This window comes from Quercus suber, unplaced genomic scaffold (assembly GCF_002906115.3).
Source record: "Quercus suber isolate HL8 unplaced genomic scaffold, Cork oak 2.0 scaffold_38, whole genome shotgun sequence".
In the NCBI taxonomy this organism is placed as follows: Eukaryota; Viridiplantae; Streptophyta; class Magnoliopsida; order Fagales; family Fagaceae; genus Quercus; species Quercus suber.
In genome coordinates, this window is record NW_027069503.1 from 284,301 (window position 1) to 356,389 (window position 72,089).

Here is a 72,089-nt window from a genome sequence, read left to right on the forward strand (position 1 = left end):
GTAAGATAAAACAATTATTTCATCAAATTTATTATCCTAGTTAAAGACTTTAAAAGTTATTCTGTTTTACAACTCTTACAAATTGTTTTAAAAACCATTTAAAGTCATTCTTCATGTTCATTCTTCCTGTCAATTTTATTTATTTATTTATAATCACAAAAATCCTTACGGTCAAATAATAGGTTCTTATGATTTTTACGGTTAATAATCACAAACCATTTAAAGTCTTTCTCCATGACAAAATATTTTATTCTCGTTTTTTTTTTTTTTTTTTTCATAATCATTCTTGTATAATTATTGGAATATCTTTGAATTTGATAATTGTCCAAATTTTGTTCTAAAATAGACTTTTTATGTGCAGTCTGTACCCTTTTATCTCTCAGAAAAGGCACCTCCAAACTACAAAGGAGCAATTAACATTGGCTTTGACCTCTGTGTTGGCTTGGGTATACTATTAGCAAACCTTATAAACTTTGGGACTGAGAAGATTAAAGGCGGTTGGGGCTGGCGAATCTCCCTAGCCATGGCTGCAGCCCAGCTTCAATCCTTACACTAGGTGCTGTATTCCTCCCAGAGACACCCAACAGCCTAATCCAGAACAGCAAAGACCACGAAAAGGCCAAGCTACCATGCTTTTATCAGTGCTCAAACTTTTCTTACCATGCTTTGCCATTTCAAGTCTGGTATTTTCTTCTTTTTTGGGGATGGGTGATGGTGATGACTGCATTTGTGTACTTGTTGCCGGAGACTAAGAATATGCCCATTGAACAGATGAGTAAAGTGTGGAGGGAGCGTTGGTTTTGGAGGAGAATTGTTGGGGAAGTGAATGAAGATAGAAACAAGGAAGCACCATGATATGTGTACTTTGTTTTATATCATAAGTACTATGTTCCCATGAGAATTTCCATTTTCGCTCTCTCATTTCTTGCAATTTTAGCTTCTGTTATGTTGGCTAATTGCAAAGTTGTGAGAAGGTGAGGATATTCCCGATAGTTGACAAATCAAGGAACTGTATAGCAGTATGCATCTTCAAGTTGAGTCTATCGGTTTGAGTCCCAAGTATTTGGATTTGAGATAGCACTTGCTAATTGCCTTCTTTAGATGATAAGTAATTAATATTTTTGATGGGATAAAGTAGATAGTACCATAAGTTCATACCCATCTAAGCATAGAAAAATTAGAGGAAGTGGATTGTTAAGCAACTGTGTCTATTATTATGTTATTAACAAAAATTTAATTTAAGCTAACTAATAAACTGTAGTTTTCATGTGTTCAGCCTTCTAACTGTTCCCTACTATCTTTATAATCAATTACTGTTTTCTAAACAACATTTACTCTCCAGCCTTTACCATTTTCTTTTTTTGAAAGAGATGTCAATTGATCTAAGGGGATTTGAAGTGTTTGTTAGAAACATCAAGAAATATCAATTGGTTTACAAGACTATTTGCCTTAAATCATAATTCGGAGATTTTTTTTTTTTTAAATGTACGTAAAAATCATTTTCCAATTGAGACGAAAGCTCACATAGATGTAAACATATAATAAAATTAAATGGAAATTAGAAAACCCACCATTAGATAAAAGAAAGTTGGAAATTCCGTATTAAAAATAATCAAGAGTCTTTTATAACTATTGAATTATCAATAAAATTAAATAAAAAAAATCTTTGAGCTGGGGCAATTACGCAGCTAGCAAGGTTGCAACTTGTAACCTAGGCATATCTATTGCCGGTTGAAAACTATTTCCAAACCCCTCTTGGGCCTGGGTTCAACTTAGGCTTTTGAGAATTTCTGGAATGACTCCCTCCAGGGTAAAACCTTACAATTAGCTAGTCCAATACTCCAATATATTTTACTAGACCAAAAAAAAAAAAAAAAAAACTGGAAAAAAGTAAATTGCAACTATTGTAAAATCAGTTTTTTTTTTATTAATATTTAAAAAAAAAATTATGGATATGGGTTTGGTTTGGTTAAGACTTTGGGTTGTATTATTTTTGGGCGCCCTTCCTGTCCTCATCCGTATGTTGTTTTGGATCCAATTCAATAGATGAGCATATATCTGAACCCGACATAAACATGATTGTTACATGCCAACTCTCTCTCTCTCTCTCTCTCTCTCTCTCAAATTTAAACATGATATCAAAGTTAAGGCTTTGAGAATCCTCTTCTTTTCAGCTTAGTCATCCACATATCATAACTTGTCACATAACCTTATAACATCAGCATAATAGCACATTTCTACCATTCTAGCATGCCACATCAACCAACACATCATCAAAATATGCCACATCACAAACACATCATCAAAATCTAACACATCAACACCACCAAGCCATGTTAATAATCAAATCATCTAGTCACGATAATACACCATTAACCACAGTGGCGGCTCTAGAAATTTTTCTCAGGGTGTTCTTTAAAAAGTATAAATTATACAAACTAATAAAAAGAGAAATTCATATATTGACAACAACAATAATAAAAAAACACACAAACACATGAAGTTTACAATTGTCTTCTACGAGTTTTCATATTTTGAAATCAATGCATGATAGTCTTATTATTAATGCTACAAGCTACATCTCTTTCAATGTACACAACCAAGTAATCATTCATCCACTAAATTTAGAACAAATTATAGAGCAAAATTTAATTTTATTGGCATAAAAAAAAAAAAAAACTATGAGTGTTCCCAATTTTTTTTTTTTTTTGAAGGGTAGACAAATAAAAAAATTTTAATTATTATATATAAAAAAAAAAAAAAAATTCCAGGTAAGGGTGGTCCTGGGACCACTCTAGCCCTTAAGGTGGCGCCTCCCTAATTAACCAATAATGAATTTGATTATTGACTTAGAACGATCGATGTCTTCTAGCTCCCACTACACTTATTATCCTTGGCCAATATCTTTCGACAAACAATGTCGCTCTCCTTTGGCGGTCAATGTCGTCACCTTTGACTACCATTTGTCGTTACATTTTACGTCAAGCCTAGTTCATTCTACATTTGATCTGTTGTAGCTTAGTTTCCTACAGGGTTACAGTTTCTTTCCAAACTCAAGGCATCCTTAAGCTTAATTGTACCTTAAGTTTGAGTGAGTAAGTTTGAGGTATTAGTCCAATCAAATTAGTACAATAGCAAATTGCAATCACCAATTCTTGGAAATATTTTAGCTGCAACTCCAAGTTTACATTTCAGCCAAAAGTTTTATCTATCTTTTATATTTATTTTTAAGGCAAAACTTAGCTAGGTACAGTACTTAGATGCTNACCCAATAACTTATTATCAAATTCATATTTTGAAAATCCAACCGTTGGATTACAGTTTCTATATGTTCTTAACATGCATGCAAATTTTCATGCCAATCGGATGTAATTTACCATTTGATCTTTAAACTCATCTTTTATGTGTTATTTTAAACTACAAAAACTTGAATGTAAACAATTGATTGATGACATAGCTATTAATCTTAGATCACCATGAAATTTTGTAAGCATGAAAAATATATGAAGATAATGTAATCTAACGGTAGATTTATCAAAATTCACATCAAATTAAGAAATATAAGGCTGGGTTCATATTACACTTGATGTAACTCTAAAAAATGTTACACCACCCAATAACTTATTATCAAATTCATATTTTGAAAATCCAACCATTGGATTACATTTTCTATATGTTCTTAACATGCATGCAAATTTTCATGCCAATCCGATGTAATTTACAATTTGATCTTTAAACTCATCTTTTATGCATTATTTTAAACTACAAAAACTTGAATTTAAACAATTGATTGATGACATGACTATTAATCTTTGATCACGTTTAAATTTTGCAAGCATGAAAAATATATGAAGTTAATGTAATCTAACGAAAAATTTGTCAAAATTTACATTGAATTAATAAATATAGGGTTGGGTTCAATTTACACTTGATGTAACTCTAAAAAATGTTACACCAACTAATAATTTATTGTGGAATTCATATTTTGAAAATCCAACCGTTGGATCACATTTTCTATATGTTCTTAACATGCATGCCAATTTTCATGCCAAACGGATGTAATTTACCATTTGATCTTCAAGTGGGAAGGCGAAAAAAATAGTGGGAAATTTAAAGGTCTATTGCAGCGGTCTAACCCGCCGCAAAAAGGAGTACATATTGCGGCGGGTCATTGACCCGCCGCTATATCTAAACTTAACGCCGCTAAAACATGTCTATTGCAGCGGGTCTTTGGCCCGCCGCTGTAGTACGCCGCAAAATACTAGAACTATTGCGGCGGGCATATAGAACGCCGCAATAGATCTCATGTACAGCGGCGGGCCAAAAACGCGCCGCAATAGGTGACATATAGCGGCAGTTTTTGCACCCGCCGCAATAGCTCGTTTTTCTTGTAGTGAACATTGAACTCTCTCAATCTTTGTCGTGAGTGATAACAGTGAGTGAGCTTGGAAAAAAAGAGGCCATGGCGACAGGCCTAGCGATAACAAGCGAAGGAAGGAGCTACAATGGAAGAATGACCCTTTTTGTGATCCTATCTTGTATGATGGCTGCCATGGGAGGTGTTATCTTCGGCTATGATATTGGAATTTCAGGTACGTCTTACAATATATATAGTTTATCATGTCAGCTTTCTTCTTAGCATGGTTAGCCATTAATCCATTGACATGCTCAACCAGTTCATGCTATGCTAGCTTTAGGCCTATATAGATTTCTTTTCAGCAATGTTATTGTCATATCTTTGCTATGCTAGCTATGAAATTGAAGCTGTTATATTTGGATCAGCTTGGATGATTGTTTGTTTTCCGTTTTCTGATATCACATATTGGCCATATGAACAATATTATACTACTATACCCTTATTATAATGCTTTTTTTTTCTTTTCTTTTCTTTTTTCCGTCTGAGAGAACATTATTATAATGTTAGTAACTCTAAAATATCTGTTTGTTTGTACCTACACGTTTGTTTGCCTTGGGTCTATTTTTGTTGTTTTGCACTTTTTAACTTTTTAGTTTAGCAAAACTGTATTCATCTATAAAAATAAATAAATAAATAAATAAACCCAAAGGAGAATAAAAAATTGCGACTTGGATAGTTGGATCCATCCACTTAAGAAAATAAAACATTATTTGATTTTAATTTTAGATGCATGTGACTCCACATTTTCACTCCCTTTCATGTCCCTTTAATTGTATTTCCAATAATATTTAATTATTTTCATGTGATTAGTTTTCTTTACTTTTAATAGGTAGTGAATACAAGTAATTGCATGCATCAATTAAATCACTAGATGTGGATATATATATATATATATGTGTGTGTGTGTGTGTGTGGGGTAGTAGTACTAATGTATTACTACTAAGGGGGGTAATTGCCCCTTGACCTTCTCAAAAATTTTCTACTAGTAGTCGTAGTAATATGCTATGAATTGATAACAAAATACTTCAAAATTGGGGTATCATACCTTAAATAAGCAAAGATGTGAGTCTCTGCCTCTCTGTGGGCTTTAAGACCTCTCTATGGGACATGAATAAATCCTACTCACTCTCCCTTGCCTAATGAGCCTTTTTCTTCACTAGTGCATCATTCATGGGCCTTCAAGTGTCAACCCCGCATGTCTTTTATCCTCTCTTGAGTCTCTTCAGTAGTCCTACTCGCTTTCCCTTACCTAATGGGCCTTTTTCTTCACTAGTGCATTATCCATGGGCCTCCACGTATCAACCCCACACATCTTTTATCCGCCATGGAAACCTCTCACTTCACCATTGTCTAGCACCATTGGCAATAATACTCCTTTGTTGGGCTTTTTCCAAGATCATTTGTGTATGCTTTATAGGCTTGCTTGGTGTAATATATCGTCCCCGCTCTTCCTGCTAATTTGCAAAAGGGCTTCAAGTACACATGCCTCGTTCTTACTCCAACTGCAAAAGGAATCTTGATAACCTTGCCACCTTTGCCCCACACTATCATGAGTTCTAATACCACTTGTTGAAGGGAAAAACACTTTGGGGAGCTTCCTTGACTAATTAATATAACATATAGAAACACATTTTAACCCAAAATGCCTAAACCAAATGGGTATGTACTTAATTATATTATATTAAGTACTTATTTTTCTCATCATTATTCAATGTGAAATTTCACTTACACATGTATACCCTACAACACCGCTATTGTGCAGAAAAATAAATAGACACATAAATTAACATTTCAATGATTGGGCAGGCCTACACTTTATATCAATTGATAACCTAAATTTCATAATCGATCCAGAAAATATCGAAAAAAAGTGCTTGCTTGAGTTGATCATCCATTCACTGGATCTGGATTATAACATAAAAAAATTATTGAGATTATTATCATTCTTATTTATTATGTTCAACCATTGTATAACTATGAAGGTGGAGTTACTTCTATGGATTCATTTCTGAAGAAATTCTTCCCGGAAGTGCTCACTAAGATGAAAGAAGACACCAAGATTAGCAATTACTGCATGTTTGATAGCCAATTGTTAACTTCCTTCACGTCTTCACTCTACGTGGCCGGCCTCGTAGCGTCCTTCTTCGCCTCCTCAGTCACAGGAGCCTTTGGACGCATGCCATCAATCCTTGTAGGAGGAGCTGCATTCCTTGCAGGTGCAGCCATAGGCGGTGCAGCTTTCAATGTCACCATGCTTATACTTGGTCGTGTCTTGCTTGGAGTTGGGGTTGGCTTTGCAAACCAGGTAGCATATTAAGAAAATTGCATTTATATTATTACAATATTTACAATTAAGAATATTTAGTGTTTGTGCATGCATATATATAGAAGATTGGATATACAGACTCCATCCGTTATTATGGTGCTCACCCACTTTCACTTATAATGGTAGAATTTTATGACAATACATGCTCTCCCATTCACCCTTCATACTCAAAATAAATTACTTGCTCTTTTTCTTTTTCTTTTTTGAGATACAAAATAAATTACTTTCAATTCCATATACGATGTTTACTTTCTTTATAAACAGAAAATTTTATTGATTAGCCAAACTTAATTTTGTTTTAAACACTCTCTATCTCACTAGAAGGTATTCTATTTTGATACTTTATAAAGGTAAATGACCAAAAATTTCACTATAATTAATTTTTTCTCCCACCATACACTATTGCCTTTTCATACTTCTAAAGATAGAAGATCTTTGAATAGGATATTCTATTTTACAACAATAGTACTTGTCTTTGCAGGCAGTCCCACTATATCTCTCTGAAATGGCTCCAGCAAAATATAGAGGAGCATTCAACAATGGCTTTCAATTCAGCGTTGGAATTGGTGCTTTATCGGCTAACCTCATCAACTTTGGTACACAAAAGATCAAAGGTGGATGGGGCTGGCGAATCTCTCTAGGAATGGCCGCTGTCCCTGCCTTAAGTCTAACTCTAGGTGCAATTTTCCTTCCTGAAACACCCAATAGCCTAATCCAACGCAACAATGACCACCAAAAGGCCAAACTAATGCTACAACGTGTCCGAGGTACCAATGATGTGCAAGCAGAATTAGATGATCTCATCAGAGCTAGTTCCATGTCCAAAACCATTGAACACCCATTTAAGAAAATTGTACAAAGAAAATATAGACCACAACTTGTAATGGCTATAGCAATACCCTTCTTCCAACAAGTGACAGGGATCAATGTCATTGCATTCTATGCCCCAATACTCTTTAGGACAATAGGTTTAGGTGAAAGTGCATCACTTTTATCTGCAGTCATGACTGGGATTGTTGGTACTGTCTCAACCTTCATATCCATGCTTGTAGTGGATAAATTTGGTCGAAGAGCTTTGTTTACAGTAGGAGGAATTCAAATGTTTATCTCACAAGTTCTTATTGGTGCAATAATGGCAGCTCAACTAGGTGACCATGGTGGGCTAGACAAAAGGTCTGCATATTTGGTTCTGGTTTTGATATGTGTGTATGTTGCTGGGTTTGGATGGTCATGGGGTCCATTGGGATGGTTGGTTCCAAGTGAGATATTTCCCTTGGAGATTCGGTCAGCTGGGCAAAGTATTACAGTGGCAGTGAGCTTTCTTTTCACTTTCATAGTTGCTCAAACTTTTCTTGCTATGCTATGCCACTTCAAGGCTGGGATTTTCTTCTTTTTTGGGGGATGGGTGGTGGTGATGACTGTGTTTGTTTATATATATATATATATATGTGTGTGTGTGTGTGTGTGTGTGGGGTAGTAGTACTAATGTATTACTACTAAGGGGGGTAATTGCCCCTTGACCTTCTCAAAAATTTTCTACTAGTAGTCGTAGTAATATGCTATGAATTGATAACAAAATACTTCAAAATTGGGGTATCATACCTTAAATAAGCAAAGATGTGAGTCTCTGCCTCTCTGTGGGCTTTAAGACCTCTCTATGGGACATGAATAAATCCTACTCACTCTCCCTTGCCTAATGAGCCTTTTTCTTCACTAGTGCATCATTCATGGGCCTTCAAGTGTCAACCCCGCATGTCTTTTATCCTCTCTTGAGTCTCTTCAGTAGTCCTACTCGCTTTCCCTTACCTAATGGGCATTTTTCTTCACTAGTGCATTATCCATGGGCCTCCACGTATCAACCCCACACATCTTTTATCCGCCATGGAAACCTCTCACTTCACCATTGTCTAGCACCATTGGCAATAATACTCCTTTGTTGGGCTTTTTCCAAGATCATTTGTGTATGCTTTATAGGCTTGCTTGGTGTAATATATCGTCCCCGCTCTTCCTGCTAATTTGCAAAAGGGCTTCAAGTACACATGCCTCGTTCTTACTCCAACTGCAAAAGGAATCTTGATAACCTTGCCACCTTTGCCCCACACTATCATGAGTTCTAATACCACTTGTTGAAGGGAAAAACACTTTGGGGAGCTTCCTTGACTAATTAATATAACATATAGAAACACATTTTAACCCAAAATGCCTAAACCAAATGGGTATGTACTTAATTATATTATATTAAGTACTTATTTTTCTCATCATTATTCAATGTGAAATTTCACTTACACATGTATACCCTACAACACCGCTATTGTGCAGAAAAATAAATAGACACATAAATTAACATTTCAATGATTGGGCAGGCCTACACTTTATATCAATTGATAACCTAAATTTCATAATCGATCCAGAAAATATCGAAAAAAAGTGCTTGCTTGAGTTGATCATCCATTCACTGGATCTGGATTATAACATAAAAAAATTATTGAGATTATTATCATTCTTATTTATTATGTTCAACCATTGTATAACTATGAAGGTGGAGTTACTTCTATGGATTCATTTCTGAAGAAATTCTTCCCGGAAGTGCTCACTAAGATGAAAGAAGACACCAAGATTAGCAATTACTGCATGTTTGATAGCCAATTGTTAACTTCCTTCACGTCTTCACTCTACGTGGCCGGCCTCGTAGCGTCCTTCTTCGCCTCCTCAGTCACAGGAGCCTTTGGACGCATGCCATCAATCCTTGTAGGAGGAGCTGCATTCCTTGCAGGTGCAGCCATAGGCGGTGCAGCTTTCAATGTCACCATGCTTATACTTGGTCGTGTCTTGCTTGGAGTTGGGGTTGGCTTTGCAAACCAGGTAGCATATTAAGAAAATTGCATTTATATTATTACAATATTTACAATTAAGAATATTTAGTGTTTGTGCATGCATATATATAGAAGATTGGATATACAGACTCCATCCGTTATTATGGTGCTCACCCACTTTCACTTATAATGGTAGAATTTTATGACAATACATGCTCTCCCATTCACCCTTCATACTCAAAATAAATTACTTGCTCTTTTTCTTTTTCTTTTTTGAGATACAAAATAAATTACTTTCAATTCCATATACGATGTTTACTTTCTTTATAAACAGAAAATTTTATTGATTAGCCAAACTTAATTTTGTTTTAAACACTCTCTATCTCACTAGAAGGTATTCTATTTTGATACTTTATAAAGGTAAATGACCAAAAATTTCACTATAATTAATTTTTTCTCCCACCATACACTATTGCCTTTTCATACTTCTAAAGATAGAAGATCTTTGAATAGGATATTCTATTTTACAACAATAGTACTTGTCTTTGCAGGCAGTCCCACTATATCTCTCTGAAATGGCTCCAGCAAAATATAGAGGAGCATTCAACAATGGCTTTCAATTCAGCGTTGGAATTGGTGCTTTATCGGCTAACCTCATCAACTTTGGTACACAAAAGATCAAAGGTGGATGGGGCTGGCGAATCTCTCTAGGAATGGCCGCTGTCCCTGCCTTAAGTCTAACTCTAGGTGCAATTTTCCTTCCTGAAACACCCAATAGCCTAATCCAACGCAACAATGACCACCAAAAGGCCAAACTAATGCTACAACGTGTCCGAGGTACCAATGATGTGCAAGCAGAATTAGATGATCTCATCAGAGCTAGTTCCATGTCCAAAACCATTGAACACCCACTTAAGAAAATTGTACAAAGAAAATATAGACCACAACTTGTAATGGCTATAGCAATACCCTTCTTCCAACAAGTGACAGGGATCAATGTCATTGCATTCTATGCCCCAATACTCTTTAGGACAATAGGTTTAGGTGAAAGTGCATCACTTTTATCTGCAGTCATGACTGGGATTGTTGGTACTGTCTCAACCTTCATATCCATGCTTGTAGTGGATAAATTTGGTCGAAGAGCTTTGTTTACAGTAGGAGGAATTCAAATGTTTATCTCACAAGTTCTTATTGGTGCAATAATGGCAGCTCAACTAGGTGACCATGGTGGGCTAGACAAAAGGTCTGCATATTTGGTTCTGGTTTTGATATGTGTGTATGTTGCTGGGTTTGGATGGTCATGGGGTCCATTGGGATGGTTGGTTCCAAGTGAGATATTTCCCTTGGAGATTCGGTCAGCTGGGCAAAGTATTACAGTGGCAGTGAGCTTTCTTTTCACTTTCATAGTTGCTCAAACTTTTCTTGCTATGCTATGCCACTTCAAGGCTGGGATTTTCTTCTTTTTTGGGGGATGGGTGGTGGTGATGACTGTGTTTGTATACTTGTTTTTGCCGGAGACTAAGAATATGCCAATTGAACAGATGGAAAAAGTTTGGAGGAAGCACTGGTTTTGGAAGAGAATGGTGGGGGAAGTGAGTGGAGAGAGTAAGATAGAAGGACCATGATGCATGATTTGCAAGTCCTCTGTTCTTTCTTCTCCTTCATGGTCCAAAAATACAAAATAGGGTGATGGTGGGATTCAATTCTAAATGTATGATACAACACTAAGACCATGTTTAGTAAGCTGGAATAGAATCACAATCAATAGAATTGCTATTCCTTTGAAATTATCATTCAGTTCAGTTATTTAGTTGTATTTTTGTTACTAGTCCTTTAACTAGGATTAAGGAATGGTTATTTATTATCAAATAAGCCAAGTAATAGTCCCAAAAAAAAAAATCTCAAAACCCATCATTAATGTTGATTATAAGTATAGTATAAGTGCAATCAATTTATACCATGATATGAAATTTAATTAAAAAGACAAACAAGTTACAAACCATTTTTTTTCTAATGTGTTAATTTAATTTCAAATATGTATTAACTTTTGCTATGAAACATGTATTTTTTGAAAATAAAAAGTTATATATATATATATATATATAAATATTTCATTCAAGCAAGTAACCCCATTAGCAATTAGAGTTTAATATTTATCAGAGATGTTGTCAATTTATATATTTGTGTGTGTGTGGAGAAATTGATATGAACAAAGTACAAAGATATTAATTAATTTTACAATTATTGAATATTCAAATAATTGAATGTTTAGAGAAACCTAACAAGAGTGTAAATAATTATAAAAATAAATTTAGAAATTCAAAGGAATATGATTCCATTATTATATCATCAAATCATGTTGTATCAAACTATGAAATACAAATTTATAGTTCTATTCATGTACTATCACCAAACAGATCATAGAAATAGACAATAGTTATTCAATTACAAGTAGTATTCCTCATAATCAAGGATAGAGCCATTTTTTGGCCTTGGGGCCATGCTTCCCTCCCCTTGAAATTTAGGGGGAAAAAAGTGTATGTGTATATATATAATTTAACAATTTGGTTCAATAAAATTATATTTGCCCCCTTATAATATCATTAGCCCTCTTGCATATTGTTTGCCCCTCCTCGTTGAATTGTTGGACAACCACCATGGCCCAAATTTCAGCTTTTCGGACCATCCACCACTTCTTCTTTATTTCAACTTGCTGGATCATCCACACTTCTGCTTCTTATTTATACCACTCCTCTGTTTTTTTTTTTTTCCCCTTTTTCTACGCCTCAATCTTTCAAAATTCCTTTTGTTTTATTAATTGAATTGAGATAGCCTTTTGTTTTTTGGTCAAATGCTTGAACTTTGCCTTTTGTTTTCATCATGGCATCAGATAGTTGTGCAATCTGCAATGTGATGTGCACAATCAAGTTTTTAACACTTGTTGTTTTTATTAGGTTTGGTGAGGTGATGATTAACCATTTTACTATGAAAAACCTAAACTAAAAACCTAAAGATGCAAAAAATCACCCCATTGACAGTATACCCACCAATCCAATGAAACCAATCCAACGATTTTGAGCTGCCCAATGTCTACCCTTTTATTGATAGTGAGTTAAGATATTTTGCAACAATGTAGTGAGGTGCGGTAAAGGCATACAAAAGAGTTCGAATTGTGGGTGCTTACACAAGAAACAAATATTGCTTTGAACCCGTTCAGATACACCCCAGCGAGATCATGAGAACTGCAAAAGCACTATTGGCTGAGTTTCATATCACATTAAATCATTTTCAGGTTGTTGCAAATAGAGACTAACTCATCGTTTTATTATTGTTTTATTTGTTGTTTATATGAATGAGGGCAGAGTCCTATTTTGGGTTTAATTAAGAATCTTTTTGACATTGAGTTTTTTTAGATATTTTGCAACAATGTAGTGAGGTGCGGTAAAGGCATACAAAAGAGTTCGAATTGTGGGTGCTTACACAAGAAACAAATATTGCTTTGAACCCGTTCAGATACACCCCAGCGAGATCATGAGAACTGCAAAAGCACTATTGGCTGAGTTTCATATCACATTAAATCATTTTCAGGTTGTTGCAAATAGAGACTAACTCATCGTTTTATTATTGTTTTATTTGTTGTTTATATGAATGAGGGCAGAGTCCTATTTTGGGTTTAATTAAGAATCTTTTTGACATTGAGTTTTTTTCTAATATGCATGTTTATTTTTCTAGATTAGTGATATTATGCACTATAAGGTTGAAATTGTAGATTATTTTGTAGGTTTTGTTAGATTTTTTTTTTTTTTTAAGACAGATTTAACAAAGCAATGAAGTATAAGGAAATATTAATTCTTGGGGAGGCCTCTCTTTTGTTGTGCCATTAGCTGAGAAGATAATTTAATTTCTTGGTATTATTTATTTGTTCTTTAAAGTGAACTCCACATGCTTGATGAAATGTCCAAGTTGAATTTTATGGATAGTTTTAATAGGTTGGATAAAGATCTTGCATTGGGTTCAACTTCTATTTGCAAATAACCATTTGAATGATGAGAATATGAGGTGTTTCTCCTCTTAAAGGCCCATTTAGTATTTGGAGATGAAGTTTACCTAGAAACGACTATTGTAATAGTAGCTGATTAACAGGTTATGGGATGTAATAATAGTGTTGAGCTATTGGGGAAACACTACTTTTGGAACTTAAAAAGCTTTAAGCAATGGGTTTTTTTTTTTTTTTTCAGTCCTAGCAAATAGTGGTTATTATGTCATCTACTCTATAAATAGGATTAAGCTTCAACTTGGGTTAGTGATTTATATGATAGTGTAGACATAATAGCATGTTCTTTTTCCATTTATCTCATGTTCACTTTGTTTTTCCCTTTACCTTTTTTAAACTTACAATTTCCTATCTTAAATGGGGTACATGTTTTCTTCTCCGGAATCAAACTTACATGCTGGGTAGGAAATAAAAGTTTTGAAAATTAGGTCATATAGATGCAAGAACCCAAAATAAGGTTTGCTCTAAAATTCCTATAAAAAAAAATGTTTGCTGTAAAATTTCTTTTGCAATTTTCAAATTAAATATGGCCTCTTATTTGGAGATATGAGAGTTGAAACTTTCAACCTATAAATTAATTTCCTAAATGCCACCATATTCATTTGACATTCACCAATTATCATAATCTTCCTTTTCTTATTGCAATTTGAGGACATAATGTCTTCTAGATTTTATTTTTTGAGCATATATTAATTAACTAATTTGAAGAAGTTTTTCCTCCATCTTCTATATCATTACCACTGTATCCTTGTATATAATGATATTGATTTGAGCCTTTTTCACTAATCTCACATAAAAAGGATTGTTTAAAGTGCCTACATGTAAGAACTTTTGAAGTCACAATTGGTTAGGTAGATGTCATTGACTTAATTTTAGGAAGTCACTATATTAAGGGCAGTTATATGTTTAAACTGCGTAGTAATTCTTTTGTCTTTTATACTTATCAAAGCAAATGTAATAGCACTTTTTATAGTAATGAATTTAACTATACATGAATTCCATTCATGTAGCATAAGTTTTTTGTTATCATTTTCAAGTCATAGTACCTTCAAGTAAACTAAATAGTTTTAATATTTATTTAATTATTCCGTGCATCACGAGTTAGCAACTAGTTAATACCAAGGTATTGAAACCCGGACCGGACCGTACAGTCTGACTGGGAAAACCTTGAACCGGCCATTTTTATAGTCTGTTACACATGAAGAATCGTTCTATGCAAAAAAGAAAAAAAAAAAAAAAAAAAGCAGTGAACTGTATGGACCACGGTCGAACTGCCCGGTTCTGTGAACTGTGACCAGTTCAGGTGGTTCACACGGGTCCTTTGTTTCAAGCCTTAAACGGCACCGTTTTGGACTCTCTTCCCTATTTTTTTTTTCCTATACTATGTCGTTTGGACTTTGGAATTGGATCATTCTCTCAAACAAGAAACCCTCGCCTCACTCTTTCAATCAAGAAACCCTCGGTAAATACCGGCCGAAATTCAAGATTCGGCCGGCATGGAGTTTGGACTGTAAAACTAAAATCTCAACCAAAAAAAAAAAAAAATAGAAGAAGAAATAAATGAAATAAACAAATGGACCTTACAAAAAAAATAAAGCAAAACAAAAAGGCCACAGTAAGAAACTTGAGTGAGAAGTGGAGAAAAGTAGAATGAGATGAAGCACTGGTAAGTTGAAGAAGACGCACAAAAGGAAAAAAAGTAGAAGAAAGAGGAAGACAACATGGAATGACAAAGATGAGAGGAAATTTAAAACTGAGAAAAGTGTGACTAGACATTTGTGGATGAGAAAATAGAAGAGAAAAAAAAAATGAAAAGAGAGTGAACCAGCTGGTGAGGAAAAAAGGAGTAATCTAAAATATTGAAAATATAATTGGTTGGGCAGAGTGCAAGCCAACTTTCTAAGTTTCATACTTTCATTTTGTTCGTTCGTTCGTTTTTTTTTTTTTTTTTTTTGCATTAAAAGAATTAATTAGTATACTTCAATAAAATAATAGTAGTTTAAGTAAATGATCATATTAGTTCTAAGATAACAAGTTTTATAAATGTATTAAAAATATAAATTTTATAAATTTTTTTTGAAGTAATAAGATATGAAATTATATATTATATATATATTTGCAGTAGTTCCGAAATGGTACACTAAAATGAGCCGATATCAAACTAGTACCGAAACATTTCATTCCAATAGACAAACTGAAATGGTATTCATAACTTTGGTTTTATGTATTTTTGTAAAAAACAATGTGTAATGGATTACACATTGTTACTATGAAGTGGTTAGTTCTGTGAAAGCCTGGTGGATTACTTTCAAACCTTGGGATAGATCGAAGGCTAGATGATATAAAAGATTTGCTTGGTGAAACACTCGTCTTGGAGCTTGTTAGTTAAATCCTTGGTGAATTAGACTATTTTAGTTAATTTTTCTATTTTTTATTAATTTAATATTTTTATATATATTTAAAATAATTATTAAATTAATTATGATGTCATCGCAATTAAACCTTGGTTCAACCTCGATTCGACCTCAAAAACCTTGAACCTCTCCCTTTTACGGTTCAATGAACAGTCCAGGTTTCAAAACCTTGGTTAATACTATATGGATACTTATTTAGAGTTTTATAATGATCTTTTTTAATACTTTGGTCCTCTTAATTCAAAGACCTATGAAAGCTCAAAAAAGTGCTTAAAACACAAGAGCTGTTAAGACTTCCAAATTAAAGTTACGACTTAATTGATTTTACACTAACTTAATACTAAGTGCGGAATAGTATAAATGCGAGCGGACAAACAAACAAGTTACTCTAATCCATGAACTAAGCAACATAGCAATACAATGGAATGTAAAAGAGTAGAGAAGAAAGATACAAACACAAGATAACACGCCGATGTGTTATCGAAATGGAAACCGAAGAACTCAGCGAAAAACCTCTCTGCCGCCCTCCAACCAATAATCGATCCACTAGACAATTAGTTGGGATACATGGGTTAGCAAGAGACCTTCCAAGCCTAATCTACCCGATGTACCTAAGCCCTCCAAGCTCCTACTCCAACAAGGTTTCTCGGAATCGTGTCTTGTCTAACTCTCCGGATCCTGCAACAAGCTCCATTTTGCATCTGTCATCCTTAGCTTTTTCCAATGCTTCCCAGTAGCACCAAAACTTCACTTGATACTCTGAAAGGGTGTGGTAAGTGTTTGGACTATCAACATCTCAATGATATAGAAATAAAAAGGTAGGAGTTGAGGAAATTCCCAAAACAAATGTGTAGAGAATTGTGGGTATAACAATCTCTACTCTCAAGGTGTTTGGCTAGGGTTTTTCTCTCAGAGGCACTTTTTAACATTTGTGGGTAATATGGGTATAAATAATGTAGGCACAGAAAGTGTGTATCAGACTGGACAGGCTGGCAGAACAGAATGTCTCGCGGGAAAGCCTTATCCGCAAGATACTCGCGAGACATAGCTGTCTCCATCTGGCCTGACTCTTCGCATTCCAGCATGTGCAAGGCATATGAGATATTTCGCGGGATGCTAAGTTGTAAGCTACTCGCGAAAACTTCTTCAGTCTTCAAATGCTTGAGTCTTCACACTACTCTCTCTATCACACAACTCTTACAATGAAATCCCACAGTAAATACAGGGTACAAAAATTGAATAAAATTACAATCAAATTTGGCATGGAATATAAGCCAACAAAAACATATAGTTGTAAATAACAACTTTACAACCTAGCTTTGTTTATGGTCATAATACTTACTCCTACTTCCAAGTAATCGTCATTAATTTCTTTAATTTTAATAGGTAAAGAATCACGATTCCATCAATTAAATCAAAAGAAATGTAGATGCATTTACTAAAACAATAAAATGATGATGATAACTAAAGCATTGACTCCTAAAATAGTCACTAGGGCACTACTTTTTCTTTTTCTTTTTTCTTTCTTTCTTTTTCTTTTTCTTTTTCTTTTTCTTTTTTTGAGAGTCCACTAAGGCACAAATAGGGCAGGGCCTTGAGAATGAGTTTGACAGTTAACAGACTCCAAAAAAGTTAGGGACATGGACATTCATGGGTGATGCGCCGGGTGCTAGAATAACATACAATTGGTCAAGGAATTGTCATAAAATCTTATTTCTAAACTACTTGTTTCCAACAAAAACATGGACATTCTACAAGTTCAATTAGGGGAATAATTTGACTTTGAGAATACATTTATTTATTCCCATTTGAAGCGTCAGCATTATTCTTCTTGAAAATTAGATACTTTCAAAATATAGTGACGTAATACTTCATTATCTTACAATCATAGTGACGTAATACTTCATTATCTTACAATCATAATGTTACCATACTCTAGAGTGCCTAATAATTACTCATACTCTTCCAATCTCCATCATTTATGAAGATTTGTTAGAAATTTGCACTTTTTCCCTTTATTCTGCTTGTTTTTCTTACATTATTAAAGTGTTTAATCATACAACTATAATAGAATATACGATCAACCAACACTTATCAAATTTGAAAAAAAGCTTTAAAGATGACATCCACTACTCGATTTTCTTTAATATTCACCGACTTTGCCATCATCCAAGGTCCAAAGCCCTTCATCTCTTTTTCTAACCTTTGATTTGCTGTGGTCATCTTTCTCCATCTACATTCACCTTTGGTATGGCCTAATCTTATACTCCTTCCATCCCAATTTGTTTGTCCTGTTTGAAAAGTTAAACTTTTTAAGGGAACATCATTTATGGTCTTGTCTGCCTTATAAAAATGTATAAGTTTACAAAACTACCCTTAAATAAATATATCATCTTTTTTTTTTAAAAGAGTTATTTTTAACGAGACAACTAAAAAAGTGTTCCAATTAGATTGATTTTTTTAAATATTTGTTAGTTTTCTTTTCAAACAGTTTTGAAAATAAAGTAGGGGTATAATAGAAATATTAGTAAATTAATGACTTTTATTTTTAGAAATAGGACAATATTTTGAAATATCTCAAAATAGAATAGAGAACAAAAAAACTGGAATAGAGAAAGTACAATTTATAACAGACATTTGAATGTCGCTTGTATTTCAGTTGGACACAAAGGTCATACATAGGTTTCTGTAAAGGAATATGCCACTCTTCAATAGGCTTTGGCCCATATCAACCGAGTACCATCGCTATTAATAAAAAAAAAATGGGTAGGTTGTGGACACCCACAAGGAAGAAAAAAAAGAAATCTATATCCCCAACTACTTGGGTTTTTCATCATGGGCAAAGAACAAGATGATCATTGTTCCATGGGCCCAGTGTACCACTATTCTTTTAACACTCTCTAATTTGAATGGTAACATAAAAAAGATTCCCACCCATTAAGGTTTACATAAATACCTTTAATTAGGACTACTCATTTTGACTAATAATTGTGGTAGGTAAAAGTATAATGTGGAACTTAAATTTATGCCTAGATTAAGAGAATCTTTGCGTTTGATCTTGAGTAGTTATCATGTTTTTCCCAAATCATGAGGCCCTAAATGAATGACTAGCAAGACTCTTCTCAAAAAAAGAAAAAAAAAAACCATATAATGTTAGACATGTAACTTCCATTTAGAGAGATTAATATTAATGTCGAATAAAATAATTATTTGAGTAATTTTATTATCCTAGTAAAATTTAGGGTCATGCTAATGAGTGCCCTTAGGGCAATGGTTAATAGTCTACTTTAGGAAAGTTTTGACACCACTTTTATGGAAAAATGAAAAAAAACTATCAAAATATTAATTTTTTTTCCCGTAGAAACTTTCTTTAAATGAATTGTTAATCAGTACTCTAAGGACATCCGTTAGCATTTCCTTAAAAGTTATTCTGTATTACAACTCTCACATATTATTTTTAAAACCCATTCAAAATTCAAAGTCTATTTTCATGTTCATTCTTCTGGTGAATTTTCTTTTTTCTTTTTTCTTTTTATCAGTAAAATCCTTCCCGTCAAATTATAGGTTCATATGATTTTTACAATAGATATTCAAAATTCAATGATAATGATAGAAATAGCCTTTATAAAAAAAAAATAAAAAAAATAAAAAAAAAAATCAGCATATGATGCCTAATTAGTGAGATTAATAAATTTTGATAGGTGACTTAAAGGTTCAATGAGGCTTCTATTTTGAAATTCAGCTTTAATCGTGGCTTGCTAGCTCAAACTATCATCTATGAGAACATATGATTCGGAGGTTAGGCCCGAGAGACCTTCATCGATCTAGCTAGTAGCTAGAGAAAACCTAACCCTTCAACTGCCCTTAGCTTTTGAGCTTCATAGCCCAAGGCAAGGAGCTTGCAAACTTTGAAAATTGTGACAATGTAGTGGCTTCCATGCTCCACATGGATGAACAGGAGTGGCTACTATGTTGTGGTGAAACGCACACTGGTCAAGAAATCCCCAAATCTTTGAATTGTTGCATCGATTTGGTAGAGCAATGATAGAGAGAATGTTTCCTCTCCCAATGATAGGGGAAACCTACCCCTCAAGTGATCAAGTCTATTTTGAATTGAATATGTTAAGGGTTGAATTCTAAAACTAGTCCAAATATGAAAACAAAGATTCCAATGCCAATGGGCCATAATGAAACATGCCTCTTTAATAATAATAATAATAATAATAATAATAATAATAAACTAATTTTAAAATGATAGAATTTGAGTTTTTTTTTTTTTACTTGGGGTAGGGGGAATTTAAACCCGGGATGTTTTTGTTAGAAATTTAAAAGATGCCAATTAGTTGAATTACAAAACTCTTAGCATCTAGAGTTTGAGTATTGGACAAAAATTGTTATTGAGTAAAATCTATCAAACATAATTTCGCTAATAAACATTTAGGCATATGGGTTTTATTAATGTACGTAGTGCTCATTTAAGGTAATGTATGTCTCAATTACAATCCATTGTTTCAAGAGAAGACTCTTTGATTCCAACAATATCCCTTTTGTACATGAGTTTATTTTTTGTGTTTAAGGGGATATGTGTTTATTATTTATTTGTGGTTGCACCTAATAACGTATTTAAATTGCCTACGTACTTTTGTTGGGGATTAAGCCAATTTGTAGTTTTTTTTTTTTTTAGAAGCCAGATCAAGGACCTGGACCATTTATTGAAACAAAACTAAAACTCAATGAACGTTAAGAAGTGTTAGGACGTTGTGGTACCGGGCACACAATTACAACTAAAGTAGAAATGAGAAAAATGAAAAATAATGAACACCAAAATTTTACGTGGAAAACTCCCAAACAAATTAGGAGAAAAACCACGAGCAAATTGTAGAAGGATTTCACTATTGCAAAAGGATTACAATAATTTCTCTCTAAAAAAGGAGAGCACAAATGGCAATACTCTCTCTTATAATAGGAGAAAATACACTCTCTCTAATAAAGGAAAAAAAATATTTAGGAGAAACCTCACTTTTGTTCTCTCTAAAGTCTCTCTCTCTTTTTCACCCAAAATAGGATTTTACCTTCAAAAATTGGGATTGATATTATGAAGAGAAAAAGACATGTATATATAGAGAGGAGAGAGGCGGTGAAGTTCAATGTGAATACAAGCTGTTTTACAGCTTGATATCCAACACAATTCTCCATCGTCTTTGACTATTCAAAGACTTAATATAGAAGCTAAATTGCTTCTTATCTTTTTGGTCCACAAAAGTGGCTTTACCGCCACAAGAAGAACTAAAGGGGCAATGTCTGCTGGCACGTTATGCAGCCAAACCTGAGCCCTGACAATTAGCTTAGCTTTTTTAGCTAGAGCATCAGCTACTGTATTACAACGACGATTAACAAAAACAAAGTCTACAAACTGAAAAACAGCAGAGAGCATGCGAATATCATCCAAAATGTTGCCGAAGCTAGCAAACGCACCCGCACCCTGTAGAAGGGCATTAATAACAACTGCTGAATCACCTTTGAAAGCTCGAAAACGTGTTGAAAAACACAAGAGCTGTTTAGACTCCCGATTAAAATTACGGCTCGATAGATTTTACACAACTTTAATATAAAGTGCGGAATAGTGTAAAAGCGAGCGGATGAACAATATAGCTACTCTAATCCATAAACTAAACAACACAGCAATGTAATGGAATATAAAAGAGTAGGGATGCAAGGACCTCAATACTTTTCTCACCACCTTAGCATCTTCAATCTTCTCCCCAAGATTGAGTTTAGCAATTACAATTTCATTGAGCTTCCCATAGAATGAATCAAATGGTTCATCATCACCCATTTTGAGCTCTTCAAATTTGGTGGTAAGCATCTGAAGCTTTGTGTCCTTAACTTTCTTTGTACCCTCATAAGTGGTCTCCAAAATCTCCCAAGCTTCCTTAGCAACTGTCATATGAGAGATCCTGTGGAATTCATCAGGTGACACAGCACAGAATATAGCGTTTAAAGCTTTACTATTTGCATTGGCTGCTGCGAGAGCTGCCTTATCCCAATTTGCCTTAGGAGCTTCCGACTTAGTCCAGCCGAGCTCTACCGCATCCAAAACGGTATCTTCTATAGAGCATAAAAATGCTCTCATTCTGACTTTCCAGAATGCGTAATTGTTCCCATCAAAAAATGGTGGAACATTGAGCGATTGAGACCGGTTCATCTCAAATAGGGTCAAGGATCACACTAAGGTATTTAAACCAAGCAAGTGTACCCGCTCTGATACCAATTGAAAGCTCGAAAACGTGTTGAAAAACACAAGAGCTGTTTAGACCCCCGATTAAAATTACGGTTCGATAGATTTTACACAACTTTAATATAAAGTGCGGAATAGTGTAAAAACGAGCGGATGAACAATATAGCTACTCTAATCCATAAACTAAACAACACAGCAGTGTAATGGAATATAAAATAGTAAGGAAGAGAGATGCAAACACAAAAAACACCAAGACGTGTTTTCGAAGAGGAAACCGAAGAACTAGGCGAAAAACCTCTCCGCCGCCCTCCAAGCGGAAATCGATCCACTAGACAATCAGTTGGGATACATGAGTAAGCAAAAGACCCTCCAAGCCTAATCTACCCGATGTACCTAAGCCATCCAAGCTCCTACTCCAACAAGGCTTCTTGGAACCGTGTCTTGTCTTAGTTCTCCGGATCTCGCAACAAGCTCCATGTTGCATCTGCCATTCCAGGCTTCTTCCAATGTTTCCCAGCAGCACCAAAACGTCACACAACACTCTCAAAAGGTGTGGTAAGTGTTTGGGCTATCAACCTCTCAATGGTGTGGAAATGGAGAGGGAAGGGTTGAGGAGATACCACAAGCAAGTATATAGAGAAAGGTGGAGATGACAATCTCTAATTACAAATGTGTTTGGCTAGAGTTTTCTCTCTGAAGCATCCCTCAACATTTGTGGGTAATGGGGGTTTATATAGGATATGTGCAAAATGTGTGAGTCAGTCAGTACAGGCTGGCAGAACAGCATGTCTTGCGGGTGTCTCGCGGGAAGGCCTTACCTGCGAGATACTCGCAAGAGGCAGCTGTCTCCATCTGTTATGACTCTTTGCATTCCAGCATGTGCAGGGCACATGCTTCACTTTGCGGGAAGCTTAGTCGCGAGATACCCGCGAGATTCCATCAGCTTCCAAATTGCTTGAGTCTTCACACACTCTCTATCACACACCCCTTACAACAATTCCCACAACAAATACAGGGTATAAACAATTGATAGTAATTACAATCAAATTTGGCACGGAATAAAAGCCAACAAAACACATAGTTGTAAATCACAACTTTACAACCTTCAAACACCACTCTAGAAATTCCCAATTCCAAAGCAAACTGGACCACCTTCAAACATGCTAGAGCTTTAAGGTCCGCCACTGATTGAGCCATGGGGATGGAAGCGGACAGAGCACCTTCAACTTCACCTGAAGTATTACGGACAACGACACCAATGCCCGCCAAACTTGCTCTACAAAACACAACTGCATCGAAGTTTATCTTGAAGCAATGAGGATCCGGAGGGCGCCACTGCTGCATAATGGGAGGACGAGTTGGGACAGGCTCCTCTGATTGAGCTCGTAAAAATTCTTGCAGGAAACTACCTGCTTTACTGCATATATTATCCACGGGCAAAGGGGGGCGGCCAAAATGTATAGCATTCCGTCTATTCCATAGGAGCCACGCTATGATAACAAAGAGCTCTGCTTTAAATTCTTCTCTGCAGAGCAAGAAACTAGCAAGTAATTCGCTGAAGGAGGTAGGATGTGGCGGTGCGGTTTGACGAAACCACTCCAATGTCAACCAAACTCCAGTAATGGCCTCACAAAACCAAACCGCATGGAGAGAATCTTCAGGAAAACTATGGCACTGTGCACAGCTCGGACTAGGAACAATGTTGCGTCGGTGAAGATTAACCAATGTTGGCAGTGCGTTGTTGCACATTCTCCACACAAAATGCCTTATTTTGTTAGGCACCCGAAGTTGCCAGATACTTCTCCAAAAATTTTTCTGACTGTCCAGATTTGAGCCACCTGCACTAGTAGAGATATCACAGGAAACCAACATTTTATAGGCACTACAAAGTTGTAAAAATACCAGATGGAGTATGTGCCCAAGTAATGCGATCCTTGGGGCGTCAAGAGCTCAACGGAATCCCCAGTATAATGTCAGCTTCATGGGGCATAAATAATTGCTGCACAACCTCTGTTCTCTAGGCTACTCTATCCGGATCAATCAGAGAGCTAATTTTCACATCTGGAGCCAAATAAGGGAGAGGTGAAATGACTGCACATTTTGCACGTCCAGGCAGCCACTTATCCTCCTTAACTCGCACTGCCTCCCCTGTCCCTATCCTCCACACCATTCCTTTTCGAATCACGTCACAAGCACCAATAATACTCTTCCATGCTATTTTGTAGTTCTTAAATTAAGGTTTTGGATATAAAATTCTCAAATATGATCTTGTCCAATTTAAATGACGGAAATTTAAGTCAAATACTTGCTATTTACTTAAGTATTGACTTAATTTTTTCTTTTTCTTTTTTTGGTGAGATAATTTCTTTTAATTTTAAGGATGAGTTAAGGATCCATGTTTTTATGGAAACTGAACCAAAGACCCAATTTTGGAGAAATTAAATGTACAAACAAATTTCGCTTTCTTTCATTTGCTTTTTGTAGGAATTTTATCAGGTAATGATATTTTGATTGAAGTCCCCAAAATTAATTAAGGGAAAGAAAACTCATTTGTAGCAATTTTATTTTTATGAACATTTTTAGAGATTGGAAATTGGAAAATTTTCTCATATCAATTTTATGATCATTTTACTTTGAAAATTGGAAAATTTTCTCATATAAATTTTATGATAATTTTATTTCTTAATTTTAAAATCAAATATGGAACCACATCATAAATATTTATTCAAGTGAGTTATTAAGTACAAAAACCAAAGAGTCTAGAATAAATAAATCGTAAAAAAAAAAAAATACTTCACAATAATTTTTTTTAAAAAAAACATGAACAATTTACATTTTTCCTAATAATATCTTTAAAATTTTTTTTAAAGAGTGAACAAAATGTAAAAATGACTGTCAATAGTATTTAAATTATATATATATATATATATATATATATATATGAATTGTATTATGCATCTTGTTGTATATTTTTAAGTATATTCATGTATATGCATGATGTTACAAGTTAGTTAATTCATAATGGTAGAGTCAATGATTTTGTTAATTTGTTTAATTGGTGGAATCAAGTACTCCATTGATTTGTTTAATTAGTAGAGTTAGAGACTCCATTAATTTAAATTGGTAGAGCTAAAAATTCTATTAATTTGTTTAAGAAAACCTTTGTGTTTGATTTTGAGTAGTTAATACGTTTTTCCGAAAGCAAGAGTCTTCTAAAAAAAAAATTTTAAAAAGAAGACTAGCAAGACATATGATTTTACACGTAACTTCCATTTAGAGAGATTAATATGAATGTAAGATAAAACAATTATTTCATCAAATTTATTATCCTAGGTAAAGACTTTAAAAGTTATTCTGTTTTACAACTCTTACAAATTGTTTTAAAAACCATTGAAAGTCATTCTTCATGTTCATTCTTCCTGTCAATTTTATTTATTTATTTATAATCACAAAAATCCTTCCGGTCAAATAATAGGTTCTTATGATTTTTAAAGTTAATATTCAAAAGTCAATGATAATGATAGAATCTAAACTCCAAGAAAATAAAAAATAACAATGATAGAGACAGCCTTTTATAAATTAAACAAAAAACAAAAATTTCCAGCACGTCGAGCTGAAAATAGCACACAGAACAGAACCGTTACATCAGTTACAAAAAATTGACACGACCCTAAACTCACAAACAAATACGCACTGGTCCGCGTACCCAAAACTCTTACGTGTCACTATTCCATTGGCTCAGAACGTTAACTAATATCCCTGACTAGTCTCACAGAATCCCTGACCTCTCTCTAACTCCACCCACCAACCACAAAATTTTGCACAAATTTTACCGCAACTCTCTCGCAACATCACAAGAAGCGAAATGACAAAAAAATCGAGTTGTGAATTCGTCGTGTAGTCACCACATTTTTTTCCGCCATTCACAGCTCGGTAAATGTTACTTGATGACTTGTGACAAAAGTTGCGAAAAATAACATTTTTTTTTTTAAAATACTTATAAGTGCCCTTAGAACATTAGTTAATAATCTATTTTAAGAAAATTTTGACATCACTTTTATAGAAAAATAGTCTTATTTTGCACGTGCAATGAGACTTTTGATTTTTTAGTGGTGGTAGAAAAAAAAAATCTATGTTTTTTTATTTTTTATATATAAATTTTATTTTGATAATCTAATTTATAAGTGGATAAATAAATTTGAAAATTAATAAAAAAGTGCATATTTTTTAAATAATATTTTAATAAAAGTTAAGGTTTATTTTTATTAAATTATCCTTTAATTTTGTCTTTATTTAAATATATTAGAGTATTTTAAAAAGAAAAAAAAATCCAATTAAAAAAAAAAAATTCCTTAAATAATAATATAGATAAAAATTTTTCAAAATATTAATTATTATTTTTATAAAAATTTTCTTTAACTATATTGTGGCAAGCAGCAATTTTTTTTTTCTAACTCCTCTGACGCTCACATCTCTCTCTCTCTCTCTCTCTCTCTCTCTCTAAAATACCTCGTCTAGGCTGTTGGCTTTTAAATTTTTGAACTCTCTCTTTCTCTCTCTAAAATTATTCCCTTTATTCACCATCTTTTCCAATCAGAACATAAACAAAGCCACGAAGGTAAATTACTTTCTCTTAACTTCTCTCATAATTAGGGATTCTCTCTCTCTCTCTCTCTCTCTCTCTCTCTAAAAAGATTTTTTTTTTTTTAACATCATATATTCTCGAAAATTTTTAGTTTTTTTTAATAGAAAAAGTTAGTCGAAAACTTGTAGTATATCTGATTTATATAAGCGAATTTTGATTCTGAAATTCATTTGATTGCCGAGAAAATGTTAAGAATTCAATCAGCCAGACTATAAACCTTTGATTTTTCTTTTCCCCTAAACAGACCCCAAACGATCTTTTAGTAATTTTTTTTTCTTAATTTGAAAACTAATAAAATTTAGAATCTCTATAATTATCCTTCTAACCCAATTAGCTAATTGTAATTTACAAATTTTGTGTGTGTGCGTGTGTGTTTGTATATATATATATATATATATATAGGTGAGAGGTCCTGTTTGAGAACAAAGCTTCAATGCCTTCTGCAGTCTCGCCTCCGTGGCAAGAGAAGGCTAGCGGTTTCTTTTCTTCCTCAGGTAATAATGTCAATCATTATTACATTAATTAATTTGATCATTCAATTCTATGCAATTATTTATTTATTTATTATTTTTTTTGAAGAGTTTAGAATTTATGGTTTTGAAAAGCAGGGGTGAAGATTAAATCCGCAGGTCAATCGGCCGGAACATTTGTGGGGGAGGTTGCAAAAGATGCCAAAGGCAATTTTGCTGATGTGGCAGAGCGGGTTGGCACGCTGGTGAAAAGCCGGTGGGCGTTCTTTCAGCAGCCTTCCACGAAGCAGGCCGTGCAAGAACGCCTCATATCCGCGGCTGCTACCACCGGCACATTGCTTAGGAAAGGCGTTGAGGAGACCAAGGACAAGGTTGTTGTTGGAAAAACTAAAGTTGAAGAGGTAGTTTTAGCTCAAATAGCCCCTGTTTTTTTTGTACCTTATTAGGTTTCTTGTCAATGCAGAATACTAATTTTTGTGTGAAATTATAACTGAGATGAGGTAACTTGTTTGACATTGTTTAATGCATTTGCAATTTGAAGAATTTTGGAATTGTGTTAGCAATATTTATAATTCGATATGCTAAGGTTAGGGGTTCCCATGAATCTTTGCTGCTTGATTATGAATTAAGTCCCTGTGGTGATTGTCAGCCAATCCGTCTTCGTTTATTTTATAGCATAAAGCCTTGTCAAATTTTTTAATGCTCTACTGGAATCCAGTGGTCTCCAACTTGGGATTCTTGCTGTTTGATTTCTTAATGAACCAAATTAATTAGTGGTATCTGTTTAGGAGACTATGGAATATGGATCAACTGTGAGGCTTCTTTTAAGCAAAGTAACATGTAAAAGCAGTGTTCTTTTCAGTTAATTTTCCTATTACGGGATTAAACTCATAATTTTTTTTTTTTTAATTTATATTATTCATACATGTTCTCATGGTTGTGCTGTTCATTTTCATCTATTTGTTTGATTTCTTAACATTTCTTTCTGCCTCTTTTTTCATATCTTAACATTAAAGTGTATTTATATGATATAATATATGTAGGTGATAAGGAATTCTGACAGGTAAGGTCATCTTTGTTTACAACCACCTATAATAGCCTTGATTTCAAGTTAAAATGATAACCGACACATCTGAGATGCTGAGTTTGTCTCAGGTGGCAAAGAAGACCGCACAAAAAAGTAAGACTATCTTGACGGACATTGAACGATGGCAGAAGGTATAGATTCTGAGGCAGCTAGTAGTTCTTCTTGCTCTTTTTGTTCTCCTCTCTTTCTCAAGTTTCAAAATTCTTACTTAAATCTGTTTTGGTCATCTGCAGGGTGTTGCTAGTACTGATGGTATGTTACTTAAACCTTCATAATTTTTAGCTTCTTGGATAGTATTTCGTATTTGGTAATCCTACCTTCTGTTGGTTGAACATGAATTGCCTGCCTCTTCAAAGACATATGGCTAGGATAGGTTCATTATATTAGTTTATTGAAGCTGAGATAGATGGTAAGAGTACCCTTTTTTTTTTGGGTGATATTGGAGACTTTTTGTCATGTAGTTGAAATTCTCTCCAATAGAGTTATTCGAATTCCCTCAATGGTTGGAGTATCCAATGTACCATTTATTGCTTTGTAATTTTGTTTGATGTGGATAGTGTGGAAGGAAAGGAATAGCCACACTTTTAAGGATGTGGAGCAACCTCTTGATCATTTGAAGTGTTTGTTGTTTTGCACCTTGTTTGATTGGTCTTGTGCCTGGGGTTTTACTCATTGTAGTTCTATTTTGGAGTTCCAGGACTCCCTGCATTTCTCTATTTAATTTCTTTGTACTTTTTTGGATACTTTGTATTCATCATCGTGAACATGAAGTATTCTTATTTCTTACTTTTTACTCTTTTTTTTATTTTTTATTTTATTTTTTTTATAAAAAGAAGCTATTATATACTAATAGATTCGTAATGCCTTTGGGTTGCTTTTAATTAGTATTGTAGTGTTGGCTGTCATTTCTTTATTTTTTGTTTTGTGCTTTCCTAGTTTTTGGAGTTCCAATTGAGGTTACGGTGCAACGGCAACAGTCCAGCAAGCCTGTTCCCCATATTTTGGTCAGATGTGCAGATTATCTCATATTATCAGGTAATTAAGTTTTGACAAAGTATGTTTTCCTGGTATAATATATAACCACTCTTTAATTTTTCATTTTGATGCTGAGAGTAACCTGTTTATTGCTTTAATTTGAAGGACTAAACTCACCAGACCTTTTTAAGTCTGAAGGAGATAAAAAAGTCATTCAACAATTGGTTTCAATATACAACCAAGGTATCCCTGCAGTTGTTATCATTTGTTTAATTTGGTTGATATTATAATATAAAGCTGTAATCTAATGCTGTAGTATATTTATTACAGATTCAAATGCATCATTACCAGAAGGAGTAAATCCAGTTGATGTAGCAGCTCTTGCTAAGTGCTACTTAGCTAGCCTTCCTGAGCCACTAACTACATTTGAGCTTTATGATGAGATCAAAGGTGCTCGTTCTAGCATTCATTCAATGAGAAACATACTGAAGAGGCTTCCTAGTGTAAACTACATGACCCTGGAATTTATCACTGCTCTGCTACTCCGTGTTAGCCAGAAGTCACTTCTTAACAAGGCATGAATCTTTCTCTTTCTCTCTCTCAAATGGGATTGGTTATCATGGGTGTCACCCGTGTGTTGGGGTGCAGGTGGGCTCAAGTATTGACTTATTAGATATGAGTTCCTCACTTGATTGAGGATTATATTGTCAGTGTCTTTTTCCAGCCAGCAATAGAATTATCAGTTGAGTTAGATTATCACTCTTTGCATGCATTATATTTCTATTTAAAAATTTTAAACTTGACTGAAGAAAAGATTTAAAAGATCATTAGATTAGCTCATTAGAATTATTTTGAAAGATAACATGCCTTGATCTATTAAAAAATTCAAGGAAGTTAATTTTGAAATGCCTATATTTAGCATCTAAACTTCTCTAAGCTATAGTTCCACTGAAACTGTATGCAACTATGTCTCCAATGAATAAGGTACCCCATATATTGATATTCATTAACTGCTTGATTTATTTTTACATCCACTGGGATCATACAAAGCCTCAGAAATCCATATGAGTCTGGAAAATGGAAATTTCTTGTACTTGGGGTTGCTGATGGGCAAAACACAATTTGATAGTCAACTGGTCAAAATCAACTACTTTTCCTTTTATCCCCTACCTCTGTTCAAGTTCAGCATTTTTCATCAAATCACAGCATTTCATGGTTAACTTGCTCATCCACATTGACCATGAAGGAAATATATTAGGATTATCTGTTGTTTGTCGCTGTGCAGCTATAATTTTCATGCAACTAAAGATATTCTTCATCTAATTTATTACGGCCATCTGCAATTTCCTTTTTTATTTTATTCTTATATTGAATGAGGAACTGTGGATCAGAGCAAAAATCATTGTGAGCATTAGCATTGGAAAATGCTAATGCTACTCTATTTTACCATTCCAAAACCTCACTTTATCTTTATACCATCCAATTTTACAATACCTCCTATATCCCAAAACTTTATTTTTATTAAAATATTATTTTTTAATCTTTCTTTACTATTTTTTTATAACTGTTATTTTTTTTTTTCCAGACTTATGTTTCCTGCGCTTTCCAACCGTTTGTTTTTTCCTCTCCTTCTCCCTCCACCTCTAGCAACACACAAGCCATCAACATCCACAGCCACAGCACCTCAACCCATCAACACCTCAACCCATCAACAACCACCAGAGCAAACCCATCAACAACAATCACCAATTTGAAACCCACCGGAGCAAACCCATTCAAAAATCCACCGATTTGAAATCCACCTTCCCTGAACCTCTACACCGCTCCTCCACTGCCCAGTCACCACACCGTGCCTCCACCACGCCACCACTGCCCACTGCCCACCAAAATCCCACCGGAACAAAAACCCACATTAAAAAAAAAAAAAAAAAAAAAAAAAAAAAAACCACTCTGTGACCCACGCCGACCAAAACGCAGAACCCAGACCTCACTGACCAAGCACGACACAGCAACCTACGGTCAAACACAGCAACTCACCCTCTCCGATTCAAACCTCTGTCAAACCCATCGGAGCCATCTCCAGTAACCCATACCCTCTCCGATTCAAACCTTTGTCAAACCCATCGGAGCCATTGGAGCCATCTCCAGCACACCCAGCCCGCCGATCCAAATCCACCACCATGCCCAGATCAAACCACGAACCCACCACCACCACGAGCCATCTCCAGCACAGCCAACCCACCACCACGCCGATCCAAACCCACCATCTCCGGTGCAAGCCTTGAACGAGAAAGAGAGATGTGAGATGAGAGAAAGAGAGACGGAGAGACAGAGTGGGAGTGAGAGGGAGAGAGGACTGAAGGAGAGATGAATAAAAAATTATTTATTCGGTTTAGAATTGTGCTACAGTGCAATTCTAAAGTTGCACTGTAGCAAGAATTGCAAAAAATTTGCAATTTTTGCCTTTAGCATTTTCTGATGCAGCAGTTTTTAAGGGTTGAAATGCTAAAAACACCTTAGATATAGCATTAGCATTCTCCAATGCTAATGCTCCTACAGGTACATATTATTTCATAAGCTTTCTCAGTTGTTGTTAACTTTCCAACAGATGGATGCCCGGAGCCTTGCCATGGAAATGGTTCCTGTTATTATCTGGCAGAAGGGACGGAAACCAGAATTCTATAGGCAATATTGGAATCAACCATCCAAAATTCCTTCCAAGAACTTGGATCAACCGCCTAGTTACAGTGCATGGGACATGCTTGCTGGTGAGTAATCTTATTTCATACAGTTTGTGCATATATATCAACTTTTTGCCTAGGCTAGTGTACTCTTGCATCTAACTGTCTGTGACACCAGATTGAATAACATTCATGTGACATCTAGGCTCTGCTTACCCAGAATTTCACTTCTAATGGGCTCCAAATCCTTCAGACATGTACAAGTGGAATGTTAATGCAATACTTGGGATAAGAACATTGTGCCAATCTTATTAGATCAAATATAAAAAAGAGAAATGAATTTAAAATTTAAAATTCTGTAGACATCAAACTGACCCCTCAAAAGTTAATCTGGACTCTGCAATGAGTTTTATAACCCCACCTCAAAATGCAGTTTGAACATAAACTGATACTCTTTGGTTGGAAGTAGAAAACATTGAGGGCAATATTGGAACAAAGTTTCTCTCCAAACTAGTTTGGAGAGAAACTCTTCAAACTTCTCATATATCTCTCTTTTTTTCTTTTTTTTTTTTGTGGATTTTGAAAATTTAACCGTTGAATTCATGTTCCTTATGTTCTTAATATGCATATCGAAATTTGTTTAAATTGAATGTTATTTACTATTTGATCAATAAAATTATTTTTTATACACAATTTTAGATCACAAAAACTTGAAATTTTAACATTTGTTTGATAACATAGCAATTGATTTTTGATCTTGAAATTTTGCAAGCATGAAGGATATAATAAGAACATTTAATCCAATGGTTAAATTTTCAAAATTTATACTCAATATAAGGATATATGAGGAGTTTGAAATGTTTCTCTCCAAACTAGTTTGGAGAGAAACTTTGTTCGCAATATTGTAAGAGGTTTTTCCTTCCTCTTTTTTTTTTTTTTTTGGGGGGGGGGGGGGGGGGGGGGCGGGGGAGGTGTTGATAACATATTAGTCATCACCTATCAAAAATATATATAACATATTAGTCATCAAAGACCTATCCTAATAATAATTTTTAACCACCTTTCTTTTCTGGTATTGGTTGATAATAGTTGTCAAGTTTGTTTCTTTGTTTGGTTTTTTTTTTTTTTTTTGGGTGGGGGGGGGGGGGGGGGCGGTGGGGTGGGGGTCAATGATAATAGTTGTAACATTTTGTTTTCTTTTCAGTTGAATTACCTATAACCCATTTTCCCATCCCAACCTATTTAAGAAATCCATATACTACAGGATTTAATTGGGTTATAAATAGGCACCTATCAGGAGCCATATAGCACCTAACAAAAGCCTCAACTTACCTATTCTGCTACCCATTTGACTTCTTTGGAATACTTCTTGCATTATCTTGACATGCCTAACTAACTTTTGCCCCAAATCCAATTAATTTGTTGATTTTTTTTCCCATTTTGAAAAAAGATATGCTTTGTTTGGTAGCTTAGAAAATTTAAGGGGGAAATTGAGATCATTCAAACACCCCCTGGGTTGGGCTCTTAGACAATTAGATCTTGCTTTCTGCTCTGCCTTGAATGACCATGATCCAGCATTCATAGAAAGGAAATTAGAAATCCATCAAGTGGATGTACTGCCTGGAGTCTTTCTTATTCCTTGAAAAAGGCCCTCCTGAGTTTTATAACTGTTCATATATAATTGCGTTAACTGGTGGGTAGAGATGTATCCTAATTAAATGGATTGGGCTGGGTATAGGTATCAACAGACTTATTATCACTTATCCGAAAAAATAAAAAGTATCAACAGATGTATGAAAATAAATTAATAGTTGTTTAACTGCTAAATTTGTAATAATGTACCGAATCCATCTATGACTTAAAATTTATTTATTAAAATGGTATAAGCCATAAGTTTTTTCCCCCCAATAAATTGTAGGATAATGCAAATATATTGTGCTAATTGAAAAGTAAACTTTGTTTGCATTGGTAAAGCCTTACACTTTTGCCTCTTTTTTTTTCTTTCCTTAATTTTGTGGGTACAGAAGAGGGCGAAAGTGTTGATGCATCTTCTCTCATTCCCTTGGATGATGGCGTGCCGACTGACTTTGGTGCTATTGAAGTTGTTCAGTGCCTTATAGAACATCACAATGCAATTTTTACGGATGCGAATGTGACGACTTGGAGATGACTTACAATGACTCTCTACCTCATCCAGCAGGGGATTTAATGAGTTGAATAGTTTAGCCAACTATTTCTCGAGGTTGAAATCTTGACTGGTCACAAGGATCATTGCTCTGTAGTGGACATTCCTTGATTAAGCTGAGACCGTTGCTGGATTTGGGTCTATATGTTTATAGTGATTAGGGAGTACTGAAAGTTGGATTTAGATGAGTCTTGGTTTTGCTAATATTTGCCCCTTTGGAAATGGAAGTGCACCATGCATATATTTTTAGAAGATCAATCAGTCAAATACTTTACAAATACATATCTTGTAGGTGTGAAATTCTTGTGGTGTGAATACAGTTGGAATGATGATTTATAAGTATGCAAGTAATGCATTGTAGACAGAAGTAATTGTATCTGATTAGAGGATTGATCTATGGTGAATTGGCTTGTCTATATTCCCTTCTGTGTAAGATGAACCTGAATTCTTTTCATGGGATTTCATTAGGGGAAAAAAGGGCATGCACAAAAGGATGTATATTTTGCAGTAATTAATATGTAATTTTAAGAATAGGGATTCAACAGAACCTATTTGAAACCTGTGTTTTGATTCACAATATTTCCCTCAGTCCAAGGTTGCTACATTTGTTTCTTTAAAGCTAACAGTTGGCTTGGTGAAGCCCCCTTGAATTGCCATTAAAAAAATATTTCAGTTTTCTTAATGATGTTACATTATTACTATTTTCATTATATTATATTATATTATATATATATATATATATATATTATTAGGTAAAGCTCAAAGAAAGTACAATTAAAATTTGAAATTAGAATCTAATTTTGCACAATGTGTCTAAATTTATATGGGGGTTATACTATAATTATCCACTTAAATTTTTTAATCTTTGTGCTGAGTGAGTTAACGGGTACAAAATACTAAGAATTTAAATTATAAAAAAAGAAAAAAAGAAAAAGAAAAAAAACAGTCACATATACAGCTTGAATGCTTGCTGCATAGAAGATGTGGACTGGGATGATTTGCTTGAGCATATATAGGGCGGGAGAGGTATGTCAAAAGCGATGGTCAAACACATCGGTGAGCATTCAAACAAGTCATTTGCTGAACTAGTTGAAGTCCTTTCCAAACGGTATCGTCCAGACGTACTTGAAGCAAGAGGGGCCTATGATAGCAAGCCTGCGGTTTCTTGAGCACTATCTCCCAAAGTGTTTGAGTGTATGATACACAGGAACTCTTTAAGATTAATATTTTGTACAAGTGATGTAAGTTAAACTAGGGGAGTGGGAGTAAGTGTAACTACATATGAAACATTGTTTGGTTATCGTATCCTGTTGCTTTTTGGTTGATTATTTTATCATTTACTATTGATTGCTATATATGTGGTCACCCTTCATTTATTTAGAAAAATATTTAACACATATGGAAACGTAATTAGTGTCTGTTTGGCAAAAATTATTTTTGCTAACTTATTTTACTATTCAGCTTATTTTTGCTACTATTTATAGGTTTCACTGTACTATTTCAGCTAACTTTTACCTTTATCTACCGTATTTTCAGCAAAATAAGTAGATCTGAAACGGATTCTTAGTATGTGTGGAGGTGATTTGCTTGATTTTGTTGCTGTCGCTTTTGTTGTTCTCTTATTCTCCATAAACTTGCACTAATTGTTGCTAGCTTATTGTATTGATGTCATTGGATCAAACTGTCACCTGGTACTGGTCTGAAAATTTTCCTATAACATCAGTAAAATTTGACCTTGCTCACTGTAGTTTGGGTATCTGATTAAAGTTAGGAAGTGGGCTGAGTAGATATGTTTTGTTTGATTGAATGCTTTTTGTGAAACTCTTTTTCCAGGATTTAACGTTTCGCATTTTACACATTTATGTTGATTATATGACTCGGGTTTTTCACTAAAAAGTGTAACTATAAATTGGAGCATTTTGGTTTATTGTTGGGTCAGCTTTGTTCTTTGATAATTTTGCTATCTGTTTTCATTTTTATTTTTCCTTTTCAAAACTAAACCTAAGGTAAGGATGCTTAAAATAAAAAATAGGTAATTGTTATGGTAGGTTAAAAAGTGATGTTAGTGTTGAGCACAGATGAGGACTGATAAATGTTAGCCAACTCAATTGCTATTAAAAATGTTGTGAAATTTTTTGTGTAGGTAACATTACTCTAAAATCAATGAAAATGAACTTCAAATACTTTTGACCATATAAATGATCAAGACATTCAAGTCAAAGGATTTAAAATTCATGGAATCCAATCTATGCATTCTAAATTTCTATTTTGTAAATCTAAATCCTTGTTCGCAAATGCAATCCTAAAGTTGGATTTGATCACCTCAATCAAACAAAAGCAACCCAGTTTCTAAATCTGCAAACTCATTCAGCTCAGACAATAAATTTGTTTTGCATTTTCTAAGTTAAATTTATATTGTTATTGAGACATTTAACGGCAATAGAATTTCTTTCGTGTGATGGCTGAGGGGTGTTTCAGCAAATTCTTACACTTGTAGCATGTTGATAGATTTTGACATAAGTTACTTGAGGCGGGAGAGGAGTTGAGAAGCTCAGGGTCAATTACCAAGATTTGCCAAATAATTTAGAAATAGAAACAGGCCCGTATACCTATTTCTATTGATAATCTAACTCAACTCTTTAAGAAAATTATATCTTTTGCAAATGGAATATTTTATATATAATATATACATAATTTTTTAATTACTGAAAAAATAAGTAAAAAATTCACTATTTGGATGAAAAGAATCCCAATATGGATGAAATTAGAAATAAAAAACTCGTTTATCAAATAATGTATCATGTTTAAAGGATGATAAAGTGAGAGATAAAAAATATTTAGTTTTCTCTCGTACGTATTTAATTGGGAAGATGAAAAAGTAAAGAGTTGAAAACTTCTTTATTTAGTTAAAAATAACAATAGGAGGATGGAAAAAGTTGTTTGCATGAATTTACTATTATATATCTCTATTACATAGAATGATAAATATATAAAAAGTTACTGAGTAAAATTAGTTAAAAAGAAATACTAAAAAAATAATTTGATGAGATTTTTTTTTTTTTTAGAAGACGTCATTTGTAGAAGGAGCTAGGGAAAGGAATAGTTCAGTATCCTCCTTGTATTATGCTAGATTATATGTCTAGGTCTCGTTTAAGTCTAACTTATTAGTTATTATTATTCACTTTTATTATTAGGATTACACCGTAGGGGTACTCAAATGGCGTTGTTATTACTTAATACTTTCAATCCACCACACTATCGGTTAGAGCATTAGTATTGGTGTAGGCATTTTGCTAAAATGCTAAATTTACTATCAAAATGTAGCAAAAGTGGGCTGCATTAGTGGTGGTGGTTGTTGTTTATTATAGAAGATATATTATTTTAGTATATTATTTATATTATTTTATTGTGTTGAATGTTAAAATAAAACCACTGATGTTGGCTGTTTTATAAATTAAGTTAAATAGTAAAATAGATAAGTAGCTTTTTGTAGTGTGAAATTGCTAAATTTTTTGCACCACCAATGTTGATGCTCTTAATGTGGTTTCTTGGGTGTCTCATAGATAAAGCAAAACACTTTGGACAAAGTTTGAAACACCACTTTCTTTTATATATTATATGTGTCAAATATTACAAATTTAAAAGTGTATTTAGTATGTCTTTCTTTTATATATTACATGCGAGCCATTCGTTGCTCCATATCTTCGAATTGAGTAAGTCTTTCTTTCATTTCATCAAAACATGCTAGTTTCTCCTCCATAGTAGCCAAGGAAGCCTTTAGATCTGCAACTTCATTGTCCCTCGCTTCACTTGAATGTACTTGACCGTCCGTGAGAGCAGTACTCTTGCTACTTCAAGCACTTGGGCTTGGACCAAATCCTACCCCATGAATACGACTTTTGCGCTCCTTACCTATCACTTTGGCATACACATCATCTGGTGACCATGCAATACTACCAGGTGTGTCAGATGACTGCAATTGATTGGAAGGGTTAGCCAACAATTCCTTCATTTTGTCCTGATATTTAGGTTTGAACAAAACAAAAAAGTTAGAACAGGGGCTGTTGGCAGTTGGAAATTATATATGATGCAGCCGAATTAGTTTGAAAAGTGTTAAATAACAATCTTTAAATGAAATGAAGGGAAGAAATTGCTCTTCATCTTTCACTATCACACCTTTCACCTTAATTGATGCAAGACATGCCACCAACCACTACCAAGTACCACAATACAGCTCACAGTAAGTACCAAGTATCACGATTACAACTCACACTAAGTACCACAACAAGTATACACAAACAGTAGCATCAGCCTTAAGTATGCAACCATAATCTATATATTATTCTAAAGATGAGTTACTGATAGGCCAAAAACGAATTGACTTCTTGTGATGAATTAATTGATTAATTAGCTAAGTTTATTAATTAATCAAATTAACATGAAATTGTATGTGGCAGCACAAACAAATCACCAATAACTAAAGTATGCAGCGAGAAATAAATTGACACGGTGATTTGTTTACGAATGGAAAAAACCTACAGGGCAAAAACCCCATCGGGTGATTTTAAGGTCATCATTCTCGAGAATCCACTATTATCACAATAAGCGGTTACAAGTAAAGAAATCCTAGTACCTTATACCAACCTACAGTTGAACCCTTACCCCAATACCCAATTGGACTTGTTCTGTAATGACAATATCTCCTTATAATGCATGGCTCCCAGTACATGACTAACCAATCTGATGCACATATCCCAGTATGCGGCTTACTCCTTTGCACGAATCCAAGTACGTGACTGACTTCACAGCAACCCTTTGATTGTTGTAGTTGATTTGCAGCATCTTTACATAGAAAAACCAATAAGATCTTTAATGTTGGTGCAAGAGACTTTGCTTAGTTACAAAATCCACAGGCGTACAAGAAATGCAGCAAGAACTCTTTCTTCTGTAGGAGGAGGCTAGGGTTTCAAAAAGAAAACCATATAAAGCTCTCTAGGGTTAGGGATTTTCTTTTTCCATCTCCTTTTAAAATAAGAGCTTAATGGGCTCTTCTATTCCAAATAGGTTTTCACAAACCTTGGGTTTTCCTAATCCAATAAGGAATATACAAACCCATAAACAAATAGCCTTTTAGAATAAAAACATTGCTGGTTATAATCAAAATCCTGTAAGCTCGATAGATCGAGACATCTGTCAAGCTTTAATGAATCTCGATAGATCAAGCTTCTGTCAAGAAGGTATCGAGACCTGCAAATTGCACTTTTCTCGAGCAATTCTTGAGTAATCTTCATGTTTTTAATTTAACCACTTGTAATAATCATCTTGAACCTACTTAGATTTACCCAAATACAAGTAAAGTATGTTTTGTTAAAAGATATGTCAATTACAAAAAAATATGTCCCTAACTTTGTCCTGATATTTAGGTTTCAACAAAACAAAAAAGTTAGAACAGGGGCTATTGGCAGTTGGAAATTATATATGATACAGCCGAATCAGTTTGAAAAGTGTTAAATAACAATCTTTAAATGAAATGAAGGGAAGAAATTGCTCTTCATCTTTCACTATCACACCTTTCACCTTAATTAATGCAAGACATGCCACTAGCCACTACCAAGTACCACAATACAGCTCACAGTAAGTACCAAGTATCACGATTACAACTCACACTAAGTACCACAACGAGTATACACAAATAGCAGCATTAGCCCCTAGTATAGCAACCATAATCTATATATTATTCTAAAGATGAGTTACCTTTTTTGTGGTGGGGGACCATTCTCACGAATCGTAGATCTTTGTTTTTTTTCTAGACCATACTTTTTGATCAACAAATCTTAAAAACAAAAGCAATTCTAGACCATACTTTTCAAATCAATTCTTTGAAAACCAATTCAAAACAGGTTGTGGGGTGAAGTAGTGAGACCTAATCTTCTTCTTTTCCAAAAATTAGGGTGTAATAGCAGGAGCTAAGGCAACAATTGTAGCTACTATTGCCACTGCCCTTCCAACTTTAAGTCATTTTTCTCACAATTGCCTCAATCTGAAAATATTTACATTTTTTTTTTCATTATTTTACAAGTACTAGCCATTGATGAAACTGTCCTTGCAATCTATTTCTTAATTTCTAGTAACAAATTAACACCAGCATCCCCTCAATGATCCATATGATACAACTCTCATAGAAATTACTCACCATTTTTGCTTGCACAGTGGGATTAATTGCAGATCCATTCTTTTGAGTATACACTATTGGATATAATGCAGCACGCTCTACAGGACGCCCATCCGCTTTTGCCTACATCATGAATAGCATTTTTATGTAGTTAGGAATATTGGATCCACATAAGGCTATAAGAAGTGGTCAACATCATTTACAAATTATTACCTTTTTTGCAGCATGCACAGCAAAGCAACAAGAACTAGCAGAGTGTAAGTCATCCTGTTTGGAATGACCGTCATTATTCTTCTTTGACTCTATCTACATTTAAGAAAATTACATGATTATATATAGCATGCTTTAAGTGCCTATTTCACAAGTACAAAGGTAAATATATGATCTTCATGAAGCATGTGAAGTTTGATATATACCATTGCGTCTTCAATATACCAATGCTCAACAAGTACATCCCAATTTTCTGGTATGCATCATTTGGGTCGGTTATTCTTCACCCGTGCTTTGTTTCTTGAATTTGGTATATAATGCTTATTTTTTAGCTTACACTTATGGTCCCTCCAAGCTTTCCCAATTTTTTGTAAGGTAAATGTATTCAGAGACACATATGCAACAGGATTAGTAGGCATAGAGTACTTTCGTTGCAATCAAAGAGTTGAGTTAAAAAGTTACAAATGTTTTCATGCTAAAATACTTATGTAAAGCCTAGTGCAAAATGTCATAATTACAAGTACTTTAACTTCTTTAATATCTCAACAAGACGCCAACACTCTTCTTTAAGTTCTACTGGCATGGCCTTCCAACTAAGATGTCTAATTGGGCACATGTTGGGTTTCCGCGCAATCGTACCCAACCATCTAGTGACATTCCTTGCTCCCTCATTAACCGACTAATGCATATTGTTTAATGGCAACACTTGAGGTGCGTTTGGGAAGCGCAAAACGCGCTTCCCACGTTTGCATCTGGCTGATTCTTCTTCTTCTTCTTCTTCTTCCTTCTTCTTTTTTTTTTTTTTTTAAAGTCCAGCGCCTCTTGCACTATTTTCACGCTTCCCACGTTTGCGTCTGGCTGATTCTTCTTCTTCTTCTTCCTACTTTTTTTTTTTTTTTTTAAGTCCAGCGCCTCTTGCACTGTTCATGGCATATAAACAGTACTTTCAAGCATGAACAGTAATTTTTTATTGGTCATTGGGAAGATCCCAAATATCCAAGTACTTGCTCGGCTCGCGAATGGCACGTGCAACTGGTGGCACCTTTGAAATTCAAAGCAAACAATATCAACCAAAGGTTAAAATTAGGTAGATAAAGTAAATAAAAGAGAAAGTATGTAGCTTAAACATAGAATCAAACTCTAGGAAGCATTTGCAAATGCAAAAGTTAATTTACTCGAATGCTGTCCTTCAATTCTGATTTAAATGTGAATTAAATTTTTTAAAGAAAATAGGGCACTATGAAATGTTGATGCAGTAAAAATTTTAATAATTCCAATCAACAATGTAAGAGTATTATTATATGAACACTATAAAAGTATAAGAACTATTAGTTAGCTTACGATTTTTGTTCTTGTTCTGCTTCTCAATGTTCTGTTTTGGCCTTCTATGGACATACTAAGATGAAATCCAAGGCATGAATCACATTTAACAAAATGTCTATAGCAGCTGAACAACTGAATCCCATTAATTCACAATTTGGTTAGTGATTATAATTTAGATAATAAATAAAATAAACTTTAAAACTAACCTTTGTCCTTAAACTTTGGTTTATTTAATTCTAATTGACCTTTGTCATTTGCTACATAAAAAAGAGCCCTAAGCAAGGACTAGAGTTATGAAATGTCTAAAATGCATGGTTCTTTAATCAGCATATACTTTTTTAATAAAAATAATTTATTAAAAATAAAGGACAAGTTATGCAAATTCTCCAATTACTACCCAAAGTAACTTCTACCAAATGCATATTTGGGAGTGCTTTAAGGAAAAAGGTAAGAAACCCTCAAACATCCTGCAGAATAGAGATCAATAAACTGAATTCCCTTTCCCAACACAGCCATGAGACACAAAGAGATACAATTTTTGGAAAACATGGTGTGAGCTATGGAACAAGTTCACATTACAATAAGTTCACATTACAATCCTTACATGTGTAATTGCAAAGGCACCCCATTCCATGTGAACTTTTTAAAAAATTATCAAAAGTCCATGTAATCAAATAATTGAAATTAATACCCAAACCCACGGTATGATTTTCGCTAAAAAAATTATGAATTTTAAACTATAGACTTCAAAAAGCCCTGTCCAGATGGTGGACAAGGTTGTCATATTATAGCATACAAGAACAGTTTAATCTATAATAAGACCAATTAATAATAAATACAACCATGATGATGAAGAACAATTGTAAATATTAAACAACCATTGGATTTTTTTCACATTATTTGAGCTTCTTCTTTTCTTTTCTTTTTTCTTTTTCTGGGTGGGTGACCAAACTTAGAAATTGAACTCGGTTTTTCTCTACTTCAACCATAAACTGTTCCTTTCCTCACGCTTACCAAAACCAGCATACTACATGTAATCTATGCTATGAAGCACCCATAATTGCTTCTCAAGTTGCATGAGCAACCTCTTAAGACTACAATTAGTTAAATACCCAATTGACATAGAGAATTTAGATGTCACAATTAAAAGAAACATAGAACACAACATAAGAATGAAGGTAATATAGTATCAAGAAAGTAATTACTTAGTTTGGTTGATGAGAAAAATGAAGAAAAACCCCAAAATATAAAATCTTTTGTTAGGTTCTAAGGTCTTAGGATTTTATGTATTCAGAACTCTAATTTGTAATGTTGGCAAACCACGATCAAAACAATGTATTTAGTCTTGTTTAGGCTTGCTCAAAGTTGGTTTATTATTGTAAAGTTGGAATCGAGTGGCTGCAGAAGTACTTGGGACTTTCGGCCTGGCTCGATCGATCGAATAATAGACTCGATCGATCGAAAATCGCACAGGTTGTTTTTTCTGCAGAATTTCCAACTCAGCCCTACTTCATTAAACATTTAGGGTTTTATGTTTTTACGCTAGGTATATAAACAAAACCCTAGCCACCTTTTTGAAGGTTGCTCCAATTGTATTGTTGCTCATACATTGCTGTTTTGTGTAAATCTCTTGTGAGATCTTTGAGGAGTTTTCCTTTACACAAAGCTTAGGGTTTTCAAGTTGGAGATATTATCTATATCTTGATGATCAACTTGATTGCTACCATTGAAGCTTAAAGATAATCAAGCGGGGGTGCTTGTAGCTGATTGAAGAATCCAAGAAAGAAGGAGTCCGTGGATTCGGAGCTTGCACGTGATCGTGTCAGTAAGTTCTACTGGTGGGTAGCATTAGGAAGTCAAGCGGGGAGCTTGTAGTCCTTCTGTATGAACTTCAATTCTTTCGCATAGTGGATTCAGGTTTACCTTGAGGATAGCTAGGTCAAATCCTCCCCAGGTTTTTACCGTGTGGTTTCCTGGGTGATCATATCATTGTGTTTTTTATTATTCCGCTGCTTTATTATTTTGATATGATTGTTTGATTGTTTTAACCTAGAATTGTTTAAATTGACTAAGTAACAACTTGGCTAATTAATCTAGGCTAACCAATCTGGTTGTGTTTTAAGGGATCTAAAACCGTTCATCTTTGACTTAAGCTATTGATTTTATGCAAAGAAAACAACAAAAAAAGAGAAGGCCCAAAATTTGATCTAATATAATAGTCTTACTTCATTTAGAGAAAAAAAATAGAAAAAATAGCACCATTTCATTAAAAATGAAAAGATGTGAAGATTGAAGATTGAAGAAGCTTTACCTTAGGAACTGTAAAAAGCAAGAGAGATAATTTCGGGTTTGGTGAAAAGGCTTGGTTTTACTTTTAAACTGTACGATAAGTTTGTGATATTATTATTTCTTTCTTTCAAACAAGAGTTCAATGCTATTTTGGTGTTGTAAAACTAAATTTAAATTTTATTGAAGCTTCTTGAGGAGAATTCATGTCCTATTTTAATGCTTTGATTTAATAAAAGTTGGAAAAAAACCCTGGCTAGCGTGTTGCTATTTTGTGAACAAAGCATACATGACAAGGAGTATTTGATTAGCTACTTGTTAGAAGGTTATGGCTCCTCCATGTGTTAGGTGAGTGGGGTGTTGGTGGGAAAGGTTGTTTCATAATGTGACATAGTTCTACATTTTTAATGAAGTACTATATAATATACAGGACTTAAAAAGTGTATTACTGTGGATTATATATCGTATAAGGCTTAAGAGTTAATAGTATGTAACTGTAGGATGACAGATAAAGTGGTCAAAAGGGAATAAGCGAGGGCATTGCCCAAAAACATGTTAGTCTGAACTAGAATTGGATTTTTTTTTTAACTAAGTTTCAGTTTCTAACCATGCACAAGAATTAATTAGCCCAAACAACTGTAATTTCTAATTGTAAAATATACATATGGTATTGAAGTTTTCACTAATGGTTGGCTAAATGTGAATTCATGTCATTCTCAAGATGTGATTTGTGATTGATGGAGAAATCAATAAAGTCATTCCTTGAGTACCTAGAGAATTCCCTTTCTTCTCAAGGGCCTTAATCAATGTGACTTTCCTGCATAAATACCTATGGCACATCAACCAAAAACTGGTTTTCGATAAAAACTAGTTTTGGTGGTCCCTATTTTCTGATATAGATGGAGCAGCCACCCCCTACTATCTGTGGCTAAATAAAAGGCATGACTCAAGAGCTTGAGGTCTTTTTTTTTTTTTTTTTTGGTGAGAAACAAGAGCTTGAGGTCTATTTTATGTAGATTAGCTCTGTGGGCTGCTTCCTACCACATTTGAACCCCAAAGACTATTGTCCATCAAGGAAAAATTAATTATGAGAAGACTTTGTGAGAGTGATATGAGATGTGAAATTAAAAATAGAATTGAGTAATATGGCAGTTTCTATATTTCTGTTTAGAACAAGGTAGTTTTTTGTTGCTTGTGGGGTATCTCTGATACTGTGCTAAGAGTCAATGTAGCCAACAATTGTAAATTTCAAGGTGGCTAAGCCTTGAAATGTTGAGCTGGGTGTTTGTTTCTTATTAGCTGTAACCAGCTGTGTAGTTATTGAACTACTTGTAAATTGCTAACTGAAGAATAAAACTGTTTATTTATTTTAAAAACTTTCTTTTTTAAAAGGCAACAATTTAATTCAGTACTTTAGTGCATTGGATCATTACGATGATAACATGTATTAGCTTTTTAGCGATGTGTTGCCATTGTAAGGGATCCAATGTACTTGAGGCATTAGACCCAAGCCAAGTCCTAAATAAAATGAAAAGTAATAGAAAAGGGCAAATGTTAAACAAACACCGCATAGATGCTTGTTAAGATTGTACAAAAGTGGGTCCTATTTAATAAAAAAATTAAATAAATAAAAGAAAAGGGTATAAAACTAGTTTTTTTTTTTTTTGTTATTTTAATATATTTTTTTCTCTATACAAAGTTGGCAAAAACTTATTTTGATAGGGAATTTCTAGACACAACTGATGCAGTGCATCCTAGCTACCTGACTTGTTTATTCTAGTACTTGAGCTTTAGCAATAATTAACAAGCTTGTACTAGTTGTAACAAAGGTTGTATAGGATAAGAAAATTTTGATTATTTACAGGCTCATTGGCCTAACTCTATCAATCTTTTTAAATTTGTTAAGTAATTCATTAGAAGAGAATCACCCAAAGTAAAAAACCTGAACACACACACACACACGATGTTTCAACTGTCTCTACTCTATTTGCACATTGAAACTTTTTTCTTTCCTTGACCTACTAGACCATTCTTGAGTTACTGATCAAGAGCAACTGAGCAAGTCAGTTTGACTGATCAAGTTAGCTTGACTAATCAGTGTAAAATACCTTGAGCATGAAATCCATTACCTAGTCATCAGTATACCATTGCAACAAACAAAGACCCCTAACCTATCTAACAGCATAAATATGGTTTTATTCAATTGTTAAGGTGTTTAGAGATCATGAGTTATTGATTAAAAGCCCATACCTTGCACAAAAACATGATTGCTTGGTCTAATGCTTGATCCACATCTTGTGTAGAAGTTCCATCCAATGTTACACTCTTCACATGCGTGCACAAATTTGTCTTTCGCTTTGCCATTTTCAACTGTCAAAGAATGAAATAAACAACTGTATAAGCACAATAAGAAGTAATGGTACAAGGCAAATTGCATACCTCAAACATATACTTCAAATAAAAATCAAATACAAAGAAAAATAATGACTAGTCCATACAGCATACATCAAACATGCAGACTTGCATTCAATGAAAAACCACCTTAATCACTAGATGACATAAAAATACATTCCTTTGTCAAAATCCCAACACACATGCAAGGCATACAACTAAGCTAGGACACTTCTTAGGTTGTAATACTTAAATTACCCTTTGCTATGAAAGGCATATAACTAAGCCAAGACACATATAGCAACCAAACACACATACAATTAAGGATAGTTCACCTGAATCACCAGACCAAACAATGCAGCAACCAAAGACACATGCAATTAAGGAGAATAAACTATCTTATTTTTAAAAAACATAATTGGGCCTGTTCATAAACATAGTAAACATATATTTTAGGCCTTGAACAAGTAATGTTTTACACTACTAACTCTTTAGGATTGTTCAAATGATGACATTTATACTACTAACATCATCACTAAGCTCTTCATCGTCGATAAAGTTGTCTTCAGGCAATTCATCCTCACTGATCAATGGTGTATCATGAATGGTTCCTTCTTCATTAACTCGAGCCCAAGCGTGGTTGTCATTTGCATCATCACATGCATCATCAGTAATTATATTATAAGGGACATTTTCAAAATAGGTATTCACTTCATCATCATCGTCATGTGAAGTATTAATACCAACATCAAACACCTCCCTAGGTTTGGTTTTGACCACCATCACCCAATCTTTATGTCTCGCATCTTCCACGTAAAAAACTTGCGGCTTGAGATGTTAATACATAAGGTTCGTCAATCGGCCGATCACCCGTGTGTATCAATCTTGAAAAATTAACACGTGAAAATTTAAACTCAACTTTTTTGCATCCTCTCCCACTAATAACGTCATCCCAATGACATTTGAATATTGCATATCGATACTTATCAAAGTAGTTCAACTCAATAATATCGATTAGTACACCATAATAAGTAGCACACCCTTCAGTAACAACACAAACTCCACTATTTTGAGTTTTTTTAGATGCCTCAGAATCTTTGGTGTGAAATTTCAAACCATTTATAACATAACACTTGAACCATTTCGCTTCATTATCTGGATATCGCACAAGCCATCTAACTTTATCAAACAAATTCTTTTTCTCAGAGGCATCCATTGACATTACCTATTATAGACAAAGACTTTTATTATAAGCATGCTATCTAATGTTTTACAACCTAAAATAGTTTTTTATATATGCCTCACTTACATAGTCCCTAAACCAGCTGCAAAATTTATTCATGTGTTGTTTTTGAATAAAATCATCAGATACATGAAAAACACTGTGTAGACAAACATGTTAGGGTTAAGTTAGAGTATTGTACTAGAATGTCATGGAAGGGTACGCAAGGACATATTACTTACTCACAAAATGAGGTGACTTCTTCACAAGTGAAGAGCATATCACGATGTGCTTGGATCCATGTATTTGATTCTAGGGTAATGCTCACCACTGCACTCATGGATTTCTCGACATTCCTTATAAGTCGGTTGAATAGAGTTTCAACAGATTTAAAGTAACATGAGCAAAATGTTAAACATTCTTCCGCTATATACCCTTCTGCAATGGAGCTTTCTAGCCAAGTTTTATTATGCACGCAAGACTTAAGTCTTGACAAGTACCTATTGGAAAACCCAAGATCAATAATGGGAAATTGCTAAGTTAAACAAAACTAAATAGATGAAGTTACTATAAATGTTACCTCTCTATGGGATACATCCAACGATAATGAACAGGGCCAGGCATTTTGGCTTTGCTAGCCAAATGCATAACTAAATGTACCATCACTGTAAAAAAAAAGGAGGAGAAAATATCATTTCCAACTCACACAACGTAACTGCAATTCTCTTCTCAAGAGCTCCAAGTTCCTCCACATTTAGTACTTTGGAACATATCTCCCTAAAAAAACAAGATAAGTCAATCAAGGGTTTACTTACTTCAGTTGGCAAAGATCCATGTATTGTTATTGGAAAAAGCTGCTGCATTAAGATGTGATTATCATGGCTCTTCATCCCACTAATCTTGCGCTCTTTGAGTTTAACGCAATGTAAGATGTTTGAAAAATACCCATCTGGCACTCTTACATCCTTCAAAACTTGCAGAAAACCATCATTTTCACTCGCATTCATAAAGAAGCAAGCATATGGCATACGTGTCTGATCATTCCCAACCCTTTCCAAGTGAAGTTCGCTGCTTATACCCATATCTTTTAAGTCTTGGCGTGCCTTCAAGTTATCCATTGTTTTGCCATCCATCAAATGATTTTTTTTGCTTACGGAATTTATGATCACTACCTAAGAATCGCCTATGTCCAATATAACTAAATTTTCTTTCATATCTTAACCAACGAGACTGACTATCATAGTTACAAGGAGGACATGTAAGAGCAACTTTGGTACTCCAACCCAAGATATCACCATAGGCAAGAAAATCATTAATGGTCCACAATAATGCAGCATGCATTTGGAATGATTTTTGGGAAGACACATCAAATGTTTCTAGTCCAACATCCCATAACTCCTTCAGTTCTTCTGCTAGGGTTTGTAAGTACACATCTATATTATTCCCGGGAGAGGTTGGACTGAGAATCAATAATAAGAGCATGAAATAAAACCTTTTCATGCACATCTATGGAGGGAGATTGTATGGGATCAAAATGACAAGCCATGTACTATGAGTAGTACTCATATTTCCGTACGAGTTGAAACCATCAACTGCTAATCCAAGCCTCACATTACGAGGGTTGGATGAGAACTCTATGTACTTAGAGTCAAATGATTTATAAGTTTCAAAATCAGCAGGATGTCTCATTAACCCGTCATTCACATGACCATTGGCATGCCACGTCATATGACTCACTGTTTCTAAAGACATAAATAGTCATTTCAATCTTGCCTTTAAGGGGAACCATCGTAGAATCTTTGCAGCTTTCTTTTTTCCTTTCTTAGAGGAAGCATTAGTACTTTGTTGACCTTTAGACTCCTTACTTTCCCATCTTGAAAGGTTACAATTTGAACAAACTTCAAGGTTGTCATTCTCCTTCCAAAATAAAACACAATCCTTAGGACAAGCATGAATCTTCTCCTAACTCAAGCCCAGATCCTTAATAATCTTCTTTCCCTCATAACAATATTTTGGCAACTTAGCATTTGAATGAAGGAAATCAAGCAAAAATTGCAGCAACATGATAAATGATTTGTTAGTCCAACCATTAAGACACTTAATGTGATACAAATGCACAATGGCTGACAATTTGCTAAAATGTTTACAACCTTCATAACAAGGTCGATTATTATCTTCAACCAATTTCATAAACTAAAGGACATCTTCATTAGGACCTTCTGCAGGACCTTCTGTGGGTTGTTGCACACTAGGGACTTCTTCCATTAGCCTAGATGTCATATCATGTATGAAGAACATGTCATGCAACATGTCAAGAAGAAAGGCATATTCTATCGGGTTTTCTTGGACATGATTATTAGGAATTTCAGTAAAAGTCTTTGCAGAAAATGATTCCCCATTAAAAACCCAAGGGTCATAACCCCTAAAAATCCCATTTGACACTAAGTGAGCCTGTACAACATTTGTAGGCCACGAATTTGTATGCACGCATTTTTTACATGGACATGAAATCGTTCCATCTGGGTCTGCATGGTTAGATGCAAAATTCAGAAATTGTTGGACTCCATCTAAATATGCTCATAACCTTCTATTGGTAATTTTCATTCAACTCTTATCCATTGCTATGAAATGGTTTACAATAAACACCTATCATGTGATTTCATGAATGCACAAAACAAGGGTTAACAAATCATCATAACATAAGATAGATCTCAAGACAACATAATAAGCAAAAGCAGACAAATTTGGCATGTGACTAGCAGCACTGAGATAGATAAGTTACAATAAATACACACAAACAATATACATTGGTCTACATTTAATACAAGCATCATTGCTTATAATTGCATAGTGTAATAGATAGCAAGCATCACCAGTTATTTTACCTAAAAATAGCAAACCTAATTAATCACACACCACACTTCTCTTCATGCTAAACCATTATAAAAGCAAAGACAGTCTTTCCCTCTATCCAAACAAATGTTTAATTCTAGTAAACCAAGCATTTTAAGATACAAATGTTCTGACATAACAGCAGTTCAAGATACAAATGCATTAACTGCAATTAGTTCTATAATTTCCTCTTGCCCACACTTTGGTCCTTTAGCAATATTACTTCAATCCACAAGTCTATTCAACCGCGCTCTTATTCGATACCACCTATCTTATCAAGTCAATCAGACCCTAGTTAAGAGTCCCAACAAGAACAACATCCAAGTTATAGTCCCTGTTAATAATTCATTTTTTGTTGAAATAAAAAATACAATTTTATCATTCTCATTGACGTGATCTTCTTAAGTTTTTTTTCTTTTTTTTTAAGAAGCTTTTTAAGTTCTTTAACTCATTCTAAAATATAACTATCTCCTTTGGAAACAACAGAAGATGCCAACCAATTGAGTTACAATGCTCTTGGCAAAGGATGCATCTACTCTTAGGAAATCTTCAATCTTACAAATGACTGTCCTAGTTTCTTTGAAATGAAAATCAAAAAATTTTGCATGGGTAGAGCATAATATCTCCTATACCCACACAATAATTTTTTTTTTTTTTTTTTTTTGTTTTGGGTTTCCATATAAATGTTTAAAAATAGAGAGGGGTCAGTTTTATAGGGTAGAAGATCAATGAGACTTAGGCCTTCTCAAGTAGTAAGGCAACTAAATTTTCTTTACTCTTAGTCGCCACAAAAAATCTACTACACAATCAAAGCTTTGAATCCAATAATGCAACATAACTTGGATCCATGAAAAGTCTAAGATTCAATTATAAGCCACAGAATATTAATCAAGAGGTTACAATGGCAATGACAGATGAAAATGCCAAGCTTAACTAGTTCAGAAGGATAAAAGAAACATCATTAAAAAGAAAATTGATATTAGAAAATGACTTGGGGTTGTTTTGTTACAAAAATCCTCCCACAAGAGCAACCCCGAGCCAAATCGCAACCGACTACTAAGCACCCCTAATGAAGCAAAGGTCACTAGTTCGAATCTCCCTTTCCCTCTCATCTTGGACCAAAACATACCTATCAAAAAGTCAAACTTTTTACATAGCTCATTCATTTCTTGGTAGTGTAGTAGTGATGTTTAGCAAACACTTACACAATGAGTAAAATTCAGTCAACCAAAGTAGCAGTACATAAAATTCAGACCAACGACTTGAGATATACTGGGTTTTTATCATTCTACACACCATAATAGAACAGTCATAATTTAAAGTAAACAAACAGTAAACTTTTACAATAGAAATTAAATTAAAAAAAAAAAAACAGAAGACATTTAAAACAGACCACTTCACAAATTACATTCTTAAAAAAAAAAAAAAAAAAAAAACAATAGAAAATAAAATATGGGTATGGGTTTAACAATAGAGTATCCATTCTTCCTAGTCAATCTAGTAGACCAATCACAATTCAATTAGCATATTGAGTTTACCCAACAATATACATTGGCCCAACAATTTATAAGATTCATTACTAACAAAAACAATCTCTAATATTAATATTCCCAAGAAAGTTTTTATCCTAACAAAAACAATCAAGCCACACAGCAATAATGCTAAATTGAACTTAGACCAAAGAAAAAATTTCGTAGAGTACCTTTCCCTTAGTTCAACTTTGAAATCAACTCCTCCAAATCCAAAATCTACAAAATTTCATACATGCATGAACTTAGAAAAAATTAAGAACATAATGTATTTGAAATTTAAAAAAAAAAAAAAAATCAAAAAATGGGTATCGGCGATACCTTAGTGAAGAACACAAGAAATAAGTAAAACATAATTTCATAGAGTACCTTTCCCTTAGTTCAACTTTGAAATCAGCTCCTCCAAATCCAGAATCTACAAAATTTCATACATGCATGAACTTAAAAAAATTAAGAACATAACATATTTGAAATTTAGAAAAAAAAAATCGAAAAATGGGTATCGGCGATACCTTAGTGGAGAACATGAGAATGGAAGAACGGAAGAACATGAGAATGGAAGAAAAGAGGGTTTCGGCGATATGACTAGGAAGAATGTGTATCGGCGGCGAGCTCTGTATCAGCGGACAAGATGAGTGGGTCCTTGAGAAATGCCAGTGGGTTTGGAAATGAAAAAACAAAAAAAGGGATTTTGAGCTCTGAAGAGAGGTTTTGAGGCTTGAGGGAAAACACAAAGGTGCTAAAATGAAAATACAAATGGCGCTTAAAGGATAGAAAAAGAGGGAAAAAAATAAGACTACATTTAGGCAATTAAAGGGGCCTATTGCGGTGGTCCACACCGCCACTATAACTAAGAAGATATGCCGCAAAAAGTATCTATTGCGGCAGTTTTACAATGCCGTTGCTATAGCTAAATAGAACGCTGCTAAAACACATTTATTGTGGCAGTTTTATGTACCACTGCTATAGTATACTGCAAAATGATGTATCTATTGCAACGGTTTGATGGAGCACTGCTATAACTACGTCCAACGCCGCTAAAATATATATATATTGTGGCGGTTTTATTTACCGCCGCTGTAGTACGAAGGGTAGATCTATTGTGGCGGGCTAAATGAACGCCGCAATATATCTCATATACAGGGGCAGCACAAAAAGTGCCGCAATATGTGACTTATAGTGGTGTTTTTCGAAACTGCTGCAAAAAGCCCACTACAACAACTAGTTTTTTTTTGTAGTGACTCTATCTTTCTAACAAGTTCAACTTAAATTCAAATTCAAACAGTGATAATTTATTTCTAAATTTGCGAGGTTAATCATGAACACTATAGAAGCAATGCAAACCCCAATAAATTTTTTTTTTTTTTAAGCCGAGTAGAGGTATGAGCTCTTATTCTTTTATTTTCTTTTCCTCTACTTTGTTAAAATAAAACATTTATTTTATAGTTTTTCATGTATTTTTAAAAATTAATTTTCATACATGAACCACCAAACTTTTTTTAGCCATTTTTACAAGATACAAAAGCTTGCAATAATTGAAATTTAAGGTTGTTGCTACTGCATATATCTTTGTTTCACCTCACGATATGAAAGAATGTTAATTTCTTCGGCAGAGAGCTTATATACAATATATTAAGAGGAGGTATGGCTTTCATTATTTCAACGTGGGCTCCTGCTCAACATTTTTTAGCGTGGGTCACAAGCTAATAAGGTTCGTTCAAAGTTTAGACCTATTAAAATTTAAAACTTATTGCTTAGTGGGTTTGTATACTTTTTTCTTTTTCTTATATTTCTCTTTTGAATTGTTCCAATAACTTACTCTTTAATTATATATCTTTTTTGGCATTTTGGAAGTTTTAACATCTAAATTTGTGTAGTCACACACACACACACACACACACACACACACACACATTTATATATATATATTATCTATAATTTGTAAGCTCTGAATCTTTTGATTCCTTTTAATAGTTATAACCATAGATTATTCTTTTGAATGTAACTTATCTTTCTATTATATTTTCTATTATTTAGTCATATATATTTTGTTTTGTTTCAATAATTTCTAAGCAGTGAATCATCTGATTCTTTAATATATTTTTGTCTTTCAGAAGTTTTAATATCTAAATTTTTGAGTTATTTTTTTGCAATATATTCCACATTCAAGCATTGGCTTCTTTATCAAATCGTAACACAAATTGAAGTCATACAAGAACAAATCATGCAATTGTGTATGTTCTTAATCAATTTAAGATTTTATAAAATTATTTTAGTCTACCTCACAAATAGATAGGTACCCATGCATAACATGAGTTAGCGACTAGTGATTATATATATTGAAAACAGTTGTTTGTAATTTGATTAGCTTAAATAAATATTCGTATATAAACACAATAAATATTCTTAAACAAATATTCTTATCAATTGTATGCCATTTTGCATACTTTCTGTATAATGTATATACAAGAATTTGCATATTAAAAAAAAAAAAAAGCATGTAATACATGTATACTTATGGATATATTTAAAATTAAACACAATTTTTATCAAAATAATATAAATAGTTAGTCAAAATGTTTTTTTAATTAATCGTAATTAGTCACATATTAAAATTCTTACCTAAATTCAATACTACTTATGTTCATTTTTTTTTCTAATTTTTAATAAGATAGAATGTATGGTAATCTTTATTGTGTGGTGATTTTTATTAAATATATGTGATTATTTTGTTTTTTAATTTTCTAGTTCATTAATAGTAAATTCTTAATATTTTATACTCATTAACTCACTTGGCACAAATATTAAAAAAACTTAAGCAGACACGTGGCACAAACTTAAGTGGATAATTATGATGTGGTCACTACATAAATTTCGACATATGACACAAAATTAGATCCTAATTTGAAATCTAATTGAACTTTCTCTGAGCTTTGCCTATATATATATATATATATACAAAATTGGATTCTAATTTCAAATCTAATTGAAATTTCTCTGAGCTTTGCCTATATATATATATATATATATTTGGATTATATTAGCTTATGATTATATATATTGAAAAGAGTCATTTGTAATTTGATTAGTTTAAATAAATATTCTTATATAAACACAATAAATATTCTTATCGGTTGTATGCCATTTTTCATACTTTTCGGGTAATGTATATACAAGAATTTGCATATTAAAAAAAAATAGCATGTAACATGTGTATACTTCTAGATATGTTTAAAATTTAAACACAATTTTTATAATAAAATATAAATAATTAGTCAAATTCTTTTTTTTAAGTAAACGTAATTAGTCACATATTAAAATTCTTACCCAAATTTAATACTATTTATGATCATTTTTTTTTCTAATTTTTAATAAGATAGAATATGTGGTAATCTTTTTTGTGTGGTGATTTTTATTAAATACATGTGATTATTTTTAAAAAAATAATTTTATAGTTCATTAATAGTAGATTCTTAGTATTTTGCACTCATTAACTCACTTGGCACAAATATTTAAAAACTTAAGTAGACACATGGCACAAACATAAGTTGATAATTATGATGTGGTCCCCACATAAATTTAGACACATGGCACAAAATAGTAGATTCTAATTTCAAATTCTAATTGAACTTTCTTTGAGCTTTGTCTATTAATATATAGGCAAAAATGCAAAATTGACCCTCTAACTTTCAACGTTTTTAATTTCAGTCCTCTAACTTTCAGTTTTGTCATTTCAGTCCTCTAACTTTCAATTTTTGTCAATCTAGACTTTCGTTAGAACTCAGTTAAGGCTGTCGTTAAACGCACTGAAATGACGTCGTTTTACCCTTTTTTTTTTTTTAATTTTAAAAAAAAAAAAAAAAAAAAAACATTTTAAGGGGGACGACGACTTCCCCTAAAATCAAAACAAACAAAGAAAACATTGAGTCAAATCCCTAACATAAATCAAAACAAAGAAACCTTGGGTAACTTTGCTTTCCAAAGTTTTATAAAATTTCTGGATTTTGTTTGTGTCAAAAAAACTAACAAACTTTTCTCCACAACCAAAGAAAGCAAGAACAGAAACATAGTAAAAGAGGAAAAGAAAAAGTACCAAATGGGTATTGAAATTTAGTACCCAGAGATGAAAAAAAAAATGTTGATCTTGGCGTCTAGTCAAGAAACAAAGTTTCACACACGAACCGAATATGTTGTCTAATATGGGTTTAGTTATTATGGGAGAGTAAAAGGGTCCTCTTTGCCTCAATTTGTGCGTGTTTTGGTCTGCCTCTGTCTTTGAGGGGGAAAAAAAAAAAATAGAGGGGAGGCGCTACGAAAAAGCAGAGAACTATACAGCTCTATCTCCAGCTTTTAAGTGCTTTTAACAATTTTAGACTGTTGAGGATTTGGGATCCCTTGCCTTTTTTAAATTTATGGATCGTAATCCTCTCAAGGTTTCTTTGTTTTGATTTACGTTAGGGATTTGACTCAATGTTTTCTTTGCTTGTTTTGATTTCAGGGGAAGGGGAACGACATCCTTAAAATGTTTATTTTTATTTATTTATTTTTTCTTGAAATTAAAAAAAAAAAATAGAAGAGTAAAACGGCATCGTTTCAGTGAGTTTAACGGTAGCCTTAACTGAGTTCTAGCGGAAGTCTAGATTGACAAAAATTGAAAGTTAGAGGACTAAAATGACAAAATTGAAAGTTAGAGGACTGAAATGAAAAACATTGAAAGTTAGAGGGTCAGTTTTGCATTTTTGCCTAATATATATGTATGTATGTATGTGTGTATATATATATATGGATTATATTAGCTTATGATTATATATATTGAAAAGAGTCATTCATAATTTGATTAGCTTATATAAATATTCTTATATAAACACAATAAATTTTCTCAAATAAATATTCTTATCAATTTTATGCCATTTAGCATACTTTCTGTGTAATGTATATACAAGAATTTGCGTATTAAAAAAAGTAGCATGTAACACACGTTACGTATGGATATATTTAAACTTAAACACAATTTTTATCATAAAAATACAAATTATTAGTCAAATTATTATTTTTTTAAAGTAAACGTAATTAGTCACATATTAAAATTCTTACCCAAATTTAATACTAGTTATGATCATTTTTTTTTCTAATTTTTAATAAGATAAAATGTGTGGTAATCTTTGTTGTGTGGTGATTTTTATTAAATATATGTGATTAATTTTATAAAAAAATTATATAGTACATTAATAGTAGATTCTTAGTGTTAAATATATGTGATTAATTTTTAATAAGATAAAATGTGTGGTAATCTTTGTTTTGCACTCATTAACTCACTTGGCACAAATATTTAAAAACTTTAGACACATGGCACAAACTTAAGTAGATAATTATGATGTGGTCCCTATATAAATTTAGACACATAGCACAAAATTAAATTCGAATTTCAACTTTCTCTGAACTTTGTTTATTAATATAGGGTCATGCTAACGAGTGTCCTTAGAGCATTCATTAATAATTCATTTTAGAAAAATTTTGATACCACTTTTATGGGAAAAAAAAAAAAACTGTCAAAATATTAATTAGTTTATTTTTCATTTTCCATAAAAACTTTCTTTAAATGTATTATTAATGAGTGCCCTAAAGGCACTCGTTAGTATTTCCCATTAATATATATATATATAGATGAGATAATATTGTTTAAGAAAATGTCATAATTGCTCATGAGTAATGACTAATGTTTAATTCTTGCCTTGCATGCCAACAACGTGGCACCACAATGAACACACACAATGATTGGAAAAGAAAATTAAAAAGACTATAACCAAAGAAAATTGAAACATGGCACCCAGGAACGGAGGGAGACTTAGACAAGGAGGCCAATGGCCCCTCTCATTTTTTATTTTTTATTTTTTTTAATAAAAATATTAGTATATACATAGGTACCAATTTTAGAAATTTTATTCTCTAAAACTACACTTTACCCCTCTTAACAATATCATTGATTCTTTTAAAAGTACTACTATAGTCATAAACTTTTCTACAACATTTTTTACAACTGTTAAGGTAGTAAATTCTTATTGGTTTGCATATAGAGTCATCAATTACATCATATTTTTACTTACTAATAATCATTCACCATATTAACAATTTGTAAAAATGTTTACAACTTTAGCATTTACCTCATTTTAAAGTTAGATCTAAAATCTAAAATAAAATAAACAAGCCCAAAAAAATTACCCGACAACAAAAATTATCAATAGTAAAGCTAAAAATAATTAAGCCCAATCAACCAATTTTATCCAAAACAAACAACCTGACTCTTAAAAAAAAATTTAACAAAATAATTTTGTCTATACCTAAATGCAAACATAAAAAACACAAATAAATAAAATAAATAACCATTAGCAATTAAGCAATAGAGCCAAAGGCTAAAGTTGTTGCGTACGATCAACAGCAAAGCTGCCCCCTAACTTCAAGTCTTGGCTCCATCTGGTGGCATCCTATCAAATATCTCAACCTACCCCCACTTTTTTTTTATGTTATCCCTCTATTTCGGCATTTGCATTTCAGTTTCTTCAGATACCAATTTCAAACTTTCGAATGTTTCATACTAGTATACATCCACTTTCCAATTTCCTTTTATTTCAGAATTTCTCTCTCAGTTGGGGATTCATTTCTTCAAGGGTGAAGGTGGATGTAGATCTAAAAGGCTATTCGACGGTCTCTCTTCCTCTCTCGCTCTCATTGTTTTGTTTTGTTTTTTATTTGATAGTCCTTTGTCGGTGGAGTTGTGATGTATATTTTAGAGGCAATGCACCTCAATCTTGCCAAAAACGACTGTGTTTTGACATCCTAACTGAACTGTTCTAAAACTGATTAAATCGTCCCAGTTTCTGGTTATTTTGGTTGAACCCACGATTTCCAGTTTTTATGCTTTTTGTGTAATTTTCGATTTTGTAAGATAACTGGATCAGATTGTAGTCTTGTTCCCGATTGAATCGGCGGGTCCAATTCGGTTTCTAAAACCATACTGTAATGTAACAGGTACCTATACTAAACTGGATCTAATCAAGAACACTTTCTAAAGTGATCATTGTCAATTAAAAGGGTGATTTGTCACAATTATCCTATTGATCTTAAATGAGTGGTTTGTGTATATTCTACCCTACTATTTAAGAGGCTTCTTTTGACGGGGATATTCATTTTTTTTTTCAAAAATATCCTTACACCCTTATGTTTATATAGAGACAAAACTAAAAGACAATCTAGTAAAAATATAACTATAACTCCCACTAAAACATTGCCTAAAAAATATGGCAACTCTCTTGTTGATTTTCAAATCGTTTTATCCACTTTATCAAAAAAAAGAAGGCTTTATCTACTTATAAATTGAAATGAATGAGAAAATGTGTAAACCTTAAATTGGAATGTATGAAAAATTATGACACTACAAAATAAAAACATAAAAAGCCTCATTGCATATGTAAAACTTTTGTGACGAGGCTAGTTATTTATTATGCATGTAACTTTGAAGATGTCAACTTTTTTGCTCATTTAAAGGTTATACATGGGCATGATAGGTTTCATGTATAATGAGTAAATGTTCAACAATGAATTTACCAATCTCTAAGAGAGAGACTTTATTTAGTTAATTTCATATTGGAGTGGGACTCAAGACAAAATTGATTGTTGACATTTTTCTAACTTCTTTTCATATATATAATATTTATAAAGACTTCTCGCTCAAAAATTATTTTGGAGTCCAATAAAGTTAAGGCTTACATAAGCTAAGGACGTGACATTGATATGTGTTGAAATGACAAATATATAAAATGTAAGTAAATGGGCCTCATATATAATTCTACAATCTTCAGGGGTCAATTGCATTGTGTTGATGGACATTATTGTAATTTGCAGAAGTTCAAAATATTTTATTGATATGGTTGAGAAAATTAAATAATATTTGAAGAGTTTCAAGTAAACTCAATAGCCTTTCAAAGTTTTTATATTTATATATATAAGATAGAAATTCTACTATAGATTAATCTAAGTGTATATATATGTGAAGCTCTCTCCTAGAGACTTAAACCCCGACCCTTATCCCCTCAACACCTCACAAGCACTTATATTTATGGAATGATCATCACACTAAAGGTGTGCGGTGGTAATAACTTTTCAAAGTTATTAATTGATATTACAACTAAAGATTAAGATCCTAAGGATCCCGCAAAGATCCTCTCTCTAGGACTTATAAAGGTCTTTGTAAGTAAGACATCATATTAGTGGTTAGCCATCAGAAACGATTGTGCGAATGTGTGGCACGTACAAAACTCTAAAAGAAAAAGAGACACTTGGGTTGCTGAGTGTTAGGATTTACCTAGACCATTGTATTGATATTACTGTTGTATTGTTTTGACTGTTCCTATTATGTTAGTTAACTAACTATGGTTTAAAGGGTCCATGGTTTGGTTAAGTGAGGTGATTGTATTGATGTTAGTTAGGCTGTGGTGAGCATCTTCAATAGTGTAGCTAAATGCAAAATATTCTCTATAATAAAGAATGAGACCAAAAAAAGGGCCTCATCCACTAAAAAAAAAGGGCCTCCAATAGATTCTCTAAATCTTGAATTCTTTTCGGCTCATGAATAGTAGCTCATCAAATCTGATGGGCCTGTTCATTCTTCAATTTTTTTTTTCTATTATAATAATCAGGTATTCAATAAAAAAATATTGAAAGATGTGTAGCTGTTAAAAAAAGAGTAAATAATAAATAAATAAATAAATAAATAATATTTAAATGAGATAGAGAATGAGATAAAAAATCTGCTGGAAAGTGTATTTAAAAAAATTGGTAATTAAAAATTAAAAATCACTGTTTATTCTTCTAACAGTATAAAAATTTGATGAATTTATTGCAGATGCTGGGTTAGTTTGGGGAGCGGTAATGAGTTAGTTAGGAATAACAGAGTGGCACATCTTGTATATTGTATAAGGCTACGGCCACACGGCCCATACCGACATGCTTTCTAGAAAAATCCATGTGCGACATGCTTTCCGGAAAAATCCATGTGGAAAGCATGTCGGTATGGGCCGTATGGCCTTCCAGAAAAATCCATGTGCGACATGCTTTCCGGAAAAATCCATGTGGAAAGCATGTCAGTATGGGCCGTATGGCCTTCCAGAAAAATCCATGCGAAAGGTACATTTTGTGAGGCTTACTTCAAGGAAATTTTAATGAAAGAATTGATTTTCACAAAAGAAGCCAATAAAATAATATCTGAAAAAAAAACTAAGGGACACGTTAAAGATACTAAAAATAAAGGGCTTTGTAAGTAAATAGCTTCTAAAAAAAATAAATAAATAAAAGTTTTTGTATTTTATATATAGAATGAAAAATTATTGTATACTCTTAAAGTATTATAAATATGTACTTTCTCATTTCACAGCCATAAAAAACGACCGAGCAAGCACAACTTGTCAAGATCTTTGTAAAGTTTCTAAAAAGAAGTCTTTGTAATTTGTATATAAGACATCACATTAGTGGTTAGCCATCAAATATGACTTAGTAAGCATGACGTGTCAAGATCTTTATAAATAGGTTCTAAAAATAAATAAATAAATAAAAGTCTTTGTATTTTCTATATAAGACAGAAAATTATTTTGTACTTTTAAAATAACATAAATACATATTCTCATCTCACATCTTCTATATAAGACATCACAATAGTGGTCAGCTATCAAAAACGATTGAGCGAGCACGTGGTACTCTACAAAACTCTAAAAGAAAAAGAGACACTTGGTTCGCTAAGAAAGGTACGCCGTTCTTGATTTATTCATAACCATGATTGTATGGTATAACAATCATTGAATGAAAAAAAAAAAAAAAAAAAAATTTATTTGCTATTACTTCTGCAAACCATCGGTGGTATCATGCTGACATGAATATGTGTGTCGTAATCCATGAGATATATAATCTGTTGTCGTGTTCAGCAACGTCGGTTTAACAATTTTAGAGACTTTAAGGGAAAATTTCAAATGAATTTTTTTTATATTTAAATAGTAATTAAATAATATTAATTAAAATTTTGTTATCTAAAATATATTTTTTATTTTTATTTATTATGTGATTTAATAAATTAGTATTATTGAAATATAAATAAGTATATAAATGAGTTGATATAATATAAATCAAATTGTTAATTAGTATAATAACTAATATTTATTGATAAAGTAAAAACTTGCATAAAAAAAATATATTAATTTGAGTGGGTATACATTGGGTGTGGCCCGTGCAGGTGGATTAGGCAGTTTGTAAATTGTAGCTGTGTTGGTGGGGTCCTAAAATTGTTTTCCACTTTTTTAGATTATAAAATATTATATACTCAACATTCCTTGCAGTGCTAAGTCCTGTCATTTTATCAAGTATCAAGCTTTGTGCAGTGAGTATTGTCACTGTGCACTGGCATTAGTGCTGTGGTGGGTGAGCAGATTGTGCGAGTGTAAGAGCAAACTCAGCGTGTTGTCCTTGTCCTGTCAATCATGTAAATTAAAAAATATAACTTAAAATGAATGACTGAGCTTATAAAAAAAAGAAAAAAAAGATCAAGATTCAACACAAAGAAAAGAAAGGAAAGAATATAGATAGAGAGGCAGATAGATACAATCATACAAAGATGAAAGATTTTTTTTTTTTGATTTAGAAATTTATAGTCTCTATTTTAATATATTTTAAGATAGAGTATATTATAATAAATTCACCTATAGTTGGATTTATTTTTACTTTACCTATTTTTGATTTAAAACTTAATACTTTGCTCATTTGTGTTTAGCTTTGTTTAGCTCTGAAAACCCAGCAACACTGAAAGTTGAGGAGGCCAGTTTCTATTATGGCAAGGAGATCATATGAAACCCAGTAACACCCAGAGTTGATGATGATCTTTTTGCTGTTGTTGATGCCGTTATTGGCAAATATCACTTCTTAGTAGTTCCTTCACAATGTTTGTTTGTTTGTTTTTTATTATTTTTAACTATTTCCTTGAGATTATTATATGTTCCGAGCTTCTCTAAGACATGTTGACTTCAAACGCAGGAAACGTAGCTTATTAAATGTAAAGGTTCAATCGATTTAATTATCTAATCAATCACTTACAAGTAAAAAAAAGCTTAAATAATCCAATCATCTAACTGCTTAAAAGGGAATTTAATTTTCAAGTTGAAGATATAGGTGAATGTGGTGGTGATAATAAAGTTTATGGTTATTCATCCACTTTGATTTAATCTCAGCCAGGTAAAGACAAGAGGGCATGAAAACCGAAATAATACACATATAAGAGGTTCCCAGTATGCCATTTTCTGTTATGGCAAGGAGATCTTCCAAATAGTAATTAAATTCCACTTCTCTCCTCAAGCACTTTCAAAAAATTCAAACCTTAGCCTTTTTTTTAACGGAAAAGTCAAAGGTGAGTCACGGAGTCCAAACAGAGCTAAACACAAAGGAGTAAAACATTAAGTTTTAAACTACGGATAGGTAAGATTAAAACAGGTCAAACCACAAGTGAGTTTATTGTAATTTTCCCTTTAAGATAATTATGTTGTATTATTAATAAATTTATTTAGTATTAATTTTAATTTTAATATATTTTAAGAATGAATTAATAAATTTGTCTCTTAAAATTTAATTTTCTTAGTAGTTATTTTTGTTTTTTTTCCTATTTAATTTTCTGTATTTTAAGATATAATGGGGTTTTTTCTAATGCCTTCTACTGACCAATAAAAGGGCTAAAATATTTTTTTGTAATTAAAATATATAGATAAGTATTATATATATATATATATATATATTTTAAGTGGAAAACTTCTTTTATTTAGAAGCTTTAAACAGTTAAATTAACTGCATTTATTGTTCAGCTGGCCCTAGTGTACATTATATATATATATATATATATTTTAAGTGGAAAACTTCTTTTATTTAGAAGCTTTAAACAGTTAAATTAACTGCATTTATTGTTCAGCTGGCCCTAGTGTACAGTCCTCTATTTTTACTTTGGTGTTAATTTGTGTTTTAGTAAATCCTGATTCAGAGGCACTGCGATTATTTTTATATGAGTTTGTTTTAAATATTCATATCGTACGTGATTGGATATGCGTGCTATCAATCCTTTTGAGTGTTGTGGGCTAGATCTGTTTCGGTGTTTCCTTTCTGCTGGATTTCATAGTGGGTTGCCGATGGGTCTTTACCCTTTCGTTTGATTTCCACATGATGTGATTGTTAGAGTGATGATTCTATGTTGATACAAAATTATAAATAAAAACCAAATAAAAAAAAATTGTTTGTTTTGTTAAATCTAATGGACAACTGATGCTGTGAGTAAAATTGTCAAAACAAAAATCAATTGACTTTATAAAGTTTAAACTTTAAACTACAACCAGTAACCGAATAGATATTTAGAATTATGAATTTATGATTGCTAAAAAAGTGTTTTACCTAGTTCTAAACTTGTAATTGAAGTGTTAGAGATATATTAGACATATTAGTTTAATATAATAAGTCCAAAATCACTTCTACTTGTACTAGTAGTCTAAGATTTAATTGCTTATATATACACATATTATGGTTCATTGTAAGGTGGTGGCTTCAGGAATTTTGTTTAGGAGGGTCATTAAAAAATTTTAATAAAAAGAGAACTTGAATATATCGAGTTATCAACATAATAATAATAATAATAATAATACATGAAGTTTTACAATTTTATTTTATAAGTTTTCAAATTTTGAATGTTACATGATAGTTCATTACGAGTATCTATTGCCAATATGGGTAACTATGAGCCTATGACTATTTTATTTTGTTAATGTTAAGTTTGTCTAACAGTTTTATCTTTATACAGTCATTATTATCTATTTGACTTTGTTTTTATAAAAATATTTTAGACGAAATGAGTAATCTCAACTCATTGGCTCCGTATTAATTATTGAGGCACACAATCACACTCATTCGTATATAAAATTATATACTACATGTCTACTTAACCAATCAAATGCTTGAACAATCCCTAACTTTACCATTTTTTTTCTCGAATTTTACTAACTTTATAACAAAAAATTATTATAATATGATAACAAAACACATACATGTAAAAAAACCCTTTATATTTTCTAATTATTAAATTATATAAAGCTATATTATATTTATATTGCACATACAAATATCCATACACATCATAATTTACACAAATAACATTATAACAAAAAGTAATGTACACAATCAATATTAGACACATTCACGCACATATAATATAAATTTATAAAAAAAAATTACACTTACAATTCACAAACACTTACTCTTTACTCTTAGAGTCGAAAATACTTATAATAAGGGTGTGCAAGATTTAAGTCAGGGTGTGCAAAAAAAAAAAAATTTAAGAATAAATTAAAGTATTAAACTAACAAAAAAAAAATTTTACACATAAAATTTTTTTTTTGAAGTCAGGTGGTTCATTTGAACCCCCTAAATAGGTGCCACCCCTGATTATAATATAGGTTATTGTACTACACTATTATATAATAAAGATGTAGTCCTTAAGGATTTTCTCCATGGACATAAGCCGACAAGGCTGAATCATGTAACCTTCATGTTCTTGGTGTTCCTAAATTTTGTTTGGATCTATGTTAACTCATGTAGTATATAGTTTTTGGTGTTTAATGCGCCAAATACTAAAAATTCAGCATTTGGCTGGCACACCTGATGCTAGTACTCTATTTAACTCAACTTATTGCCCAATAAGAGAGACAAAATAGACAGGATTCAAATTCTGTCTATATAAAAAAATAATTAGTCTTTTGTTACAATGATAAAGAGCAATATTATGAAGCATATGTTACAGATTGAAATTATATATATATATATATATATATAACACTAATATATTGTAGGCCGACAAGGCTGAATCACATAACTCTTGTCTCTCTTACTATAGCCCTTAAGGGTTTTCTCTTAGTCTTTTCAAATAATAACCCATTCAATCACAAAAACTACAGCAACTCTGCCTCAATGGATAACATATATGTAACCTACTTCTCCCCCTACTTGCAATTTCACAGGAGCACCTCCCCCATCTAAAGCTCAGTCTATAACATCCAGCTAGCTACCAGTGGCATGGCAGACAACAATGCTTCAAATAATTCCATTATCGTTCGACGATCAGCAAATTACCAACCTTCCATTTGGGACTATGATTACATCCAGTCACTGAGAAACAAATATGTGGTATCATTTTGTTATTGTTTTCAATTGCTATATCGTTTTACTAGTGCTTCTGACCATATATTACTTGGAAACTGACTGGCCCCTAATGATAAAATTGTGATGTAGGGAGAAACTTACATAGCACAAAGTAATGTGTTGAAGGAACATGTGAGGATGATGCTTCACAAAGTGGTGGATCCTTTAGAGCAACTCGAGCTGATAGATATCTTGCAAAGACTAGGATTATCTCATCACTTCGAGGGAGAGATGAAAAGAATATTGGAAGATCTATACAACAATGATCAAAGTGGTGATACGTGGAAGAAGGAGAATTTATATGCCACAACTCTTAAATTTAGACTCCTAAGACAGCATGGATATAACATCTCTCAAGGTAATTTAGAATCACGAAAAAAAAAAAAAAAACATTTGGCTATTTAAACAGAATAAATTCATCTCCATTCTATATCTATATATTACTAAAAGTTGAAGCGTAGCGTTTAATACTGCTGCTCTCACATTGCGCCACATTAGCTACACGTCATTTTTTTTAATAAATATAATTTGTCCTACAATTTTAAAATAGCCTTTACAATTTGCAGCCCTATAAATGCAACCCACTACTTATTTATTTACTTCCACTATCACTCACCCTATATAAATCCAGCCCACTACTTATTTATTTACTTCCACTATCACCCTATAATAAATCTGTATAATTAATTCAACTCACCTTTTATTTATTTAGTTCCACTATCAAGCCTAACTCAAAGCCTTTTCAGTTCAACTTTAGGATTTTGTGTGAGCCTTTTCAGCTTAAAGGAAGGGGGGGAAAAAAACGTTAAAGCCTTTCAAGCTTTAGGGTTTTTTTTTTTTTTTTTTTTTTTTTTCAATTTTCCTATAATTGTTTATCACATTTATTTTTTTAATATTTACACTTCTCCAACCTTTCTCTCTCCCTTACCATTTCATCTCCCCACTATTTCTTCAATCTTTCTCCCTCCCTTATCCTTTCATCTCCTCACTACCCTATACATTAATATCATTCTTCCTCTTTCCCTTCATTTTCCTTTATTTTTGTCTCTTCTTATTCACACCTTCTTACTATAAATTTGTTATTTTCTCTTCTATTCTATGCATAGTTTTCTCTCACCAAAAAAAAAAAAAGGTTCTCTCTCTCTCTCCCCCCCCTCCCTCTCTCCCTAAATTTTTGGTGGATTTTTATTTTTTATTTTTCTTACATCTCTACTTTAGGTTGATAATTTTTTATATTCTTTAAAATTCTATTTTGGGTTAATGTGATTTAGTTTTTTTTTAAATTGTTGTTGTTGTTGTTGTTTTTTTTTTTTTTTTTTAATTCTCGTTGATTGTTAAATGTTATCCTATTGCGATCTAAAGAATTAAATATAACATATAAAAAATAATAATATTATTCTATTACATAGCATGATTTGGATAATTTGGTATTTATTTTGCTACATAGCATGATTTTTTATAGTGCTCAATTTAGATGTTAAACTATGAGATTTTACTATTTTTATTTTTATTTTTTAATCCTTTGTGGTGGACAAAGTACTCTTAATAGTTGTATTAGAAGTACTTTATAATGCCATTCATTTAAAGAAAAACAAAGGTTAGCCAAACGAAAATAATCGGATAGGTGACAAATTTTAACTTTTGCAATTTTATTTTAATTATTATTATTTTATAACAATGCATGTATAGAAATTTAATTTTTAGATTTTGCTAATAATTGTTTATTTGATAATATGTTTTGGGTTGCCAAAATTATAATTTCTACAAAGAAAATAACCTTAATAGATTATCAAAAACAAAATTTTATCCTAATATTGGTTCAATTAATAATTATTAAGTTTTATTAAATTTTTTTTAGTTTACGTTTTTTTGGTATTTTGGATTGTTCCTATATTACATTTATGATTGTTTCCTTTAACAAATAAAAATATAATTACGAAATACATTACTCATTATTAGATTAGTTTAAATTGTTAAAAAAAAAATTAATAAAACCACTATAAAAATAATTATCATGCATAACGCGCGAAATCGCGGCGAGTTCACCTAAAATGGAAAGAGTACATTTAGGTAAAGAGTTTATTTTTGGATTTGACAGTGTACATACTACCATAATATAATTAATAATTATTGCGTTGGTCATTGCAGGAGTTTTCAATATTTTCAAGGATGAGAGAGGGAAATTCAAGGCATGCCTTTGTGAGGAAACCAAGGGTATACTATCCTTGTATGAAGCATCATTCCTTTTGACAGAAAGTGAGAATATGTTGGAGGAATTGAGAAATTTCGCAACCAAGCACCTCCAAGAATATGTTAAGCAGAATAAAGATAAAACTCTTTCTGCTATGGTGACTTATGCCTTGGAGCTTCCACTGCATTGGAGAGTAATAAAGTTTGAAACAAGGCGGTTTATTGATAAATATAGGAGTAGAGAAGACATGAACCCTATCTTACTTATGCTTGCAGAAATGGATTTCAACATGGTGCAACCAATCCACCAAGAAGATCTAAAACAAGTGTCAAGGTTAAAAAAACTTATTACTTCTCACATTAAGTTGAGTTTCATCTGACATATAATCAATACGTTAATTACTTAGTTATTGACAACCCTTGAAGGACTATATAGATTCTCTATTGAACTATTGAAGTGTACAATGATGAATATTAAAATTAAAATCAAATCTCATGCAACATAAAATAAATAATCAAGTTTATTATAGCTTAAATTTTAATTTTAGAAAATTGACATTTTCTTGTTTTGTCCATAAAAAGGTGGTGGAAGAACACTAGGCTTGGAGAAAATTTGACTTTTGCAAGGGATAGGCTAATGGAGCTTTTCTTCTGGTCAATTGGTATGATAGATCAACCTCAGTTTGGTTGTTGTAGGATAAATTTAACAAGGGTGGGTTCACTGATAACGATAGTAGATGATGTTTATGACGTATATGGAACTTTGGATGAACTCAAGCTCTTCACAGATGCCATTGAGAGGTATGTATAAATCACATTAGTGCATTACGCCTCATCCCCTTTGACATAAAAACTAAAAAATTACTCTTTCATTTTTTGTGTGACTCCAGATGGGATATCAATGCAATGGATCAGCTTCCAGATTATATGAAGATATGTTTCCTCATTGTCTACAACTTTGTTAATGAAATGGCTTTTGATCTCCTTAAGGAACAAGGATTCCATATCATTCGATACCTTAAAAAAGCGGTATTGACTTGATTTGACTTCTAAATCCATCATTGTTTATTGTTAACATTTTCTCCTAAATACATGATGGTTTTAATTCCTCTAATTCATGGTCCTATTTAATTGTTTCAGTGGTCAGATTTATGTAAATCTTATTTGTTGGAGGCCAAGTGGTACTACAACGGATATATACCAAGCCTTAAAGTATACCTTGAGAATGCGTGGATTTCAATAGCAGCACCAGTTATACTAATGCATGCTTACTTTATGGTCACCAATCCAATAACGAAGGAAGCCTTGGATTGCTTGGAAGAGTACCCCAAAATATTCTATTGGTCATCAATGATTCTACGACTTACAGATGATCTTGGAACATCTGCGGTATGCTAATCACACTATCCTAATAGTTTCATTAAGAATGCTTTCAACTACTTCACACAAGCATAGCCTAACAATGTTTTCTTTTTCTTTTTCTTTTTTCTTTGGAAACTTAGAATGAATTAAAAAGAGGTGATGTTCCAAAATCAATCCAATGTTACATGAATGAAACTGGTGCTAGTGAAAAAGACGCTCGTGAGTATGTGAAGTCTTTGATTAGTACAGCATGGAAGAAGTTGAATGAAGAGAGAGTTGCAAGTTCTCCATTCTGTCAAACATTTATTGAAATTGCAATGAACCTTGTAAGGATGGGTCATTTCATGTACCAATATGGAGATGGGTTCGGTGTTGCAGACAGAGAAACTAAAGATAGTATATTATCGTTACTCATTCAGCCTATTCCACACTCCGGGATGTCTTCTGGTAATTCAAATACTACACCAAACTTGAACGTCAATTAAGTGAAGACTTTAAACCATTATTTATGAGTATGGATTTTGGTTTTGGGGGAGTTATCTTATTTAATAAGTGGATTAGGGATCTGTACAACGGGTGGCCGATTAAGGTTTTCTATGGACCCCCAAAATAAAGGAGGAGTTTGGTTTTCTAACATGTTGTGGTTAATAAATCCTTTATTTAGTTTATTTGGGTTATTTGAGTGTTTAGTTGGTTTATTATCTTTGTGGATGTTGTGAAATTTAGCAGTGAAATCATTATGTTATCTTTTGGAAAACGTTGGTCTTAAAATATGGAGGCAAAAATATGAATTGTTGACTTTTAAAGTTTTAAGATAGAGGTTGAAAATTCTATTATTGCATTGAAATATCTTTGACAGGTTTAATTAATGAGAAGTGCTACTTCTACAATACTTTCATAATAAATCTTAAGTGGCAAATTATTACTAGTTGTTATGGGTAGACAAAAAAATAATTTCAACTGTTGATTCAAATTAGAACGAATAACAACTTACCACCTATGATTTGTTGTGAAAATGTGTACCTATTCATCCTCTGACCCCGTTGATAAAAGATTATCCCATTTTCGAAATGGAAAATCACACATGGTTTAACTAAAAAGGAAAAAATAATTGGTTTCAAAGAAAGATGAATGTGCATGCATAAAACATGTATTCCATCCAAAAGGTATGAATGATTTCCAGACCAAGCCCCCTTCCACAAAGGTCTTAGCCTTTACATTTTTATTGCATGCTAGTTCTACGTTTTGTTTTTCAAGGCTTCAATATGTGCCTCATAAAAATCATCAAAATTTGCTGTCATTGCTTTTTTATAATCAACATGAGCTAAATCTTTTTTTCCCTAGGTGTGATTTTGATTCATAGGAATAAGCAATAACAATGATACTATTGATCAAATCAAGTACGACTGAGATTTCTATCAATAAATAGCAGGGTCTATTAATGTCAGCTTTATATATTACTCAGGTGTTCATACACACAATATTCTATGTTAGGGTCATAATTTATTGTAATTGGTTAATCCTTTGACAAAATACACTTTATTTGTAATTGGGTAGATCTAAGATGTGTTTAGTACTTCAAGAAGCATGTTGTTCAAGTCAAGTATTAAAGACATAAAGATTGGTCCAAGAAACAAGTGAAGAAAAACTGTTCATTAAGTCTCGACAAATAGCTCAACAAATGCCTGCTATTGAGATTTAATATGAAGCTCGATAGATAGCTCGACAGCAGCTCAATATATCGAGAATTACGATTTCAAAATTTTCAGATTTGAAATTCGGCCCAGTCTTGTATATTTGTTTGGGGTTTCTTTTCTCACAACCCTAGACATATATAAAGATTATTTTAAAGGCCGTCACACACGGATACAGAGACCAAGAGACTTATTTTCTCTATGTGAAGCTATTGCGTTTATACGCCATAGGATTTTGTAACCAAGTGCTT

The 72,089-nt window shown here is 32.9% G+C and overlaps 4 protein-coding genes, 1 long non-coding RNA gene and 1 pseudogene across 5 annotated transcripts; 5 read left to right on the top strand and 1 right to left on the bottom strand.

The window, feature by feature from the left end:
- Positions 1–1,662: 1,662 nt before the first annotated feature.
- LOC112015503 (U4 spliceosomal RNA) lies at positions 1,663–1,834 on the top strand (annotated as a pseudogene).
- A 2,568-nt stretch (positions 1,835–4,402) lies between these two features.
- Positions 4,403–8,758, top strand: LOC112015496 (hexose carrier protein HEX6). The gene is made up of 4 exons (XM_065771026.1): positions 4,403–4,592; positions 6,400–6,722; positions 7,225–8,191; positions 8,718–8,758. The coding sequence occupies exons 1-4, from the start codon at positions 4,463–4,465 to the stop codon at positions 8,756–8,758; spliced, it is 1,461 nt and encodes a 486-aa protein (XP_065627098.1). The 5' UTR covers positions 4,403–4,462.
- Positions 8,759–9,257: 499 nt separating this feature from the next.
- Positions 9,258–11,425, top strand: LOC136066527 (hexose carrier protein HEX6-like). Its single transcript, XM_065770937.1, has 2 exons — positions 9,258–9,605; positions 10,108–11,425. Exons 1-2 carry the CDS (start codon positions 9,297–9,299, stop codon positions 11,179–11,181), a joined length of 1,383 nt encoding a protein of 460 aa, XP_065627009.1. The 5' UTR covers positions 9,258–9,296; the 3' UTR covers positions 11,182–11,425.
- Positions 11,426–26,746: 15,321 nt separating this feature from the next.
- LOC112011876 (uncharacterized Rho GTPase-activating protein At5g61530) lies at positions 26,747–34,893 on the top strand. The gene is made up of 10 exons (XM_024044213.2): positions 26,747–26,880; positions 27,310–27,401; positions 27,516–27,778; positions 28,533–28,595; positions 28,698–28,716; positions 29,401–29,499; positions 29,605–29,682; positions 29,770–30,014; positions 32,048–32,207; positions 34,145–34,893. The coding sequence occupies exons 2-10, from the start codon at positions 27,341–27,343 to the stop codon at positions 34,288–34,290; spliced, it is 1,134 nt and encodes a 377-aa protein (XP_023899981.1). The 5' UTR covers positions 26,747–26,880; positions 27,310–27,340; the 3' UTR covers positions 34,291–34,893.
- Positions 34,894–39,710: 4,817 nt separating this feature from the next.
- LOC136066528 (uncharacterized) lies at positions 39,711–53,130 on the bottom strand. Its single transcript, XR_010628020.1, has 7 exons — positions 52,843–53,130; positions 52,700–52,745; positions 52,504–52,549; positions 46,547–46,666; positions 40,894–41,729; positions 40,691–40,783; positions 39,711–40,600 (listed from the first exon to the last, which is right to left on the bottom strand). It is a non-coding gene; the product is annotated as an uncharacterized LOC136066528 (long non-coding RNA).
- Positions 53,131–66,466: 13,336 nt separating this feature from the next.
- Positions 66,467–70,651, top strand: LOC136061479 (myrcene synthase, chloroplastic-like). The gene is made up of 7 exons (XM_065771017.1): positions 66,467–66,577; positions 66,683–66,950; positions 68,741–69,116; positions 69,365–69,583; positions 69,673–69,811; positions 69,923–70,171; positions 70,285–70,651. Exons 1-7 carry the CDS (start codon positions 66,467–66,469, stop codon positions 70,627–70,629), a joined length of 1,707 nt encoding a protein of 568 aa, XP_065627089.1. The 3' UTR covers positions 70,630–70,651.
- The last annotated feature ends 1,438 nt before the right edge of the window (positions 70,652–72,089 follow it).

Coding starts and splice junctions, on each gene's coding strand:
- LOC112015496 (XM_065771026.1), top strand. CDS start 4,463: ATGGCGACAGGCCTAGCGATAACAAGCGAAGGAAGGAGCTACAATGGA. Junction 4,593..6,399: donor CTATGATATTGGAATTTCAG/GTACGTCTTACA, acceptor ATAACTATGAAG/GTGGAGTTACTTCTATGGAT. Junction 6,723..7,224: donor GGGTTGGCTTTGCAAACCAG/GTAGCATATTAA, acceptor TTGTCTTTGCAG/GCAGTCCCACTATATCTCTC.
- LOC136066527 (XM_065770937.1), top strand. CDS start 9,297: ATGGATTCATTTCTGAAGAAATTCTTCCCGGAAGTGCTCACTAAGATG. Junction 9,606..10,107: donor GGGTTGGCTTTGCAAACCAG/GTAGCATATTAA, acceptor TTGTCTTTGCAG/GCAGTCCCACTATATCTCTC.
- LOC112011876 (XM_024044213.2), top strand. CDS start 27,341: ATGCCTTCTGCAGTCTCGCCTCCGTGGCAAGAGAAGGCTAGCGGTTTC. Junction 27,402..27,515: donor CGGTTTCTTTTCTTCCTCAG/GTAATAATGTCA, acceptor TTTGAAAAGCAG/GGGTGAAGATTAAATCCGCA. Junction 30,015..32,047: donor AGAAGTCACTTCTTAACAAG/GCATGAATCTTT, acceptor ACTTTCCAACAG/ATGGATGCCCGGAGCCTTGC.
- LOC136061479 (XM_065771017.1), top strand. CDS start 66,467: ATGGCAGACAACAATGCTTCAAATAATTCCATTATCGTTCGACGATCA. Junction 66,578..66,682: donor CACTGAGAAACAAATATGTG/GTATCATTTTGT, acceptor ATTGTGATGTAG/GGAGAAACTTACATAGCACA. Junction 66,951..68,740: donor TGGATATAACATCTCTCAAG/GTAATTTAGAAT, acceptor TGGTCATTGCAG/GAGTTTTCAATATTTTCAAG.